This window comes from Ochotona curzoniae, unplaced genomic scaffold, assembly GCF_017591425.1.
Source record: "Ochotona curzoniae isolate NIBS_2020 unplaced genomic scaffold, NIBS_Ocur_1.0 contig_1340, whole genome shotgun sequence".
NCBI classification, from domain to species: domain Eukaryota; kingdom Metazoa; phylum Chordata; class Mammalia; order Lagomorpha; family Ochotonidae; genus Ochotona; species Ochotona curzoniae.
In genome coordinates, this window is record NW_024465049.1 from 4,947 (window position 1) to 77,035 (window position 72,089).

At 45.6% G+C, this 72,089-nt stretch overlaps 3 pseudogenes; 1 reads left to right on the top strand and 2 right to left on the bottom strand.

Annotated features, from left to right (window-relative positions):
• Positions 1-10,074: 10,074 nt before the first annotated feature.
• Positions 10,075-15,093, bottom strand: LOC121146817 (annotated as a pseudogene).
• Positions 15,094-24,831: 9,738 nt separating this feature from the next.
• LOC121146802 lies at positions 24,832-25,945 on the top strand (annotated as a pseudogene).
• Positions 25,946-51,526: 25,581 nt separating this feature from the next.
• LOC121146809 lies at positions 51,527-52,297 on the bottom strand (annotated as a pseudogene).
• Positions 52,298-72,089: the final 19,792 nt, after the last annotated feature.

Genomic DNA, 72,089 nt, shown 5'->3' on the forward strand with positions numbered 1-72,089 from the left:
TGCATATGTTTGTTTAGTCTTTATTGTTGGTGTTCTATTATTTTTGTCCGGACAAAAACTAGATTTTATTTTAATACTCTTTAACCAGTTGTATCTTTGTCTTGAATTGTTAAGTTATTGTCCTTGTTGTGAATTGGGTAAGTGTGTGACTGACTGACAGACGAGATGGGACGGACCATGACTAACCCCCTTTTCTCTCTCCTGATATAAAATATAAAAAAAAAAAAAAAAAAAAAAGGTCTAACTTATCTAACAGGACTTGACCAGACCAGACTCCCCACCTCCGCTGGAAAAAGGTTCTTATAACATTTTCTTGTTGCTTAGTCTTCAGCTTGCAGTGTTCTGGCACTTATCAGGTCTAAAATACAGTATTCATTAACATGTTCAGTTAAATGTTAAATGTTAAATGTACTTTTTGTTTAACTAATTTACACCTCTAAATTCTTCAGTTTGAAACCAAGTCTCATGACTTTGAGGGTTCTAGTAGGATCCCTGGAACTCTCAAAGATTGAGACAAAAATTTGGATAATATAATTGTCATTTAAAATAATTTGGATTATAATCTCACAATATTAAAAATTATGCTAAATTTGTTGCATCATATATGCTATTAAATAGATGAGTATTTATGCTCATTGGTTGAAATGTTTCCTACTCATAAAATTAATCCAGTTTGTAAACTATTTGTGTTCTTACTTACAAGGAAGTATGTGAGATTTTGCCTTGCAGGAGAACAACGAATTCTTTAAAGATGTATAGTAAAATTGGTTATGATGTGTATAATTTCTGAATTTTGCCTTTAAGACAATGAAGTTGGAGTCTGATCCCTTGTGAAGAACGACAGTGTTTTAACATCCTTATAATAACCTTTTAAGTTATTTTAACATTTAAGTTGTTTTAACATCTCCTTTTAAGTTATTTTCATCTTATTGATAACTAATAGATTCCTAAGTAGCCTCCCAAGACTTAAGCCAAATTGAAGTTTTTTCAGCTCTCTTGACTTCAATAAAACAAACTATGGAGAAGCTCCAGGCCTACCACCCATAGAAAAGGGCTTAGACAGGCATGCTTGGAGTATGCCCTTTGTAAGGAATTTAGGACCTTGGCCTCCTTCAGGTCCTCATTGTGATTCTTATCTGCCTTCTTTTGAGAAGGGGAAATTCCCAAATCAGCTAGAAGAAGGTTATTTGAAAAACTTCTCTTTCCAGGTTTTAAGACGGGTTTGTGTTAAAATATGTTTCCATGAATTGGGAGAAATGGTTAAAACTACTTAAAGCCACTGTATTTAAAAGTTGGTATGCTTTTATTTAAAAAATGTAGCATCGCTTGTAGAATATTTTGTCCTACAGGGAAATGGCTATCATACAATGAAGAGGGCAAACTAGGACAAAATATTTTAAAGTTTAAGCATGTTAAAACAGAGGAAGTCAGAAAAGTTAAGAAATGAACTTTGTAAGCCTTATATATAATTGGCCATAATTTTAAGATATTATTATAACATTGTTTAAGTTTTTAATGTTAATACCTAATACATGCTGATGTTAGAATTAATATCTGTTCAAAAAAGTTTTTTGAAGTGTGCATACATAGAAATGCTAGTAAATATCTAAAAATAAAAATACCTGTATCTCTAATTTTGAAAGCTGTTAAAAAATTGAAGCATTGAATTTTAGATAATCTCTGCTTAATTGGTAACTTTGTCAATTGTCTATCCACCTTCAGTAAGCTCTATTTTTGTTCCAACCACTGAATTTGTTACAATTCTTAAAAAGTTATATGATTTTATCAAGAGCTATATTTTCAAGGGTATTTTTTGATATGTATTTACTTTGAAATGTTTGGGTGATCATTTCTACGTGATAAAAATTTCTTAACATGTTAGCATTCAAATCAGTCTGACTAAATGAATGGACATTATAATGATGAACCTTCAATTAGATGCTTTAAGGCCTCTTGGCATATTAAATAGGCTTAATTCTTCTGGTTTTGGGATTTCTAGATGGGCCCCTAGCAGCCTCAAAATCAGAAGAATGTGTTTCAGAGGTTGTATCTTTCAGTTGGTAAAGTTATTTAATGGTAGGACAGACAACTGATCTAAAAAAAAAGGGGGGGGCATTGCTAAAGTTTGATAGTAAACTATAGGTATGGTTTATTCATATTATTAAAAGCAAAATGTAATTCTAAACGATTGGTAATGTTAACACACTCAAGAGAATTGTCAAGTAGCTGTTACAAAAGTTGTTTTGTTTTATGTGTTACCTGATACACATGTACATGTTTATGTGGCAAGCTATGTAGTCTATCTTAATTGGCTTATAGATGAAAATATTCATAAATGTGAATTGCTAAGTTGAATCATTTTGAGAATAATGTATGGATATGCTATTAAGCTCTTGGAAAGGCATGTCTGTTTTTATTTCTTTAAGACCTACAAGGCCTGTTCAGCTGAATAATTCTGAATGTATTCAAATGGACTTACTATTATGAGTACAGTTTCAAAACTGGCCATAGGACCCCAACTCCTCATGAACTAGATGGTAAAAGGAGCGATGCTGTTTCTACACCAATAAGTCCGGGATTGTTCGAGACCGAATCCAAAAACATTAAGAAGAGCTCGAAGCAGTGCAGAGAACTGTTTCAGAACCCTGTATGGACAGCCTGGGGTGGGATATTGCCATATTTACTTCCCTTGTTGGGACCCCTGATCAGCATTTTGTGGATTGTTTCCTGTGGTGCTTGTATTGTAAATCGTATCACTCAGTTTGTTCGGCAGCAGATCGACTCCCTGTTGGCTAAACCCATCCAGGTTCATTATCATCGACTTGATTTGGCAGATCAGGGCTACGATGAGCCCATAGATAATTAAGCTCCAGCATGGAACTCAGACCCATGCACGCTTGCAAAATGCAGCGTTGGGCACCGTAGCAGAGGTGCAGGCAGAGCACTGCAAGGGGAAGGCCGCAAGTCCTGCTTCTGAGTCCCCTGAGAGGTAAAACTGATTGCATAGGGGTTGGTGTCAGTGGTCCCAGGACCTTGCAAAAAGATGGCTCTGCCCCTCCTCTCCAAAAGACACCAAGAGCCATTAGGTGGCGGGGTTGCTGACTTTTTATCCCCGCAAGAGGAATCAGGTCACTACCTCCCCTCTCCGGTCAAGGCCCACTGTCTCCTTGCTAGGAGCAGACCTGATACAATTTTGCCTGTTCAAAAAATATAGAAAGGGAGGAGATGCCGGGGACCAGAGAACTGCCGAACAGCAGGAGTGACTCCATTTTGTTATTTCCTCATTTTGTAATGGTCTTGGAATGCTAGATCCAGTTATCTTTCACCCAGTTTCCTCGTAATCTTTCACCTGTAATTGTTCACCCAAGATAACGGTTGTCCTGGTGACCTCTGCCCTATCTGGCCCACATCCTACTGTAAAACTCCCCCCACCCAGCCTTTACCTGCGGCTTAAATACTGCCTGAGAAAATAAAGTTTTCGGAGCTTGATCAGACCTCCTGTCTTGCTCCCATTCTTCGTGTCTCCTGTCCCCCCCAATCGTCGGTTCTCTCCACAGGTCTCTGTTGAAGACCCCGCGGGCCGGGGCGTGCTTCCAGCTTTTTGTTTGCTTCCCCCTGGTGACAGGAGATATCTGCCAATTCTGAGATTTTTTCTTCTGCTTGCTTCATTCTATTTTGGAGACTCTCCACTGTACTTGTAATTTGCTCTACTGTGTTCTTAATTTCTGATATACCAGCCTTGATTTCCTTTACTGCTTCCTTAAATTCTTTGAACTCTTGCATTAACTTCTCATTTTTGACCAGAATCTTTAAAGTGAATCTTATGGATTCTGTGTCCCCCATTTTCTCAATGTTTTCCTCAGTGAACTCTGAGGTTGTCATAGGGATTTGCTCCTTTGCAGGGGAGTTTTCAGTACTATTCATTGTGCCATGTCTCTTCTTTTGCTCTTGATCATTGTACTTCTGGTTAGCAGAGTCTTCTTCTTGGGGCAGGTTTCTAAGCTGTGTCACCCACAGGTCTACAATGCAATTTTATTTATTGCAGTTGGTACACAACTTTTTGCTTGCAGCCACTTGTGCCACAACCTCCAGTGTTCCAAGTCTGGCTTCTTATGTCAGATATCCACCGTGGTCTCCACAGCCCAGCTCTTGGCTCACCACTCTCTACCTCCTGTGATACCATGCTGAGGCTGCACTGTTGTCTCTGCAACCTGTCTCCCTCTTCTGGTTGGAGTGGGTTCCAGGATTAAAGAGACACCAGGTGTCCTATCTAGTTAGGGTGTTGGTGGTGCTGATCTTGTCAAAACTTGTTGGATGCTAGGTCTGGGTGCCACACGGACCTGTTATAACCAGTACAATGCCAGATTCGGTATTATTTTCCTGCGGGACCTTAGCGAGTTCTCGCGAGCTCAGCACATGTGCAGTTCACTGTTGCCCCCTGCAGTCCCAAATCTTTTGTAACAGTGCGCAAGATGGTGCCCAAAATGATACCACAACAGTTCTTGATCTGCTGGCTGAAAAAACCGAGGGTTACCCAGACCTGCCCTGAATGGAACCCGTAGCATGCCATGTCATTGCAGTTGACCGAGTCAGAAATGAGCTCACTCCCTCTCAGAGCATGGTCAGTCCTTTGCCTTGCCCTTTCCTCCTTAGGCAAAATGGCACCCAATTCAGCTCTAGGGGGCTGACTGGGATATGAAATCCTCGCTGTTTTCGCACTGCCAGCCTGGGACCTGCTGTTCTGTCTTTGCTCCTGGTCAAATCAAACGGACCAGCAGAACAGACAGTTCCCCATCTGGGTTCACCTCCCAAGCTCCCAGTGAAAGTCCCTTCCCACCTGTTTGCTGGTGGAGTTCCAGCTGCTGGTGGAGTTTAGATCGCCGTGCTGGAATATCATTCACTGCAACACCACACTGCTGTGCCCGCTGCTTTCCTGTGTCTGTCCGTCTCCATGTAGCCCTCTGCTGTTGTTATGTCCTTTCGTATTTCCAGAAATATGTCCCACAATCTATGCTGAATTTCTAGGATTAGTAGCTGTATGGTTTCAGGACTTCAACTGTTACATCTTGGTGGTACTCACTGAGATAAATGAACATTGGTAACTTGGCATGGCGACATGGCCTAGCAGCTAAGGTCCTCGCCTTGAACATGCCGGGATCCCATAAGGACGCCGGTTCTAATCCCGGCAGCCTTACTTCCCATCCAGCTCCCTGCTTGTGGCTCAGGAAAGCAGTCGAGGACTGCCCAAAGCTTTGGGGCCCTGAACCTGTGTGGGAGACCCTGAAGAGTTTCCTGGTTCCTGGCTTCAGATTGGTGCAGAAACGGCCTTTCCACTCAGTTAGGGAGTGAATCATCGAATGAAACATCTTCCTCTCTGTTTCTCCTCCTCTATGTATATCTGACTTTGTAATAAAAAAAAATAAATAAATCTTTAAAAAAAAAACAACAAAAAGATCGGTAACTTTAAATGTGCAAAGTCATTTTTCTATGAAGAACTTAGATAATGATTGCACACTGTGTAGCAGAAGCTGTGTCACACTCACTCTAGGCAAGTGTACAGCAGGCAGACGCTGTGACCACACTAGGTGGTCAGGGGTTTGCAAACAGAACTGGAATTTACAGGTTTAATATGCAAAGCTCCACAACCACCTGAAGCTGGAAAGCATGAAGGCTGAGGAGCATGAAAGTACTGGTATGCCACAAGGTGGCAGCAGCGGACAAATACACTGATTACTTGGCTGTCTGAGGTGCTCAAAACTCAACAAAGCAGCGGATACACACACTGGTCCTTTATCCACAGAATCACATCAAGGCCAAAATCTTAAAACAAAGAAAGCACAAAGAAATGAGGAGGGGTACCAGAAAAAGAAATTGTTCAGATGAAAAATCCAACACTCAACCCCAAATTTACCAATAATAATAATAATGATAATCACCTCAAACTCAGAGTTGTGAGACAGAGACTTTGAGGACCCTGCTTTCTCATGTCACCAGCAGGGAGCTGGATGGGAAGCGGGCCTCCGGGATTAGAACCGGTGCCCATATGGCATCCCGGGGCATTCAAGGGGATGACCTTAAGCATTATGCTATTGCTCCAGGCACTAAAGTAGATCTTAAACAAAACAAACAAAACAAAACTGGTGTTGCTAAATGGAAAAAAAATTAATAAAAAATATATAAGGAAATTAATGAAAGAAAAAAATTGGAAGGAACAATATGGATATATTATGTTTTCCTTAAAACTTTCTTCCCTCAAAATAAGACTTTATTTCTATATATAGATGACTATTAAAATAAACGTGAAAAAATAAGAATGGCTTTTATATAAAATGTCACAAAATTACCATTTGAAATGCACAAAGCAGAACACCATGAGAAGATGATTTGGTTTTCCAAATGAATAGAATCCAAGCATTGTTAGGAAGGGCAATGGTAGGGTCCCTGCAGTGACACAACTGGCTTTGACTCCCCTCTGGCCGCCCACCGGGCTCCTGATGTTCCACTCCATGTCCAACTCCCTACTTGTGACCTGAGAAAGCAGCAGAGAACATCTTAGATGCTGCATCCCCTGAAGCCACAGGAGAGACCCAGAGGGCATTCCTTCTTCCTGGCTCAGCTCCTGCTGTTGCGACCATTTGAAGAGCAAACCAATGAGTGTAAGTTCAGGGTGACCCAGAAAAAGCTCCTGGCTCCTAGCTTCAGATGAGTTCAGCTCTGGCCTTGGCATCCATTGGGGGAGTGCACCAGTGAATGATAGACCTCTCTCTCCAATGCTATAATTCCTTTAATAATAAATAAATCAATATCTTTTTAAAAGAAGGAAGAAGGAAAAATGATAGGACATATTAGATATGATTAAGCGTAGTGAACATCATGGTAGAAGTGTAATGAATTATGAAAAATTAACGTAGCTGCAGTTCATGGTATGTAGTTCCAACCTGACACATGTAGCAGGTATGAAGGACTGGCAGGAATACAAATGTATATGAAATGGGTCCTTCCTTGTACTTAGAGTGATGATCATGAAATGCAGTCCGATGAAAGGAAAAACAGGGAAAGCACAGTGATGTTTTCTTCTGTTTGGCTCATTATTAATGCTGGCTTTTCTTTCCTGGCCACACCATGACTGTTTTTTTTTTTTTTTTTAGAAAATTTTTATTTTGACATTCTGTACATAGTTAATTAGGGTAAGAAGTTTCAAGAGCTACAGGAAAGTGGATAATACTAGTATGTTTTCCATATTGTTACTTTCATGTTTAAAGGGGGGTATTAAGGGGGAAGGCCCACCCAATTTCCCACCCTCAACAGGTCCCGGATGTAGGGCATGCTTTGAGGTTCTTGCTAAAGTGGTTTTGATATTGCCACAGTTACGAATCACTGCCAATCTTGCCACTCCAACCACTATGAGATCCTTGAAGAATCCACTGATTGACATAGTCCATCATAGCTGAGATGGTTGGTTGAGCTGTTCTGTCTTCTCTCTTCTTCGTTAGGGTTCTGAATCCAGCATTTAGATTAGGAAGATCTCCAAAGAAACTTCTTGTCTGTGCTAACAAGTACAGGGCCTGGCACTGTCCATCACCCCAATTAGCTGGTGGTTGCAATTGCTGGGTTGGTTCTGTTTTCACTCCCGACTTCCACTGGAACCAATGGGTGTTGCAGTCCAGCCTGGTTCTGCCCAGCACATACTTGGCCCTCACATAAACCAGTGGTAGCTGCAGCCTAGTTGGAGCGACCCAAAATAACCCCCACAAGGCCCACCCCCTACCCTGGTTTGCCAGTAAGTGTAGCAGTAATCCAGTCTGTCCCACACCCCATTCCCCCAAGCTGCTCTCTTAGTTTTATGTCCTCCTGTGGAAGTGGTAACCCAAGAGGGATGAGCCCACTATTTCCCTCCCAGGCCAATCCCACTCCCAGATTCCAGCTGACGCTGTGTCTAAGCCCAAACAACCCTCACCCACTTTAATTTTATTTGCACCAGTAGGAATAATCCGCCCAGCCCGGCTTTTCCCTGATCTAGTCCACCTGAGGCACACAGGTGTGGTAGCCCTGCCTAGTCTGGTCTGCCCCCATCCTAGCCTATGCTCTCCTGCGGAAGTAGCTGCCCAGCAAAGGAACCACCCCTTATTCCCCTGCCGGCTCTGCCCACTTTCTTTCTTGTTCTCAGGTTGGTTGGGCGCTGCGTTCCTTTTCGGTACAGTCTACCTCACCTTGGCATTCCATATTGTGCACTAGTCTTTGTTGCGACCAAACCTGGGTCGACCCACACTGGTGCCTGGATTTGCCAGTAGATGACACAAACAATTTCAGCCTGGTCTTGCCCGCACATCTGCCAGTTGCATGCCAGTGTGTAGCTTTCCATGGCCTTTTCTGGGCTGTTTCCTATCATGTTTCTTGTGCTTACCTGCCAGGTCTGTATCCTGCCAGAGGAGTTGCCCAGGCTCCTCCATCAGAACCTCTCCCAATGCCAGGTTTCACTCTTACCAGTGGGTCCATGAGCCAACCCTACTCAGTCCACCTCCTGTCATAGCAGGAACTGTGGCTTTTCTTGACTGGCCTTCCACCCAATCTGGTTCTTGCTGTTGGATGTTCCAGCCCAGCCATGGTTTGTCCATACCCACGTTTGGCTCACACATGGCTCAGTAGGGTTTGAGAGCTTGCCTAGCCCATCCCACATCTGCCCTGGTCCTCCAGGACACCAGGGGGTGTTGGGGTGTGTCTCGGTTTGGTGCATCCAATCCCAGTCCACACTTGCGCCATGGGAGACTACAACTGTTTCCAGATCAGATCACAGCCCCCTTCCAGGAAACACGCTTCTTGGTGGGAAACTCAGCCCAGCTAGGGTTGTCCCCTTTGCTTCCCAACCAGGTCTGTTCTCAGCCATAGACCACTTGCCTCCGAGTGGATGCTCTGACTCAGCTTGGCCCAGCCCCTCCCCTGTCTCGAACTCTGCCTTAGACACTGTGTCTTAGCGTCCCTGGCTCATGCAGACCAGTAGGTACAAAAGCATAGCTCGGCATGTCCTCTGCTCCCTTCTGGTTTCTAGTTTTACTTGTGGGCTAAGGTTTGCTCAGTCGTGCCTGATCTACTCTGTTTCCTTACGAGTTGACACATTAGCCAGCTGTTGGAGCTACCTTTGGAGGACAAGCCCCAAGCTATAGCTTCTGTATGGACTGGTATTGGTGCTCAGCATTATTAGTGATTATAAGTTTTACAAAGGAAGAGTTACTGCCTGATTGAGGTTCAAGAAGCACAATGGGTTCAACCTGGAGGTAATTCAGCAGCGATTCAAAGAACGAAATCCCCAGAGCTCCTGGGCTGGGTGGCCAGCCGGCACAGTCTGGCACCAAATGGCACATGTGCACATTGTGGCTGTGCACCCGCGTTGGAGACCCGGAAGAGGCTCCTGACTTTTGATCGGCACAGCATCAGCCTTTGCGCTCACTTGTGGAGTGAATCATCGAACGGAAGATCTTCTCTGTCTCTCCTCTCTGTATATCCGCCTTTAAAATAAAAATAATAGTAAAAATAAATCTTTAAAAAAAAATTTCCCAGGCCCAAGTCGCGCCCCTCCCAAATCCCATTCACCGCCCAATGAAGGCAGCAGGTGGGTCCTGGACCTGCCCAGTCCTGGAGATAGCCCCCTCGCCCTACTCACCCCTAGGGAAGCGGCCCCTGGAACCCAGCAGGCCCGGGGAACAGCTCAGCATATGCACATGGCGGCTGTCTGGAATCCAGGCATGAGACGCCCCATCCTGAGACCAACCAGCTTCCGGGACCCCTTGACTGGTTGTTATGTGCGAGTACTTATTCAGATGATCAGCATAATTAAACAGTAAAACAAAATACCCAATGCATTCTAGTTCGATTGACATTCTTCATTAAGACTTAAAAGGGACAGAGTTGAGGTCTTCCATTTACCCCAAATGGATGAAACGGCCAGAGCTGAGCCAGTTTCTTCAGAAGTGAGGAGCCTGGAGCTTCTTTGGAAGTCTAACCCAAGGACCAAGGGGTGCAAGGCTTTGGTGCATCCTCTTCTATCAGAGTTTTATTTTGATTTTCCATATTCATATTTCACATATTCTTCTTTCTGCGACATTCTCTAGTAGCTTCCCAGTTTTTCATCAGCCGTATTCCTCTTTTCACCTGGGGGCCATCTGTTTTAGTTGCCTGAGATGTCAATGTCATCAGTGACTTCATCACCACAGATTGTGGCAGTGAAGTCACTGAGGGTGTGGTCCGGATCTGGTGTGTCTGCACAACTCCCGATGCGGTTGTGCCACCACCTGGTTGCTGGGCACAAGAATCTGCTGTCCATCAGAGGTGCACTCATACTGGAGCATCATCCCTTGTGAGCAGTGCCTGACCTTGTCCTGGTCAATGTGTGCAGGCCCTGTATGCCATCTGTGCCTGGACTGGCCAACTGTGTGGCTCCATCTGGGGCAATGGCAATGGACTGTCTGCTGCTCGTCTGATCGGGACAGACATAGACGCGACAGCAGACACGCCGGGTTATTCTCTTTCTTCTCTTCTGCCCCATGTATCTTCAGAAGACAGGTGTTTTACAATGTTTCTGTTAGACGGCTGTGGTGCCAGGATCCCCTGGGATTTCTGGGAGGAGCCTATGCTCTACGACGGGTCCTGAGACTGCTCCGTGTCAGATAAAGATGTACCATGCTCCAGGATTCGAAGAATCTATATCATCAAAATATCCATATTACGAAAAGTATTCCACAGATTCAATGCAGACCCTATCAAAATTCCAACAACATTCTTCTCAGAAATATAGGACATAACAGGAAACTCATCTGTTGAGAAATGTGAGCTCCCTGAACTGCGGAACCAGCCTGAGGTTGATCCAAAGCCAGGAGCCAGGAGCTCTTCTGGGTCTCCCACACAGGTGCAGAGTCCCAAGGTTTTGGGCCATCCTGGACTGCTTTCCCAGGCCACAAGCAGGAAGCTGGATGAAAAGTGGAGCTGCCGGGATTAGAACAGGCACCCACATGGGATCCCAGCACGTTCCAGGGGAGGACCTTAGGTTCTAGGCCACCATGCCGGGCCCAAACCCATTGTTTCTATGACAGTTCTCTGTGATTTTCCAAGGTTTCATTTCAACTAGTATTTGAGTCAACACAAGGTCATTTCTCCTTAGTTGTTTTTAAAATGTATTTGTTTATTTGGAAAGAGTGAGGCAGAGACAGGAAAGGACAGAAACAGAGAGAAGGCTTCTTGTGGTGGTTTCTGCTCCCAAAAGATTGAACTTCTCAGGGCTGGACAGGGCAAGGCCAGGAGGCAGGCCCTGATGGAATATTCCTCAACTATATAATTGTTAATAGTCAGTGCCTGTGGTTATACATTTTATGCTTTTATTTGAATGAAACAAGTGATTACCAAACCATTTTCTCCAAAGACAGTGTATTTACCGGGTTATTTCAGAAGCTAAGAGGAACCAAGATGACGTCTGGGATGCAAGGACCCATCCTGTGTGCCTAGGTGTGATTGACATGCCAATCATCAGGTGGAGGATGGGGTGCCCTGCCTTGAGTGCTCTCCCAGCCAGGCTTCCCAAGGGACCCTGGACAACAGAGAGTACTGGGTAATGCAACACGGGGCTGAGCCCTGAATGAGCCCTGTCACAAGCTTTGATCAGGTACAAGCACTGGTTTCTGCACCGGGAGTAAGCACACTGGGAGCCAGAGCAGCAATGATTCAGCTGTTTGTCTTGGCCTGTGAAAACATTACACCAAGGGCCCGGTGCATTAGCCCAGGGGCTCAAAGTCCTTGCCTTGCATGCACCAGGATCGCACATGGGCGTGGTTTTGTCTCTCCGCAGCCCCACTTGCCATCCAACTCTCGGGTTCTGGCCTGGAAAAGAAGTCAAGGCCAGTCCAAAGCCTTGGGACCCTGCACCTGTGTGGGAGACATGGAAGGTGCTCCTGCCTCCTGGCTTCAGATCGGTTCAGCACTGGCAGTTGCAGCTGCTTTGGGAGTGAATCATCAGACAGAAGATCTTCCTGTCTCTCCTCCTGTCTGTATATCTGCCTTTCAAGAAAAATGGATACATCTTAACAAAGAGAAAACTTCAATGTGGTGGGAACAAAAGCTCACCACAGAGCCCTTGGCACTTGCTCTCTGTCTAGTCCACATTTTCTTTCTGTGTTCAGTAGAATGGCCTTGTCCCTGCTCCCTCGGAAGAAGTGCATCTCCCCAGGGCCGCTGTGCAGGCTGTCCCCCAGGTGAGGTCTTCAGGTGAGCCTGCTCTCCTTCAGTGCGTTGATGGTCCCTTAACGGGGTGATAGATGCTGGGAGTGTTTCCTTGTGTCACCTCCAAGATTGGAATGTACTGGGTGGGATCGAAATATCCCCCCGGGACTGAAGAGAGAACTGACCCTTGATGACAGATGGAGGAGGGTGGAAAACAGAGCCCTTGAACTTCAGTCTAAATAATGGATTATCAAAATAACTCCATGGAGGCCCTTCCCAGGTGATTTGATTATGTTAATAGGCTCCAGGGAACACATGCCAATCCAATGAGTTCATTGTGGACTGGCCCTGGGGGGTTTCTCCAATGAACTCACAGGGCAATGTCTGCTTCTACACAAACTACCTCCAGGTGGAAAATACCAGGGATGGGGGTGAAGCTATTCCCATCACAGGCATGACAGGCATTAGCATGGAGGGAGTGGGACACCCCCGGGTCTGCTTTGGATGGTGCCAAAGAGTGACAGGCCGATCGTCCAATGAGAAGAGGCAGCGGGTGTGGGTGGAGTCTAGGTGGCAGGTAGGCTGTCAGCTGACAGGAAGCTCCGCCCCTTCCGCTAAGCCCCACCCAGCACGGCTATATAAGTCCTTTAAGAAGGCCATGAGCTGGGATTCTCTCTGTGGAAAGTGAAGGCCAGAGCAGGCTTCTGTGCTGCACAGCTTCCCAGAGCATCCTGCGAGCTTCTAGCGAGCATCTTGTGACTTGGATCGTGACACGGACTGACAGAAGACTTGGGTGAGTAGTCCTATCATTTGTTTACTCGGTATTTTGAGAGAGGCTCTCCAGGAAGCCTCAAGCACACACCCACAAAAACACACACACGAACACACACACACAGACAACCAACACACACATACAATCACACAACAAACATCACACACACGCAACCTTGCTCTTATCACACCACAGTCCCAACCCCAAATCTCAGGGTGGATATCCTATTGACGGCCCCTCCCTTGCAGATTTGAACACACACCAGGGAATTGCAGCTTACTTCCTGTAATAATGTCTTTCTCGGTGAAGACTAGGGACCAATCTAGATCGTCTGAAGGGTCCTCCAGGTCTGACTCCCTAGAGCTCAGACCAGGATCACCGACTGAATATTTTTGGTATTCCAGCGAACCATTTCCTGTGCGAGCATCCCCCACAGGGAGCCGCACAGGTGCTGCCATTTCCACAATGGCTTCATGCCACATGTCATTGTCACTCATACGACCATGCCCATCCAGACATCACTCTCCCTCATCTGACACCTCCTCCCATAGGACACTCACTTCTGCAGTGCCATCCCATTGCCATCTCATGGCACCTAGCTACTCCCCAACTATGTCCAGACTTCAGAATGAGTCAGACAGCCCATGCCATGGGATCCCTGTCAACTCAGGGAACTTAAGGTCTCCCAGCTGCAAGTGCCTCAGTCTGTCTTCCACGTCATCCTGCTCCTTGAGTAGCAGTTGTATCATTGTGGAGGAGTCAGCCCCCCTGAATGAGGGAGATCCTAGTGTGGCAGGAAATTCGCCCTGTTCCTCCACCATCAACCCTCTCCCACCACAGTCTCCTCTCTCACGCAGCTGCTCTCCTATCCTCCAGAGGTTTCTCCGCGAGGTCAAGCAACCAGAGCCATGTTGTGTCTCGAGGCGAGGCCAGGCTTCCTGGTAGGAGGAGACTTGGCCCTCATGTGTACGGTGGAGGAGACTGGGGTTCCATCGGAATGTTCTTCTCAGGGAACACCAGGGCCTGACTCCCTAGCGTCTACCTCGGTATCTTCTCCCTATTCCCACAATTGTTCCAGGGGAGAGACTGCATTGGAACCTCGATGTTCATCTCCTATTGCTTCTGGCCCATCACTGCCTTCCCTCCTTCTATCTCCCATCGCAAACTGTTCCTCCCCACGTGACTCTATTGTTGAGGAGAAATGTGCTCTCCTGTCTCAGGGACCTGCCGTTGTCTCAGGCATTTCAAATGCTTCTTCCAGCTTCACCACAGTCCGAACACTCCCACACCTTAATCCCCTTCATGCTTCAACTAGCTACTGCACAACAATGCATGGATTTCCACCTGCATCAGACCACCCATTTCCAGGGACTGCTTGTGAGTCGGGGCCTTTAAGGTCTCCTAGTCCTGTGTCCCTCAGTCTTTCTTCTATCTCATCCACTTCATTGCCCACCGACATGACAGATGAGGGGGAGTCAGCCCTCCAGAATCAGGGAACTTCTGATGTTTCCAGAACTTCACAATGTTCCTTTCCCCCAAATGTCATGGCATCACTCCCATCTCTCAGCCTTTCCTCCGTCTGCACTTGCACTTCCCCCACTGGTGTCACAATTCTGGGCGAGTCAGCCCTACTGAACGTGAGGAGACTCCGTTCCCCTGGGATATTTGGGGCCTCCTTCCCACTGTCTGCCCTCACTTCTCCAGCTCTCAGAGAATCTTCCATGGGCATTAGCTACTCCCCAAGTGACCTCATGTGGACCACGGCTTCTAACCTCCATGTACAGGCTGCATTCTTCTCTCCTCGCTTCCCAGGGGAGACTGCCCACCCGACAGGGCAAATACCTGTGCCCCTGCACACCTCTCTCACTTGCTTTGCCACATCCACTCCTCCTTACCCCAGAGTGCTTGGAGACTCTGCCATGCCCCACCTCTATGCTTGGTGTCATCCATCTCATGGGTTGCTTCCTGAGAGAGCCACACACACCCACAACCCCAGTCCCAGTCTTAGCTGCAACAGAGACCATTTCAGTGGCCGCCCTCACACTCACAGCTGCCCTTCCACTTGCTACTGTCATGGGCTGGCTCGCAGAAGAGGTGCTGCTAGCAGGCATCCCCATCACCCTAGACAATATGCTCCCTGACCACCCAGGGTCATCTCCCTAGCCAATGGCTGCCAATGCCCATGCAGCCAGCAAGCCCCAGATGCCTTCATGCCTGCAGGTTACCCTGCCAGTGCAGTGCTGGCTTCATCCCTTTGCCTGGCACTGACACTGAAGGGGGAGCTCCAGCAGAAAATCTCTGCTTTAGAAAGGTGATCCTGTCCCCACTTATGTTTCTTTCCTTATGTAGCTTTCCTTTCTGGCTTCAGCAGAAATGACAATTTTCACAATGTCCCCCATCCTGTTCTTGCTGTCCTTGGAGCCAGACTCTATTGGCCCTGTGGTGTGATCATGTTAGGTTCTGTTTTGAGTAATACCTGTGCCAGGTGACTGGCACTCTTGTCATTCTCATGGAGGATTTTTGTGTCAATTGATGAGGAAGTCTGTCCATTGATTTTCTCTGTGCAGAGTGATATTGTCTTGCAGTTTTTGTGTTCTATGGATTGGATATGTCAGATTCGTTGAGTTTGTGATGCTAAATCCACTTTGAAATTGAAGGTTATATCCTAGATGGTCTTGTTATACCTCTGCATGCCCTACAGAGGAGCGCTACACACTGATTCCGATTTGGAAGTCCTGATTGCCAGCAGTGCAGAGGAGCTCATGCTGAAAGAACTCTCCACCCCAAACTAGAGAAACACGCGGTGTATTTGTTGGCATGATTACAGAGAAAGACACCCATCCCTCTCTAAGGTCTCATGATCTGGAGCATCCATCTTGAAATTCCTTCAGAGTGGAATGAATTTTTCATCTCAGAACCAAGGAGAAATGATGGAATAAGGCATAGCTTGTAAAGTTGTTTTCTGAGTAATTAACTGAGAACCTAAGAATTTAACTGTTGCATTTGAACAACCTAAGGAAACGTTGACCCAAGTAACAATGTGTTCTATAGATTTCAAGACTTGAGTATATGTATGGGAAACATGTAGCTTTTACATTTATGCACTTGAATGATATATACATATTTAAGAGTAGGAACTGCTAGAACAACATGGTTATATTTTCAGTCATGAAATTTATCAAACATCTGTAGGAGCTAAGTTGGATTTGATATTGAATGTGTAAAACAAGTGTATACTGTTTCTCCAGAAAACTAGAGCACGAATGTGTCAGTGAGCTAAACACATTTTTATTTCTTTCTACCATATGTCCAAAACAGCCTATATATCACACGAATTACAAACATATTGAGCTATGTAGCAGTTTTAATTTAGGAGTGTTCTTTTTCAGCCAATTAGAACATGTTACCTCAATAAATTGTAGCATGTAGAAACTCAGTAAGCACACATACAACACACATGATATGAAAGAACAAGTAGTTTTTGTAGTATATATATTGCTGAGTCTTTAGTTCCTTAGCTGATGTCTTAAAATGACCACCAATTGCCACTGCTTTTATGAATGAGAATGAACCATATTGAAATGGCTGTGTGTTTTCAAGGAGAGTAGAAAACCGTACTTCTCAGACACTTTAAGCAGCCATGAGTGAAGCATAGAGTCATGAACCAACAACAGCAAAGAGGTGTTTACTCCATAGAGCATTTGCATTGCCGTTGTAGGCTTTTAAATCCTCTTGCAGGTTTTAGACCTCAGGGCCTTTGCTTTTAGGAAGACAGTAATTGAAACTGATAGCAATGTATGATCGTCAGACTTGTTGACACTTGGACATTTGTATGAGAATGTTTCATGTTAGTATAAGTTAAAATGTGCCCCCACCTGGCATCTGGGCAGGACCTTTGATAGAATGCCCACAGCCTCATCATGAACTTTCTCAACAGGCTGGGAAATGCAGCCTTGGGCTTTATTTGGGCTTGTCTTACAACTTTTGTTTAAATTTGATTGCAAACTTTGTGATTTTTTACTTTGTAGCTTGTATAATATTCTTAGTTGTCTTAAGCTGAATAGAATTCTTTTGAAAATATTCAGTTATTTGAAAGAGAGAGATTTCTCCCTTCAGCTGGTTCACCCCTCAGATGCCTGCTACAGTCAGAGCTGCCCCGAGCTCGGAGCAGGGATTGTAGGGACCCATGGATTGGAGTTTGGCCGGCTGCCTCCCGGAGGACACATTAGCAAAAAGCTGGAATTAGGCCTGCCCCAGGAGCACAGCCCAGTTCCTCTGATGTGGGTGCACAATCAAAGGGCACCTGAAGTTCTGTGTCAAGTGCCTACCATTGCTCCTACCCTCACATTAGCCAAATGCACACATAGTTGTCATGCTATTGGTAGTGCCTTTTCCATGCAATGAATGTGCATGCCTTTTTCCACTTTGGGCATTGTATTCCTTTCAAAGTGATCTGTCAGCTTCTGAATTTGTGTTGTAAATGCAGTCTTTATTTGCACTTGTGGAAAATATTTACATTTATCATGCTTTTTTTCCTGAATTGTCCTCTAGTATGTGTTTAAACCGTCATGTCCATTTCATGCATTTGATTGATTGTTTTGGTGATTTCATTTTTTCTAAAATGTAATGTTTGAAAAACTGTCCTACATTTCTGTACTTTTATTTGAAATATCATACTTATTTAAATCATCAGAGGGCTGGATCTTCACAATTAAGAAATTCATTACCCCAGTTAAAAACATGACTCCCTTTCAGGTTAGGTAGAAATGTTCCCAAAGGCCAAGGAGACCTCAGGAATGGTGACAGAGACGCTACTGAAACACATCATTCCCAGGTTTGGTGTGCCTCTGTCCATCCAGTCTGACAATGGGCCTGCTTTCATCTCACAGGTCACTCAACAGGTGTCAGAGGCCTTACCCATCCCTGGAGCTCAGATTCTCATGGGTGGATTGATTGCCTGGGCCCTACTACACATCAGGGTCACCTCTGGCAAGCCCTTTGGATGGAGCCCATCTGAGCTGATATGTGGCCGACCCCTCCTGGTTACCCACCAGATCCACTGATTGATATACTCCATCATAGAGTCTCTGTTTGCCCTGTGTTTCGATGCCAACATATAACTGAGATGGTTGATTGACCTGTTCTGTCTTCTCTCTTCTCTTTGTTAGGGTTCTGATACAGCATTTTGATTGGGGAGATCTCCCAAGAAACTTTGAGGTGTTTTCAGACCAGATTCTTGTATGTACTAGCAGGTACAGGGCCTGGCACCATTCATTGCCCTAATCAGCTGGTGATTGCGATCTCTAGGTTGATTCTGTTTTCAGCCCCGACTTCCACTGGAACCAATGGGTGTTGCAGTCCAGCCTGGTGCTGCCCAGCACATTCTTGGCCCTCTCATAAATCAGTGGGGGGTGCAGCCTCGTTGGAACGACCCACAGTAACCCCCACCAGGCCTCTCCTACAGTGGTTTGCCAGTAAGTGTAGCAGTAGTCCACTCTGTCCCACACCGCATTCCACCCCAGCCCCTGTCCTAGTTTTATGCCCTCCTGTGGAAGTGGTAACCCAAGAGGGATGAGCCCATTATTTCCCTCCCAGGTCTCTCACTCTCGGATTATGCACTATCCAGGTGTTTGTGTGGTTTGACTTGACAGAACTAGGCCCCAGTGCCGGCCTCTGCCAGCTGATGCTGCAGCTAAGCCCAAACAACCCTAATTTTGTTTGTCCCAGTAGGAATAATCAGCCCAGCCGGGCTTTTCCCTGATCTAATCCACATGAAGCAGACAGGTGTTGTAGCCCTGCTTAGGCTGGTCTGCCCCCATCCCAGCTCCGGCTCTTCAGCGGGAGTAGCTGTCCAGCAAAGGAACCACCCCTTATTCCCTTGCTGGCTCCAACCCCTGCATTCCTGGTTCTCATGCATGCTGGTTGGGTGTTGCGGTCACATCTGGCACAGGCAACCTCACCTTGGCTTTCTGTATTGTACACTACTTTTTGTTGCGACCAAACCTGGCTCGACCCACACTGTTCTAATGCCTGGATTTGCCAGTGGATGAAGTGGACAGATTCAGTCTGGTCTTCCCCCGATCCATACCAGATGTATGTCCATGGGTAACTTTCCATGGCCTGTTCTGGGCTGCTTCCTATCATGTTTCTTGCACTTACCTGCAGAGTATGTGTCCTGCCAAAAGAGTTGCCCAGGCTCCTCCATCAGAACCTCTCCCAATGCCACATTTTGCACATACCAGTGGGTCCATGAGCCAGCTCTACTCAGTTCACCTCCTATCTTAGCAGGAACAGTGGCTTTTCCTGACTGGTCTTCAACCCAAACTGGTTCTTGCTGTTGGATGTTTCAGCCCAGCCATGGCTCGTGCATACCCACATATGGCTCGCACATGGCTCAGTAGGGGTTGAGACCTTGCCTAGTCCATCCCACATCTGCCCTGGACCTCCAGGAAACCAGAGGGTGTTGGAGTCTGGCCCGGTTCGGTGCATCCAATCCCAGTCCACACTTGTGCCAAGGGAGACTACAACCATTGCCCGTTCAGAACGCAGCCCCCATTAAAGCCCACACGCCCATTGGTGGGAACCTCAAACCAGCTAGGGTTGTCCGCTTTGCCCCCAACCAGGCTTGTTCCCAGCCATAGATCATGTACATGCCAGTGGTTGCTCTGACACAGGTTGGCTCAGTCCCTCACCTGTCCCAACCTCTGCCTTAGACACTGTGGCTTAGTGTTCCTGGCTAATGAAGAATAGTAGGTGCAAGAGCCTAGTTTGGCATGACCTATGCTCCCTCCTGGTCTTTAGTTTTGCTTATGGGTTAAAGTTTGCTCATTCCTGCCTGATCTACCCTGTTCCATTACCAACTGACACATTAGCCAGCTGTTGGAGCTACTTTGCTCAGCTTGTCCGACTCCCAGGTCTGGACCACATGATCACCAGTGGGAGCTATGATTCGCCAAGGGAGTTTCCCAAGCTCCTCTCCTTAATCCACTTTCAGACCCAATTCTCTTACATGCCACTGGATTTAGGTAAGGTTCTGGCAAAGTCTTGCCTTCCATTTGGCCTTGTATGAGCTGGTGAACATTGCAGCCCAGCCTACCCCACACCCTATTCAGGATGCACATTTGGGTGCTGCTGCCCTGACCAGTCCAGACTATTAGGGGTTCCTTTACCTGTGATTGATGGCAGGCTCCTTGGTCATACCTAGCTTAGTCCATCACCACCCCATCTCTTGAGCTAACCAGTGGGCTAGAATTTCCACAGGGTTTGGTCCACACATCCCTCACAGAATCTGCCCCCGGTTATGGTTCTTGTGTGTTAGTTAGTGTAATGGCCCTGCTTAGTGTGACCCTTCTCCTGATCCATCATCATGTCAGGTAACATGATATATCTCTGCAGGACAAGCCCTGAGCCATAGCTTTTGCAAGGACAGGCATTTGGTGGTCAGAATTGTTCAGGGATTACAAGATTTTCAAAGGAAGAGTTACTGACATTGGGAATTTTTACAATTGCTTCATATTCTAGAAGCACACTGGATTCAACCTGTGTCTACCTAAGCAGCAATTCAAAGAAATATAACCTTGAGCTCCCAGGCCAGGTGGTCAGCAGGCAGAGCCTGGCACCAAACGGAGCCCAGGCAGGCCCAAGGACAGCTCACCACATGCACATGGTGGCTGTCGTCTGGGATCCAGGCATGAGACACCCCATCCTGAGACCCACCAGCAGCCAGGAGGCTGCTGGAAGTTTAAACTCCCAGGCCCAATGTCGCGCCCCTCCCCAGTCCCATTCACCACCCAATCAGGGTGGCGGGTTTACCTTGGACCATCCCAGTCACAGAGACCGCCCCCCTCAGTGTACTCATCCCAAAGGGTGCAGTCCCCGGAGCCCAGGCAGGCCCAAGGACAGCACACCAGGTGCACATGGTGGCTGTCATCTGGGATCCAGGCATGAGAGGAGCCATCATGAAACCCACCAGGTTTCAGTAAAATTTGTTTTTTGTTAAAGATTTATTTTATTTTTATTGGAAAGGCTGATATACAGAGAAGAGAGACAGAGAGGAAGATCTTCCATCCGATGAGTCACTCCCCAGGCTACACAATGGTTGATACTATGGTGGTCCAAAGCCAGGAGCCTCTTCCGGTTCTCCCACGCGGGTGCAATTTCAAAAAGCTTTGGGCCATCCTTGACTGTTTTCCCGGGCCACAGGTAGGGATTTGGATGGGAAGCAGGGCTGCTGGGATTCGAATCAGCGTCCATATGGGATCCCAGGGGAGAAAGGCGAGGACCTTAACAAATGGGCCACCATGCTGGGCCCAGGTTTCAGTAAAATTTGATTATAGCTTCTTCAGATATATATTTCTATTACTATTATTTTCTGTCTTCATGTTTTTTCATTCAGTTACCAATAATTAGCTTTTTGTGTTTTGGAGTTTTTAAATCATTTTTATTTGAAAGCAGATATGCAGAGAGGAGAGACACATAGAAACATATCTGCTGCTTTACTTCCCAAGTGGTTGCAATGGCCAGAGCTGAGACAATACAAAGCCAGGAGTCAAGAATCTCCTCTGGATCTCCCATGAGGATTTAGAGTCCCAAGGCTTTGGGCCATTCTCGACTGCTTTCCCAGGCCACAAGCCGGGAGCTGGATGGGAAGCCGAGCATCCAGGATACAACTGGTGCTCACATGAGATCGTGGCGCTTGCAATGCAAGGACTTGAGTCACTAGGCTACTGTGTCAAGTTCACACATTGCCTAAATGATTCTTTTTTTAAAAAAAGTTTTATTTATTTTTATTACAAAACCAGATATACAGAGAGGAAGAGATAGAGAGGAAGATCTTCCGTGTAAAGGTTCACCTCCCAAATGAGCACAACGGCCAGTGCTGTGATGATTCGAAGCCAGCAGCCAGGAAATTTCCCCAGGTCTCCCTCATGAGTGCAGTGTCCCAAATCTTTGGGCCATCCTCAACTGCCTCCCCAGGCCACAAGCAAGGAGCTGGATGGGAAGTGGAGCAGTCAGGATATTAGCAAGCCTGTCTAAACCTCTGAAAAATAAATCCTTCCTTGGGGCATGTTGTGGCATCGCACGCAAAGCAACAGTCTGTGATGTTTCCATCCAAGATGCAGGCTGGCTCAAATCCAGGCTGTTTCACTTCTGATGGAGTTCCTTGATAACAGCTTGGAAAAAGCAAGGGGGGATCTTTCAAATTTGGCTGGGAACCCATCCCTTATGTTGAAGACTTTGATAAAGTTCTTGCTCCTGATTTAAGCCTGGTCTAAACATTGTTGTTGCAACCATTGGGAGAAACAAATGATCTAATTATTTGATTGAAGATTCTCTCTCACTATTTGCATTTGTGTTTATGTATGCCTCTTCCTCTGTAATGGTTTTAAAATAAATCACCCCCAAATTTGAAAACTTTATTTACATGTAACAAATTTAAAACTTTAAAGAGACAAATTTAAAAATTGAGCAAAGGTCTGATGACATATTCAGCTTTTCAGAAATCATAAACATTAAAAGTAGCATAACAAGTACACAACCTTCTTTTCCTCTTAGCTTTGCAACTTTACAAAATTGTTTTCTGGCAAGTGTTAGAACTGGTAGCACGGATACCATAAATTCTTATTTTTTTTCAAGCATTTTGATCTCTCATTCTAAACACTCATCTCTTGCATTTACACAAATCAACTGACACATTTCATAATAACAACTTCAAAATAGACTTTGCTGTGGTAATAAACCACGCCCAAATTCTAGTGGTTCACATTGACAAAAATTATTCAAAATGATTTCAAAGTCGTTATTCATATTATATGTCAGTCCCGATGAGTTATTCCTGTGCCCAGCTGTGTTTCCTGTGTCTGCATATGTCTTCTTGGGTCTGCATTCTGGGCTCTGAACCTAAACACAATGCTGGAGGGATATGCCTTTTCATCATAAAGGAAAATTACAAGGGAAAGAGAAGGAAGAGGCTCTAAAGACTTACAGTTTGAAGGGAATGTGTTGTCTTGTTTATTTATTTATTTATTTTATTATGAAAGCAATTCTGATGAATACAGCTGCTGGTGTGAGATACTGCAAATCATCTGGAAGTGGGTAGCAAAATATTGAGGGTTAAAAAGGAAAACGAAGCCAGGAGAGCCACATGCAGATTTAGAGCACCTGGGCCTGATCCTTCCTCTGGCTCCTGACTCCAGCTCCCTGCCTACACACATCTTGGGAGCGATCAGTGCTGGCCCAAGCAAGTGGACCCCTGTTGTCCACGAGGGAGACCAAGACTGAGTCCCTGAGTCCTGGCCTGGGTACGTGTTAGTCTGTGTTAGTCCTACATATTGCAGCCATGTGGGCAATGAAATCAGTGCAAGAGAAGCTCTCTGAATCTCTCTCTCTCTTTTCTTCTGAAACAGAAATGCAAATAATTAAGAGTCTATAATTCTGAAAGTCGTGTGAATGATTCATATTAAAACGTGTGTATACATACCAATTTGTCAAATGATGCAATTGAAGCTGCACAGATAGCAAATGTGGCATAAACTGAGGATATGACAAATTCAACTGCGTTTCATTAAAATGAAAATTATAAAAATTATAAAAATCATAAAAATTATCTCCAAAATTGTATCATACAATAATGAATTCTGACTCATTGTGATTCGATTAACATACAGTGATAAAGACCAGAAATACATATAATTGTAGATAAAATATGATGTCTAGCTTAGCATGTATAGATGGATCTAAAAAGACAATGAAAATCCAGGAAGACTTTTAGGCATCAGGCATTACAAAATGCGACTTCATTCCTATTTTTCATGTATTGATTATTGTTGCTTCTGTTTTCTGTTATAGATCTCATTTTTTTTGTATTCCCATGCAAGTGAAGTTTTGCATTCAATATTTTATAAAATAATTTAGAAGCTTTAAATGTATTTTCTTAGCCCAGAAAAATCCAGCAAGGAAGCTCTGATTGAGGATTGTGGAGATTCAATAATGATAGTAGTGCCCGGTGCGGTAGCCTAGCAGCTAAAGTCCTCGCCTTGAACAAACCAGGATCCCATCTGGGCACCAGTTCTAATCCCAGCGATCCCACTTCCTATCCAGCTCCCTCTTTGTGGCTTAAGAAAGCAGTCAAGGATGGCCCAAAGCCTTGGGACCATGCCCCTATGTGAGAGACCTAGAAGAAGCTCCTGGCTCCTGGCTCCTGGCTTTGGATCGGTGCAGCTCCGGCCATTGGATGCTTGGAGAGTGAATCATCAGACAGATTTCCCTCTGTCTCTTCTCGCTGTATATCTGCATTTCCAATTAAAAAAAAATAACTATACTTGTAGTCCCGTGAAAAGAATAAGTAATTAAGGACACCGATTAAATCATTAGATCTGAACATTAGAACAATCAAGACCATGCAGCACACCTTTCTCTGCCTTTTTAGAAGGGTGCATCTTTCATATCAGATACCCAGGGAAAGGGGAGCCAACTGCTGTCAAATTTCACTGTAAACAGATTCACTGATGAATCCGGATGTGATTGTGCTCTAAGATCACTTGGACAAATTCTGTTCCACCCTGAGAAGTGTAACAGCCGAAACACACAATACATAGCTGTAACCTGCAAAGTCAGCAGGAACCTGAGTTGGAATTAACCCCGTTCTCCTTGTCCAGAAATATAGAGTCTTCCACGGCTTCTGCTCCTGCAGAAGTTCATATTCTCACATGTGATCCATGGACCTCGTTCAAGTTGCCCTGGCATTCCAGGTCGCCTTTGACTCTGTTGTAAATCAGTTGTATGCTTCTTTTTTTGTTTGTTTGTTTTTCTTTTTTTTTCATTTCCGTGTGCTTTTGCCTGTTTGATTTTGCGGTATGAGCAAAATTTACTTCAAAAAGACAAATGGGAGTGCAGCTGAGCCCCGTTGGCAGGCGGGTCTGCGCTGAGTGCGCAGTGGGCGTTGGATGCAGCAGGAACTAGAGCAGGGCTGTGTGTCCTCACTGGGGTTGCAGCGCTCTCCCTGCAGCCCAGGTTGGCTTCCTGGACAGCGCTGGAAGGAGGTGGGGGGACCCGCCCTGGCCGGCCACAGTCACCTCCCTTCCCCTCATCGGCTTGGTGTGCAAGGAGGTGAAGATGCTGACGGCTGACCCACTTGATGGCATCAAGTTGTTCCCCAACCCGGAGGACCACACTGACCTGCAGGTCACCATTGGCGGCCCTGAGGGAACCCTGCACACATGCTGGAGGCTTGTTCCCGCATGGGACCCCTGCTGGGGAAGGACTTCCCCACCTCCTCCCACAAAGGGCTACTTCCTGACCAAGATCTTCCACCCTCACGTGGGCGCCAATGGCGAGGACTGTGTTAATGTGCTCAAGAGGGACTGGACGGCTCAAGAGGGCATCCGGCACGTGCTGCTGAGCATCAAGTGCCTGCTGATCCACCCCAACCCTGAGTCTGCACTCAATGAGGAGGCCGGCCACCTGCTCTTGGAGAATTGCTAGAAGTGTGCCACCCATGCCCGCCTGCTCACTGATCCATGGCGGCGTGAGGGCCAAGGGTGGCCGGGCCCTGGTGAGTGAGTGGGGCTGCAGCTGCCTCCTCTGACCCTGGGCCGGGGAGGGGCTGAGGGCCCCAAGGCTAAGAAGCATCTGATGGGCATGATAAGATGCTGGTGGCCAAGAAGACAGACTAGATGCTGCCCTGCAGAGGCTGTAGCTGCTCTCCTCCCCCTCCTCCTCCCTCCAACTGTCTCTGTTATTTAAATTATGGCTGGGTGGGGGAGGGCGTGGGGGGCACTGGAGCCTGCACTTGGTTTTTCTAAATAAAGTTGGAAACGCAACAAACAAACAAACAAAAACCAAGAGCCCAATTGGGAAGATATAATCAGAGAGAGAATTAAGATATACTTAATTCTTCATCATGCAAAGAATTTTATGTTTGATATATGAGACACTAATACCTGCATTACTCCTTCCATTTATAGGTGAATGTGTAAGCTGGGGAATGTAATCTATATTAGCAACCTTCTTATCCAAATATTAGTATTCCAGATCGTTCAGTTAGATGGCAGAGGAAATTCTTTGCATCATCAGAGTGCTGCAGGGTTTGTCTCAAGGGAGAAAACACCCTCGATGCTCTTGTTCTAGAAAATATTCACATATCTTTGCTCTATGCATTAGATGTTAAGAAATTGCATTTTCCATTAGGTGAAAAATAAGGAATTTTCATTGCATATCTTTCATTTCCTTTTTTTTATATAAAGATTTATTTATTTTTATTGGAAAGTCAGACATACATAGGGAAGGAAGGACAGAGAGTAAGATCTTCCATTCGATGATTCACTCCCCAAGTGTCTACAATGGCTGGTGCTACACAGATCCAAAGCCAGGAGCCAGGAGTTTCCTCCAGGTCTCCCATGCGGGTGCAGGGTCCTAGGGCTTTGGGCGGTCCTCAACTGCTTTCCCAGGCCACAAGCAGGGAACTGCATGGGAAGTGGAGCTGCTTGGGTCAGTACGAATGCCCATATGGGATTCCAGCATGTTCAGGGCAAGGACTTTAGCCGCTAGGCTACACCGCCCGGCCCTTATCTTTTATTTTCTTTGCTTATCTTTCCCTTGCATTGAATTCACATAATACCGTTTTAATGAATATATCCTTTTTTATTTCGAAAAATCTATTGAAACTTTAGCATGTGACAGTGCTGTGAAATCCAAAAGGTATAATGACCACTGAGGTCTGTTTTCTGATTTCAATTTCCCTCAGGAGGGAGAAAATGATTTAATGAGAAAGAAGTTTGAAGAAAGACCACAAGAAACATGAGAGAGGTGCATATTTTAGGGCCTAAAATCAATTCAGAATGAACATGGAGACTCGGATGTGGAAGGAAATGGCATGACCCAAGCATTTTTATTGTGTGAGTGATGGGATTTGAGTCATGACTCCACAAATAGGGAACTATGAAGGATATATTTTCAAACTGGCTTCATGTACACTTTTCTCTTGATGTGATCATGTTAGTAATACTATCTATTTCACAAAGCATGATAGCACTCATGCGTGCACTATAGGCTAGTTTAATGGGACAGAGGATGTTGCAATGATGGGTAGGCATTGAACTCTACTGGGTTCTAGCTCCCTGTTGGTGTGTATCCTGGGAGACAACAGGTGAGTACTCAACTAGTTGGGGCCATGATACCCAGCTGAAAAGCCTGGATTATTTCCAGCTGAGGCATTTGTGGAGAAAACCAGCAGATGGGATCATATTTCCCTCTCTCTCTCTTTCATTTCTTTCCATCTCTCCTTCTTAACTACATAATAATTAAATAATAAATAGGTAAATAAATAAGTAAATAAGCAAGTGAAGATGAGCCAGTGTGTCCAGATGACTTTTAATTTAAAGCATGATCTCAAACTCAACTTGTAACTGTATGCCTCCTCCATCTCTGTCCGTCAAATGGAAGGACAACATATTTTACAGGTTTGTTCTTTTTTTTTTTTTTTTTTTAGATTTATTTTATATTGGGACCCGGCGTGATAGCATAGTGGTTAAAGTCCTCGCCTTGCATGCTCTGGAATCCCATATGGTCACCAGTTCTAATCCCGCCGGCCCTGCTTCCCATCCAGCTCACCGCTTGTGGATATATATATTTTTATTGCAAAGGCAGATATACAACCAGAAGGAGTGACAGAGAGGAAGGTCTTCCATCCAATGATTCACTCCCCAAGCAGCTGCAACGACCGGAGCTGAGCCAATCCAAAGCCAGGCGCCAAGAGCTTTTTCTGGGTCTCCCACGCAAGTGCAGGGTCCCAAGGCTTTGGGTCGTCCTCGAGTGCTTTCCCAGGGCACAACAGGGAGTGGATGGGAAGTGGAGCTGGCAGGGTTAGAACTGGCGCCATTATGGGATCCTGGCGCATTCAAGGTGAGGGCTTTAGCTGCTAGGCTGGTGCACCAGGCCCTACAGGTTTTTTTAATGTGACGTAATGAGTATTCAGAACACCTACAAAATTGTCTGCCACTTCACAACTGGTCCATGTAAGGGGAGGAGACAAGAGAAGGTGGTGTAAATTAAAAGTATGTGGTTAGGGGAGATCATGCTGGCTGAAAAGGGGGCATTTGAAAAAACCTGGAGGGCAGAAACCATGTCGACGTAAAATGCAGTAGAAGAAATATATTCCTATAGATTCTGCCTTGTTATATAAGTAAATGTAGAGGGAGAAGGACACAAGGTTGAGAGCAAGAGTGAGTCTTTGGCATCTTGAGCAGTCAGGGCAATCGATGTGGCCAGATCAGAGTCAGATGAATAATGTCAGGTGCTAAAGTATCAGAGAGATGATGAAATACAGTTTAAGTGAATTTTTACCATTTTAAGTTAAAAATGAAGGTCAAGAGTTGGAGGTTGCAAATAGGGGGCGAGTGCTACATCTTGAATGTAGAATAAATAGGTATCGCTAATTTGTTTTTAAAACAAATCACGGGCCTGGCAATGTAGCCTATCGGCATAAGTCCTCGCCTTGAAAGTGCTGGGATCTCATATGAATGTCGGTTCTAATCCCGGCAGCTCCACTTCCCATCCAGCTTCCTGCTTGTGGCCTGGAAAGCAGTCTCGGATAGCCTAAAGCCTTGGGACCCTGTACCCGGGTGGGAAACCCAGAAGAGGTTCCTAGATCCTGGCTTAGCATTGGCCGTTGCGCTCACTTGGGGAGTGAATCATTGGATGGAAGAACTTCCTGTCTGTCTCTCCTCCTCTCTGTATATCTAACTTTCCAATAAATAACTAAATCTTTAACAAAAACAAAAAATCGTAATGTACAAAGCAGGTGGGCACCCCAGAGTGGAGCAGGTGGACAGGACGAGGCTTGTATCCCTACCCTGAAGGCTCGGATCCTCACCAAGGGCCATCAATATGGGCACCAAGGACTACATCCCAACGGCCAAGAAGACCACGGCGAACAGGAGTGCCTTTGGAGACCAAGAACTCCGAGGTCACCCAGCCCCATTTGGATCTACCACATGGGATGAAAGAAGGCCAAATCCCTCCTTGCAGAATCCAATGTCATCGAAGCAACAGCCAGGAGCCCTGAGGGATCTACAGAAACATAAAAACAGCAAACTTCCTTCTGGACTAGGGAGAGGAGCTTCTTCTGGTCCTTGCTTAGCTCCAGCTTTGGATCCACACCCTCTCTTGCAAAGATCCTCAGGATCGCCCCAGAGGCCCCCCACCCCCCCAAAAAAAAAACAGAATAGATAGTCAAAGAAATACAAGGAAAGCTTCGAACCAAACAGGAAATGATCAATGGGGATCCACATATACCTTACTAGATAAGACACAAAGATTAGTTACTCCTCACTAGGGTATGGAAGATTTGTCTGCACATCCCTCCTAAACCTTTTCTGCACCTCAACTGTTGACAAAGACCTTGTTAGATTTATAAGCCAGTTTGGACTATCCAAAAATCGACCAAGTGCAGGAAATTATGCATCAACACAATAAATGGCTAAATACTAAAATGAAAACAGACACGAGACAGCTGAAGAGTACCCTGTAGACACTTTAAGGTATATAAGAGCCGGTTCCGTGTATAAACAAAAATTGAAGGGTCAATGAACTAGTCACACGATGTGGTTAAAACCTGCACTGTTATAACGTTTTGATTACTCAATAACATGTCAATTAATTCCATAATGTTGTAAATTGTTGTTGATGTTGTGCTGGGGCTTCCAATTGAATGGGATGATATTTTGCCAGCTCTACCTTCAGACCAGAGAAGGTCTCCCCAAGAAAGAAACTGTTGAAATTATCTGGACAATAAGATGCTGGACTCCTCTCTGTATATCTGCCTTTCCAGTTAAAAAATAATAAAAATAAATTTTTTTAAAAAAAGGATGACAGATCCATATTCTTTCAATTCACACACAGAATGTTCCATTTATGTGTAAGAGATATACAAAGCTATTTAAGCAACAGAATCAGCTTAAAAAGCACATGAATACACACAGTGGTAGTAAAGTGTATTAGTGACGGTACTGTGAATATAGAAATACAGATCCTCAGGCTTGAAATGGCATGTTATTTCCATTCATACCAAAGACCAGAGTCACCGCTATGAGTACAGCACATCATAGAATATTGTAAAGAAGTTGGCCTGCCCTAATGATACTTCTTTTTTTTTTCCACATTTTATTATTATTGATATCATTTTACGTTACAGTTCCATATTCCCCTATCCCCTCCCCAATTCCCTCCTCCCCCAGTTCCTTTATATCATTATTAACATATAGTTCTTCATACTCAGTCATATGTTCATCATTGCAGGCATGGACAATGGCAGAGAGTCCAGAATCCTATTGTCAAAATATAATATAAAGAGTTTCAATGTAAGTCCATCTTTGTCTGGAAACAGAGATGCTGACCACACTGCATTGTCACATCTGGTTGTTAGTCTCCATTACATAACTACTGTACATTCCCTTAAATGAAAAGTCATGATACAAAACCAACAATAGAAAAAAAATAGAAAATTACAATGATATGGAAATAAATGACATGTTACTTGATATGACAGTCTCCCTTACACAACTACTTTACGTTCCCTTAAATGAAGAGCCACAAAACAAAATCAACTTCTGGAAGAAAAAAGAAATTAACAACACCTAGAAGTTAAACAACATGCTTTTAAATGTCCAACGTGTAGCTGAAGAAGTGAAAATCAAGAACCTTCTTGAGGAAAATGCTGCCACTGCATGATCTACGAGTCATTGAATGATTTAATCAGAAGAAAGTGTTTTGAAAAGATGAAACCAACAGAAAACAACAAAACCGATGTGATATAGTTTCCACTGATCTTTGTTGGAGTGTGTCTCCTCCCGACAATAAACAGATGGGTTTTGTTTTTTAATCCAGTGTACTAATCTATGATGTTTGATTGAGCTGAAGCAATTTACATTCAGAGTTAAATATGCATAGGTGGTACTTTGGTCCTGTCATTTTAGGAATGGGTTGTTCATTGATTTAGTCTTCTGTTGTCATTTTACTGGGATGTTCTTCCCATTTGCCTTTGGTCTTGTTAGCTGCTATTCCTCTTTGTCAAGAGAACATCTTGAAGTATCATTTGTAGAGCAGGTTTGGAAGAGGCAAATTCTTTTAGCTTTTCTTTACTATGGAAGGATTTTATTTCATTTTCAAAGATGAAAGAAAGCTTTGCAGGGTATGTTATCCAAGGCCGACAATTTTTTTCTTTTAGAATCTGGAATATGTCACTCCATTCTCTTCTTGCCTGTAGAGTTTCCTGTGAGAGATCTCCTGTGAGCTTAATTGGCCTTCCTTTATATGTCAATTGATGTTTTTCACGTGCACATTTCAGGATCTTTTCCTTATGTTCAATTGAAGAGAGCTTGATGATCATATGTCGTGGGGAAGATGGCTTTTGATCAAGCCTGTTGGGAGTTCTGTGTCCCTCCTGGATCTTGTTTCCCAATTCTTTCTCCAGATTAGGGAAATTTTCCTTGGTTATTTCATTAGATACATTTGCAAACTCAGCTTCTCTTTCTGCACCTTCCGGGACTCCCATAACTCTTCTATTTGGCCTCTTAATAGTGTCTTTCAATTCTTGAATACTTGTTTTGGCCTTATCCAGCTCTGCTTGCAGCTTTTTGTTTGCTTCCCCCTGGTGACAGAAAATATCTGCCAATTCTGAAATTTCTTCTTCTGCTTGCTTCATTCTAATTTGGAGACTCTCCACTGTACTTGTAATTTGCTCTACTGTGTTCTTAATTTCTGATATACCAGCCTTGATTTCCTTTACTGCTTCCTTAAATTCTTTGAACTCTTGCATTAACTTCTCATTTTTGACCAGAATCTTTAAAGTGAGTCTTATGGATTCTGTGACCCCCATTTTCTCAATGTATTCCTCAGTGAACTGTGAGGTTGGCATAGGAATTTGCTCCGTTGCAGGGGAGTTTTCAGTAACATTCATTGTTCCATTTCTCTTGTTTTGATCTTGATGATTGTACTTCTGGTTAGCAGAGTCTTCTTCTTGGGGCAGGTTTCTAAGCTGTGTCACCCACAGGTCTACAATGCAATTTTACTTATTGCAGTTGGTACACAACTTTTTCCTTGCAGTCACTTGTGCCACAACCTCTAGTGAGTTCCAGCTCTGGCTTCTTATGTCAGATATCCACCGTGGTCTCCACAGCCAGCTTTTGGCTCACCATTCTCCACATCCTGTGATACCGTGCTGAGGCTGCACTGTTGTCTCGGCAACCTGTCTCTCTTCTGGTTGGAGTGGGTTCCAGGATTAAAGAGACACCAGATGTCCTATCTAGTTAGGTTGTTGGTGGTGCTGATCTTGTCAAAACTTGTTGGATGCTAGGTCTGGGTGCCAACGGACCTGTATTGACCGGTACGATGCCACAGTCGGTATTATTTTCCTGCGGGACCTCAGTGAGTTCTCGCGAGCTCAGCACATGTGCAGTTCACTGTTGCACCCTGCAGTCCCAAAGCTTTTGCCACAGTGCACAAAATGGCGCCCAAAGTGCTACCACAACAGTTCTTGATCTGCTGGCTGACAGATCCGAGTGTTATCCAGACCTGCCCTGGATGGAACCCGTAGCATGCCACGTTATTGCAGTTGACCCAGTCAGAAATGAGCTCACTCCCTCTCAGAGCATGCTCAGTCCTTTGCCTTGCCCTTTCCTTCTTAGGCAAAATGGCGCCCAATTCAGCTCTAGGGGGCTGACTGCTGACTCGGCTATGAAATCCTCACTGTTCTTGCACTGCCAGCCTGGGACCTGCTGCTCTGTCTCTAATCCTGGTCAAATCAAACGGACCAGCAGAATAGTCAGTTCCCCGTCTGGGTTCACCTCCCAAGCTCCCAGTGAAATTCCCTTCCCACCTGGTTCCTGGTGGAGTTCCGGCTGCTGATGGAGTTTAGATTGCTGTGCTGGAATATCATTCACTGCAACACCACACTGCTGTACCTGCTGCTTTCCTGTGTCTGTCAGTCTCCATGTACCCCTCTGTTGTTGTTCTGTCCTTTCTTATTTCCAGAAATATGTCCCCTCTGCTTTATTCTGGTTAAATGCTTCTTCGTCCGTTTAAACGTGTCCTTACCCTATTCTACCATCTTGATTCTCTCCTAATGATACTTCTAGACAAGGTGGAGGAATATTGGTGTTTGTTGCTACAGAAAATTTATTTGAAAGCAAATCAGCATCACTCACACAATACTCTATATTAAATGATGCTGTGTGCAGAAAGGGAATTTTATTTACATTTGCCTGAATTTAGTAAAAAAAAAAATAGTCTGAATGCTCTTCAGTTTTTTTCACAAACCTAGAAATGGCACCAACTGTATTGCTTAAAATATATTATACACAAGTATATAATCCCACAATCTATGCTGAATTTGTAGGATTAATAGCTGTATGGTTTCAGGACTTCAACTTTTACATCTTGGTGGTACTCACTGAGATAAATGAACATTGGTAACTTGGCATGGCGACATGGCCTAGCAGCTAAGGTCCTCACCTTGAAAGTGCCGGGATCCCATAAGGATGCCGGTTCTAATCCCGGCAGCCTCACTTCCCATCCAGCTCCCTGCTTGTGGCCCAGGAAAGCAGTCGAGGACTGCCCAAAGCTTTGGGGCCCTGAACCTGTGTGGGAGACCCTGAAGAGGTTCCTGGTTCCTGGCTTCAGATTGGCGCAGAAACGGCCTTTGCACTCAGTTAGGGAGTGAATCATCGAATGAAACATCTTCCTCTCTGTTTCTCCTCCTCTATGTATATCTGACTTTGTAATAAAAAAAAAGAATATATCTTTAAAAAAAACAACAAAAAGATTGGTAACTTTAAACGTACAAAGTCGTTTTTCTATGAAGAACTTAGGTAATGATTGCACACTGTGTAGCAGAAGCTGGGTCACACTCACTCTAGGCAAGTGTACAGCAGGCAGACGCTGTGACCACACTAGGTGGTCAGGGGTTTGCAAACAGAACTGGAATTTACAGGTTTAATATGCAAAGCTCCACAACCACCTGAAGCTGGAAAGCATGAAGGCTGAGGAGCTTGAAAGCACTGGTATGCCACAAGGTGGCAGCAGCGGACAAACACACTGGTTACTTGGCTGTCTGAGGTGCTCAAAACTCAACAAAGCAGCAGACACACACACTGGTCCTTTATCCACAGAAGCACATCAAAGGCCAAAATCTTAAAACAAAAGAAAGCACAAAGAAATGAGGAGGGGTACCAGAAAAAGAAATTGTTCAGATGAAAAATCCAACGCTCAACCCAAAATTTACCAATAATAATAATAATGATAACCACCTCAAACTCAGAGTTGTGAGACGGAGACTTTGAGGAGCTACAAGATAGAAATCATAAAAAATAATCAAGAAACAAAATAGTCATGAAAAAGAAAATCAAAGATAGTGAGAAGCTTTGGGAAGAGTCTAAGGGATTAAGAAATAACGTTTTCACAGACATTCAGCAGGTCCAACTGTGCCGGGCAGCTTAGCTGGTAGCATGGACAAGACGAGTGTCAGGGAATCAGACACCAACAGGAGACCAGTAGTGGTGGAAGAGATCTCTCTCTGGCCTCCCTTTATTCAGCCATATATACTTATCCCCCAAGCCTCTAGCAGAACAATCAGATGCTAATGAGTCTGACAGAGCAGGTGCCACAGCCTCCAAGCCATTTCTTGCAGGAGCCAAGCTTAACAAATGCTAATCAACTCCACAGCCCACAACAGATCCCCCTTCTTTGTTTTAAAGCAGACTTGTCTGGGCCTGTCTTAGGTTGTGGACTTTAGGTTACCAGCCTTACCCGTCATTGGGAATCTCCGTAGCATGACGGAGCCCCTGTCTTAGGTTGGTCAGTGCCCGGTCCATCTTATCCGTCACTGGCTGCCATCCAACGTGTCGTCTGCTGTAGCTGCACAAACCATACTTGGGGAGGTTGGTTACCCTGTTCCATGGCTAGGAGTGATTTACCTCGGTAGCAATGACCAGGCAGCAATTCTCAGGCTTGAGAAAACATAGCACTACACAGGTGAAACATACATAGAGGCATAATGGGAGACAAGAGGCCCTGACCATAGAAACATCTTAGTTCGGTAGCAATGCACAGACAGCAATTCCTGGGCCTGGAGAAAAATTCTGCACTACAGGGGAGTTACACACAAAGAGGCATATGATGGAATACAGGAGGCCAAACCAAATCTCACAGCATCTGCTGTTCTATGCCAACAAATCAACCCACGGTTATAGCGCAAGCATTCCCACCCACTCATTTTCATAGTAAAGTCCTGTTGCTGCATAACTCTGGCAGTCTGATCTGCGACCCCGATCACTATCACAACTGGTGGTGGCGGCTGCGTATGTACTGGCTACGATGGTCGCCGTTATGCAAAGTCTCTTTTGAGCTTATCAGGCCAACAGAGGCCTCTCCGTCAGTCCCAACAGGCACAGCAGGATTCAGGGCGGCTGCAGGATAACAGCAGAATCACAATTGCCATTCTAGCATGCTGTCAGGGTGCACTGGAACTCGGTGTCATTCACTTTAGAGGCCTTTTCTGTATGTAAGAGAGAAACATAGGGATAATACAGGCAGACACAAGTTCACAATTCAAGGAGTTGAGGTACATCCATGTGAGCGAGTCCTCAAGTCCAGAGGAGTGATGCAATTGATAAATTCCATATGAATAATTTCATTCTTTTTTAAATTATTGTTATTAACATTGTATTATGTGATACAGTTTTATAGGCACTGGGGATTCCTCCCACCCCTCCCATACCCTCCCCCCATAGTGGATTCCTCCACCTTGCTGTATAACCACAGTTCAAGTTCAGTTGAGATTCCTTGCTTGCAAACACATGCCTAGCATAAAGTTCAGCGTCTTATTGTCCAGATAAGTTCAGTGGCCTCTTGGGGAGACCTTCTCTGGTCTGAAGATAGGGCTAACAGAGTAAAGATCCGGTCAGTTAAAAGCCCCAACAAAACCTCAGTATCAATATACAACGTTATGGAATTAATTGACATAGTATTGGGTAAACAATATGTTAAAAATAATGCAAGTTCCATTCTTCGAAACATCTGGGTTGAGACAGTATCAATGACAGGTTCAAAAAATAACAAACAACCAAACACAAATTACAGGTTAAATCAAGGCAAACATGTGGTATCTAATCTTTTGGGATTCACTCATTTCCCTTAGCATTATAGTTTCCAGTTGGGCCCATTTAGCCACAAAGAACTGCATTTTGTTTTTTTTAATAGCTGAGTAGTATTCCATGGAGTAGATGAACCAAAGCTTTCTTATCCAATCTTCTGCTGATGGGCATTTCGGTTGCTTCCATGTTTTTGCAATTACTGATTGTGCTGCTATGAACATAGGGATGCATGTTGGTTTGTCGTAAAACAGGTGTTTTGGATATATTCCTAGGAGTGCTATTGCTGGGTCATATGGTATGCAGATTTTGAGTTGTTTGAGTGTTCTCCAGACTGATTTCCATAAAGGCTGTACCGATTTGCAGCTCCACCAGCAGTGGAGTAGGGTTCCCTTTTCCCCGCATCCTCGCCAGCAAGCGTCGTTGGTGTTCTTGTTTATGTGGGCCAATCTTACTGGTGTTAGGTGGTACCTCATCGATGTTTTAATTTGGATTTCCCTTATTGCCAGGGAGCTGGAACATTTTTTCATATGTTTGTTTGCCATTTGGACTTGTTCCTTTGTGAAATGTTTGCCCATTTCCCGTGCCCATTTCTTGAGTGGCTTGTTCGTTTTGGTTTTTTGGTTGTTTTGAAGTTCTTTGTATATCCTGGAAATTAGCCCCCTATCGCCTATATCGTGTGCAAAGATCTTCTCCCACTCTGTGGGTTGCTTTTTTACTTTGTTGATTGTTTCCCTTGCTGTACAGAAGCTTCTTAGTTTGATGAGGTCCCATTTGTTTATTCTGTTCTCAACTGCTATTGCTTTTGGTGTCCTTCTTAGAAAGTCGGGACCTATTCCTAGGTCTTGCAGGGTATTTCCTACATTTTCTTGCAAGAATTTGAGGATTTCTGGATGTAGGTTTAGGTCTGTTACCCATGTAGATTGGATCTTGGTGTATGGTGATAGATGTGGGTCTATCTTTTTGTTTCTACAGGCTATCAGCCAGTTGTCCCAACAACATTTATTAAAGAGGCCTTCCCACTTGCTTGGACAGTCATTGGTCTTTTTGTCAAAGATTAATTGGCTGTATCTGTGTGGGTTCCCTTTTGGTGCTTCTATTCTATTCCATTGATCTTCCTTTCTGTCTTTGTGCCAGTACCAGGCTGTTTTGATAACCACTGCTCTATAGTATGTCCAGAGGTCCGGGATTGTGATTCCCCCTGCTAACTTCTTATTCTTCAGGATGGTTCTAGCTACTCGTGGTTTTTTGTGTTTCCAGATGAACTTTTGAATCATTGTATCCAGTTCCGTGAAGAATGTTTTGGGCAATTTGATTGGAATTGCGTTGAAAATGTATATTGCTTGTGGTAGTAATGACATTTTAATGATATTGATTTTGCCTATCCAGGAGCATGGGATGTTATTCCATCTTTTGAGGTCTTGTTCAATTTCCTTTTTAAATAGTTTGTAGTTTTCTTCGAATAGGTCTCCTACGCTTTTGGTTAGATTTATTCCCAGATACTTCATACTTCTCTCTGCTATTTTGAATGGTATCCTGTTGGTTAGATCTTCTTCCATCTTGGTATTATTTGCGTACACTATGGCTGTTGATTTTCGTTCGTTAATTTTGTACCCCGCCACTCTGCCAAACTCTCGTATAAGTTCTAGCAGTTTCTGTATTGAGTCTCCTGGTTTTTCTATGTATAGGATTATGTCATCTGCATATAGTGAAAGCTTGACTTCTTCGTTTCCTATACGTATGCCTTTGATTTCTTTTTCTTGTCTTATGGCCTCTGCAAGTACCTCTAGGACTATGTTGAATAGCAGTGGTGATAGCGGGCATCCTTGTCTTGTTCCAGATCGCAGTGGGAAGGGTTCTAGCTTTTCTCCATTCAGTATGATACTGGCGTTGGGTTTTTCATAAATTGCTTTGATTATGTTGTGGATTTTCCCATCTATGCCTACTTTGGCTAGAGTTTTTAGCATGAAGAGGTGTTGGATTTTGTCGAAAGCTTTTTCTGCATCTACTGAAACTATTATGTGGTTCTTGTTTTGCAGTTTTTGGATGTGGTTTATAACATTTATGGATTCCCGAATGTTGAACCATCCCTGCATTCCAGGGATGAATCCTACTTGATCCGGATGAATGATCTGTCTGATGATTTTTTGAATTCTATTGGCTAGGATTTTGTTGAGAATTTTAGCATCAATGTTCATCAGAGAAATAGGTCTGTAGTTTTCCTTCTCTGATGGTTCTCTGTCCAGGTTTTGGGATTAAGGTGATGTTGGCTTCATAGAATGAGTTTGGGAGGGTTGCTTCCTCCTCTATTGTTTTGAAGAGCTTGTAGAGGATTGGGGTTAGTTCTGTTTGGAATGTTTTGTAGAATTCTGTAGTGAAGCCGTCTGGGCCTGGGCTTTTTTTCGTTGGGAGATCCTTGATGACTGCTTCAATCTCTGCCTCGGTTATGGGTTTATTTAATTCTGCAGTTGCCTCCGGACTGAGTTTTGGTAAGTGGTGGGAGTCCAAGAACTTTTCTATTTCTTGGTGGTCCTCAAATTTGTGGGAGTACAGTTCTTTGTAGTAATTTCTAATTATTTTCCTAATGATTGCAGTGTCTGTTGTTATGTTGCCTTTGTCATCTTTAATGCTGTTAATTCTCACTTTCTCTTGTTTTTTTTTTGGTCAATCGGGCCAGTGGAGTGTCTATTTTGTTTATTTTCTCAAAAAACCAGCTTTTTGATTTGTTGATTTTATGTATAGTTTTTTTGATTTCTATTTGGTTTATCTCCTCCCTTGTTTTGATGATTTCTTGTTTCCTATTGTGCGTGGGACTCTTCTGCTGCTGTTTTTCCAGATCCTGGAGGTGTGTGGTTAGTTCCTGTATTTGGCGTCTTTCTTGGGCCTTGACATGCGCTCCGATTGCGATGAATCTACCTCGTAGCACTGCTTTGGCGGTGTCCCACAAGTTTTGGAATGTTGTATCAGAGTTTTCATTGGTTTCCATAAATTTTTTGATCTCATCTTTAATTTCTTCTCTGACCCATTGTTCGTTTAATAGCATATTGTTCAATTTCCAAGAGTGCCTATACTTCCTGGGGAGTTTTGAGTTGTTGATTTCCAGTTTCATCCCATGGTGGTCTGAGAGGGTACATGGTATGATACTAATGTTTTGGAAGTTGTTTAGATTCGCTTTATGTCCTATCATGTGGTCGATTCTGGAGAAGGTGCCATGCACCGCTGAGAAGAATGTATAGTCTGTGGCCTTAGGATAAAAAGTTCTATATATGTCTACTAAGTCCAGTTGTTCTATTGTTTGTGTGAGCTCTGTTGTTTCTTTGTTGAGTTTTTGTTTCGTAGACCGGTCCATTGTTGTTAGAGGTGTGTTGAGATCGCCTACAAGAATTGTGCGGGTGTCTATGTCTTCCCTTAAGTCTGTAAGTAATTGCTTTACGTAACTAGGTGCATTAAGATTCGGTGCATAAACATTAATGATGGTGATTGCTTCTTGATGGATCATTCCTTTCACCAGTATAAAATGGCCTTCCCTGTCTCTTTTGATGTTAGTTAGAATGAAATCTATCTCGTCTGAAATTAGGATAGCTACCCCAGGTTTTTTTTTTCTCGTCCATTGGCGTGAAATATCTTTTTCCATCCCTTCACTTTCAGTTTCTTTGCATCCTTTCTGGTTAGATGTGTTTCTTGTAGGCAACAGATGGTTGGGTCTTGTTTGATGATCCATTCTATTAATCTCTGTCTTTTGATTGGTGAATTTAGACCATTTGTGTTGAGAGTTAAAATTGAGAGGTTGCAATTTTGCCCTGCCATGCGATTGTGTTTTGTGTGTGTTGTTGTCTGTGTATTTGCCTTCTTTGTGTGGGCTTTAGTTTGGAGACCTTCTTATTTGCCATCTTTGTTTGTGGTTTGCCTCCTTTTTGTCCGGGACTAGTGCGTTTCTAAGGAGACTTTGCAGAGCTGGTTTTGTGTAAACATATTCTTCTAGTTTTTCTTTGCTATGGAAGCATCTGATTTCTTTCTCATATACAAATGAGATCTTTGCTGGGTAGATTATTTTTGGTTGACAGTTGTTTTGTTTCAGGGCTTGGAAGATCTTTGTCCATTCTCTCCTTGCTTGTAGGGTCTCTTCGGAGAAGTCAGCAGTGATTCTGATGGGTTTTCCCCTGTATGTGATCTTTTCTCTACTTCGTACTTGTCTCAGGATTCCTTCTTTGTCTTCATTGGAGTAGAACTTGAGCACCGTGTGTCTGGGTGAAGATCTCTTTGGATCATGTCTGTTGGGAGTTCTCTGTCCATCCTGTATGCGGGGTGGATTCGTGTTCCAAGTGTTTTGGAAGTTTTCCTGTATAATTTCGTCAAGCACTGCTTGCATTCCTGATTCTCTTTCTACTCCCTCGGGGAGGCCGATGATCCGAATATTCAATTTTCTAAGGTGATCTTTCATTTCTTGCATCATTTTATTAGTTTTGCTGAGGTTTGTCTCCAGCTCTTTAATTAGCTGGGCACCTTCATTTTGCGTGTTTTCCATTTCAGAGATCCTTTCCTCTGCCGTGTTTATTCTGTTGATCAGGCTTTCAATTTTGCGTTCCTGGTCATCCAATTTGGTTTTGATTTGTTGTATTTCGGTGATTATGCGGTTCTGGAAGTCTTCCCGCTTCGTGTCCTCGTCTCTGAGAAATTTTAGCATTATTTTTTTCAATTCCTTTGCTGGTAACTCTTCCATGTCTTCATCTCGCATCTCCGATATTGATAATGGCTTTTGGCCCTTATTCGGTGGGGTGCTGGCTCTTTCATCTGGAGCACAACTTTTTCTGGTGGTTTTTCCCATTGTGGTGATGTATTTTGGTGAGTCCAATGGACCCGTGTGTTGATTGGTTGTCAGGCGCTTTCCTGTAGAGATTGGTGCCTGCAGGTGTGGTGTTGCAGGTCGTGGTAATTTTCAAGGCAATTTGGTGTGTTCTCAGAGCCCGGGACTGTAGGGCACCACCTTGGGGGCCCTGTGGATTCCAGGCACACTCTGGGCACCTCTTCTACAGGTGTGACACCCCAGGGTGTGGAGGGATGGAGGCGCTCTCTGGGTGTGCCCCCTGCATGGGAATCCACCGGACGTGGAAGGTTTTATGTGCTTTCTCCCTGCGTTCTCCGTGCCAGGGACTACAGGGTTTTTCAGAGCCCACCTGGTGTGTCTCCCACACACGGGACTGTGGGTGAGGCACTTTCTGGGCGTGGCTCTTGTGCAGTGATTCCACCACTCGTGGTGTGTGGGTGTTCAGAGCCCTCCTGGTGTGACTCCCTCACTCAGGACTGCAGTGGAGGAGTGACCCAGGCGCCCTGTTAAAGTGACTTTGGGGCGGGTTCGCACAGTGCCAGTGTGGCGCAGGAGTTTTCAGAGCTCTCCTGGTGGGTCGCCCACGCTCAGAACTGCGGGGTGAGAGGCGAGGAGTGGGCAAGTCACTCTGTGGGAGTGGCTCCTGTGTGCCAGGGTCACACAGGCTGCACTTCCCAGTGCTCAGAGCCCTCCTGGTGTCACCCCTGCGCTGCGGAGGCGGTTTCTGCAGGCGGGACCACCCAGCCCGGCATGGTGTTCAGAGCCCTCCTGGTGTGTAGCCCACCCACAATGTATCAGGGTGTGGGGGATTCTAGCCCCTCGCTGGTAGTTTCTGCTCACTGAGATGCACTAGCCCACACAGCGCGGGAATATTTGGGGCGCTTTCTTTGTGCCTTCTCAGCACCCAGGACTACTGTGCGCCACTTCCAAGGCACAGATTCGGCAGGTTCAAGGCGCTTGCCCTGTGTTCTCAGAGGCTGAAACCTCTGCAGGGAGGGAGGGTAAAAGGAGCACCCCAGAGGCTTGGGCTTTGTGCCCTGCCCCCGGAACGAGCTGCAGAAGCTGTTAACCCTTCCCTGGCTCACCCGAACCTCTGGCTGTTGCAGTCTGCCTCTGCTGCAGGGGTCTCTGTTGAAGACCCCTGCCAGTGACGATCCCTCCCGGTCTCCTTGTCTCTGGGTTGGCTGCGTCTCCTGTCGGCCTCTTCTAAAGGTGACTCAGCAGGTCTGGAGCGGGATGTCGGCTTCCCTATCTTTTGCTTTGCTTTGTTCTCGTTGTTCTTCCGAGTTGTGTGGATCTTTTTGGCTCCACACTGTCCAGGGAACTTCACGCTCCTCTCCCCGCGGTACCCTGCTGTTCCTCTTTGTTGCTTCTGTAGTGTTCTATCCCTCTCTCACTGAACTCTCCCTCACAGCCTTCCTCCTACGTCGGCCATCTTAAAACTCCGAGAGCAATAAATAAATCTTTAAAAAATGATGACAGATGGGTCCCAGAGCGGTGGCGCAGTGCTTAGGTCCTCGCCTTGCACGCCCAGGATCCACTATGGGCGCCGATTCTATCCCGGCAGCCCCGCTTCCCTTCCAGTTCCCTGCCTGTGGCCTGGAGAAGCAGTCGAGCACAGCCCAAGGCTTTGGGACCCTGCACCCACGTGGGAGACCCGGAGGAGGCTCCCTGCTTTGGATTGGCATAGCATCAGTCCATTGCGCTCACTTGGAGAGTGAATCATCGGACGGAAGATTTTCCTCTCTGTCTCTCCTCTCTGTATATCTGTCTTTCCAATAAAATAATAATAATAATAATAAATCTTAAAAAAAAGGATAACACATCCACATTCTCTCAATTCACACACAGAATGTTCTATTTATGTGTAAGAGATGTACAAAGCTATTTAAGCAGAGTTAAATATGCATAGGTGGTACTTTGGTCCTGTCATTTTAGGAATGGGTTGTTCATTGATTTAGTCTTCTGTTGTCATTTTACTGGGATGTTCTTCCCATTTGCCTTTGGTCTTGTTAGCTGCTATTCCTCTTTGTCAAGAGAACATCTTGAAGTATCATTTGTAGAGCAGGTTTGGAAGAGGCAACTTCTTTTAGCTTTTCTTTACTATGGAAGGATTTTATTTCATTTTCAAAGATGAAAGAAAGCTTTGCAGGGTATGTTATCCTAGGCTGACAATTTTTTTTCTTTTAGAATCTGGAATATGTCACTCCATTCTCTTCTTGCCTGTAGAGTTTCCTGTGAGAGATCTCCTGTGAGCTTAATTGGCCTTCCTTTATATGTCAATTGATGTTTTTCACGTGCACATTTAGGATCTTTTCCTTGTGTTCAATTGAAGAGAGCTTGATGATCATATGTCGTGGGGAAGATGGCTTTTGATCAAGCCTGTTGGGAGTTCTGTGTCCCTCCTGGATCTTGTTTCCCAATTCTTTCTCCAGATTAGGGAAATTTTCCTTGGTTATTTCATTAGATACATTTGCAAACTCAGCTTCTCTTTCTGCACCTTCCGGGACTCCCATAACTCTTCTATTTGGCCTCTTAATAGTGTCTTTCAATTCTTGAATACTTGTTTTGGCCTGATCCAGCTCTGCTTCCAGCTTTTTGTTTGCTTCCCCCTGTGACAGGAGATATCTGCCAATTATGAGATTTTTTCTTCTGCTTGCTTCATTCTATTTTGGAGACTCTCCACTGTACTTGTAATTTGCTCTACTGTGTTCTTAATTTCTGATATACCAGCCTTGGTTTCCTTTACTGCTTCCTTAAATTCTTTGAACTCTTGCATTAACTTCTCATTTTTGACAAGAATCTTTAAAGTGAGTCTTATGGATTCTGTGTCCCCCATTTTCTCAATGTATTCCTCAGTGAACTGTGAGGTTGGCATAGGGTTTTGCTCCTTTGCAGGGGAGTTTTCAGTACTACTCATTGTGCCATGTCTCTTCTTTTGATCTTGATGATTGTACTTCTGGTTAGCAGAGTCTTCTTCTTGGGGCAGGTTTCTAAGATGTGTCACCCACAGGTCTACAATGCGATTTTACTTATTGCAGTTGGTACACAACTTTTTGCTTGCAGCCACTTGTGCCACAACCTCCAGTGTGTTCCAGCTCTGGCTTCTTATGTCAGATATCCACCAGCTCTTGGCTCACCACTCTCCACATCCTGTGATACCGTGCTGAGGCTGCACTGTTGTCTCTGCAACCTGTCTCCCTCTTCTGGTTGGAGTGGGTTCCAGGATTAAAGAGACACCAGGTGTCCTATCTAGTTAGGTTGTTGGTGGTGCTGATCTTGTCAAAACTTGTTGGATGCTAGGTCTGGGTGCCAATGGACCTGTATTGACCGGTACAATGCCACAGTCGGTATTATTTTCCTGCGGGACCTCAGTGAGTTCTCGCGAGCTCAGCACATGTGCAGTTCACTGTTGCACCCTGCAGTCCCAAAGCTTTTGCCACAGTGCACAAAATGGCGCCCAAAGTGCTACCACAACAGTTCTTGATCTGCTGGCTGACATATCCGAGGGTTACCCAGACCTGCCCTGGATGGAACCCGTAGCATGCCATGTTATTGCAGTTGACCCAGTCAGAAATGAGCTCACTCCCTCTCAGAGCATGCTCAGTCCTTTGCCTTGCCCTTTCCTTCTTAGGCAAAATAGCGCCCAATTCAGATCTAGGGGGCTGACTGGGCTATGAAATCTTCGCTGTTCTCACACTGCCAGCCTGGGACCTGCTGTTCTCTGCTCCTGGTCAAATCAAACGGACCAGCAGAACAGACATTTCCCCGTCTGGGTTCACCTCCCAAGCAACCAGTGAAAGTCCCTTCCCACCTGTTTGCTTGTGGAGTTCCAGCTGCTGGTGGAATTTAGATCGCCATGCTGGAATATCATTCACTGCAACACCACACTGCTGTACCCGCTGCTTTCTTTGTCTGTCAGCCTCCATGTCCTCCTCTGCTGTTGTTCTATCCTTTTGTATTTCCAGAAATATGTCCACAATCTATGCTGAATTTGTAGGATTAGTAGCTGTATGGTTTCAAGACTTCAACTGTTACATCTTGGTGGTACTCACTGAGATAAATGAACATTGGTAACTTGTCACGGCAACATGGCCTAGCAGCTAAGGTCCTCGCCTTGAATGTGCCGGGATCCCATAAGGACGCCGGTTCTAATCCCGGCAGCCTCACTTCCCATCCAGCTCCCTGCTTGTGGCCCAGGAAAGCAGTCGAGGACTGCCCAAAGCTTTGGGGCCCTGAACCTGTGTGGGAGACCCTGAAGAGGTTCCTGGTTCCTGGCTTCAGATTGGCGCAGAAACGGCCTTTCCACTCAGTTAGGGAGTGAATCATCGAATGAAACATCTTCCTCTCTGTTTCTCCTCCTCTATGTATATCTGACTTTGTAATAAAAAAAAAATAAATAAATCTTGAAAAAAAACAACAAAAATATTGGTAACTTTAAACGTACAAAGTCGTTTTTCTATGAAGAACTTAGGTAATGATTGCACACTGTGTAGCAGAAGCTGGGTCACACTCACTCTAGGCAAGTGTACAGCAGGCAGACGCTGTGACCACACTAGGTGGTCAGGGGTTTGCAAACAGAACTGGAATTTACAGGTTTAATATGCAAAGCTCCACAACCACCTGAACCTGGAAAGCATGAAGGCTGAGGAGCGTGAAAGCACTGGTATGCCACAAGGTGGCAGCAGCGGACAAACACACTGGTTACTTGGCTGTCTGAGGTGCTCAAAACTCAACAAAGCAGCAGACACACACACTGGTCCTTTATCCACAGAAGCACATCAAAGGCCAAAATCTTAAAACAAAAGAAAGCACAAAGAAATGAGGAGGGGTACCAGAAAAAGAAATTGTTCAGATGAAAAATCCAACGCTCAACCCAAAATTTACCAATAATAATAATAATGATAACCACCTCACACTCGGAGTTGTCAAATGGAGACTTTGAGGAGCTACAAGATAGAAATAATAAAAAATAATCAAGAAACAAAATAGTCATGAAAAAGAAAATCAAAAATATTGAGAAGCTTTGGGATGAGTCTAAGGGATTAAAAAATAACGTTTTCACAGACATTCAGCAGGTCCAACATGAACTTTCACAACTGAAAACCACAATAGCAACCTTGACCAACAGAATGAATGCTGCCAAGGGAAGAATGTCAGACATAGAAGATAATTAGATTAGAACACACAACTAATAAGAAACCTGGAAGCAAGTATGATCCAAACCAAGAAATCTATACAGGAAATTAACAACAGCATCAAAAATTATAGGAGATCCGGAAGGTGTGGAAAGACAATCATGATTGCAGGAGGTGTTGAAACAATTGTGTAGGTGAACATCCCAAACTTGAAGAACATAAAAGCAAGTCAAATTCAGGAAGGCTGGAGAACCCCAAACAGATCCTATCCACAAAGACCCTCACCCAGACACACTGTAATCAAGCTCCCCTCAAATGAATAAGGAAAAATTGCTGAAACATTATTTGTCACTCATGTGTTGGTTACTTAGTGGCGTGTTTCATTTTCTTGCAGTCTTGTAATAGCCTCAGTCTCCATTCTGCCTTAGCTATTTATTCATCTATTTTAATCTATAATCCTAAACTGATTGGCACAGGGTTTTAAAAAGATTCAATTGTTTTAGAAGCTTTTATTTTTCAAATGAATAGTATTTTTGAGTGTAAAACATTCATTCAAGACGTCATCCCCTAATAAGATGAAACTTTCTAGAGTATTTCTACTTCCTCCTGATATTCCTTTTGTAGTATACTATACAGCTTTTGCTTTGTGGAAACTGCTTTGCAGAAGGATGGTCTCAACAGAAAGGAAAAATGAAAAGAAACAAATTCAAACTATCTAAATACACACACACAGACAGACACACTTTAAAAGATTTGTTAACATAATCTATGGCCTCTCACGCATGTTAGTAGTAGGGTGCTGCACTGGAATTGTGAGGTAGCTGGACCATGAACTAAGCACACTCATATGGGATGCCAACACTGCAAGTGATCACTTCAAAATTGCTGCCAATTGAGCCCAGCGGCGTGATGTAGCGGCTAAAGTCATCACTTTGAATGTGCTGGGATACCAAGTGGGCGCCGGTTCTAATCCCAGAGGCTCCACTTCCCATCCAGCTCCCTGCTTGTGGCCTGGAAAAGCAGTTGAGGATGGCCCAAAGCTTTGGGACCCTGCACCCATGTGAAAGACCTGGAGGAAGTTCCTGGCTCCTGGCTTCTGATTGGCACAGCACCAGCCGTCGCGCTCACTTGGGGAGTGTAATCATTGGATGGAAGATCTACCTCTCTATCTCTCCTTCCACTGTGTATCTGACTTTGTAGTAAAAATAAATTAATGTTTTTAAAAAAAACTGCTGCCACATCACAATGCCCATGCTTAATGTCGTCCAGGAACCAGGAACTTCTTTCCAGGTCTCCCACACGGGTGCAGGGTCCCAATGCCCTGGGTTGTCCTTGACTGCTTTCTCATGTCACCCGCAGGGAGCTGGATGGGAAGCAGGCCTCCGGGATTAGAACCGGTGCCCATATGGCATCCCGGGGAATTCAAGGGGATGACCTTAATCATTATGCTATTGTGCCAGGCCCTAAAATAGATCTTAAACAAAACAAAACAAAACAAAACTGGTGTTGCTAAATGGACAAAAATTAATGAAAAAATATATAAGCAAATTAATGAAAGAAAAAATTTGAAGGACCAATATGGATATATTATGTTTTCCTTAAAACTTTCTTCCCTCAAAATAAGACTTTATTTCTACATATAGATGACTATTAAAATAAACGTGAAAAAATAAGAATGGCTTTTATATAAAATGTCACAAAATTACCATTTGAAATGCACAAAGCAGAACACCATGAGAAGATGATTTGGTTTTCCAAGTGAATAGAATCCAAGCATTGTTACAAAGGGCAATGGTAGGGTCCCTGCAGTGACACAACTGGCTTTGACTCCCCTCTGGCCGCCCACCGGGCTCCTGATGTTCCACTCCATGTCCAACTCCCTACTTGTGACCTGAGAAAGCAGCAGAGAACATCTTAGATGCTGCATCCCCTGCACCCACAGGAGAGAACCAGAGGGCATTCCTTCTTCCTGGCTCAGCTGCTGCTGTTGCGACCATTTGGAAAGCAAACCAATGAGTGTAAGTTCAGGGTGACCCAGAAAAAGCTCCTGGCTCCTAGCTTCATATGAGTTCAGCTCTGGCCTTGGCATCCATTGGGGGAGTGTACCAGTGAATGGTAGACCTCTCTCTCCAATGCTATAATTCTTTTAATAATAAATTAATTAATATCTTTTCAAAAGAAGGAATAAGGAAAAATGATAGGACATATTAGATATGATTAACCGTAGTGAACATCATGGTAGAAGTGTAATGAATTATGAAAAATTAACGTAGCTGCAGTTCATGGTATGTAGTTCCAACCTGACACATGTAGCAGGTATGAAGGACTGGCAGGACTACAAATGTATATGAAATGGCTCCTTCCTTGTACTTAGATTGATGATCATGAAATGCAGTCCGATGAAAGGAAAAACAGGGAAAGCACAGTGATGTTTTCTTCTGTTTGGCTCATTATTAATGCTGGCTTCTCTTTCCTGGCCACACCATGACTGGTTGTTTTTTGTTTTTTTGTTTTTTTTAATAAATTTTTATTTTGACATTCTGTACATAGTTAATTAGGGTAAGAAGATTCAAGAGCTACAGGAAAGTGGATAATACTAGTATGTTTTCCATATTGTTACTTTCATGTTTAAAGGGGGGTATTAAGGGGGAAGGCCCACCCAATTTCCCACCCTCAACAGGTCCCGGATGTAGGGCATGCTCTGAGGTTCTTGCTAAAGTTGTTTTGATATTGCCACAGTTACGAATCACTGCCAATCTTCCCACTCCAACCACTATGAGATCCTTGAAGAATTCACTGATTGACATAGTCCATCATAGCTGAAATGGTTGGTTGACCTGTTCTGTCTTCTCTCTTTTCTTCGTTAGGGTTCTGAGTCCAGCATTTAGATTAGGAAGATCTCCAAAGAAACTTCTTGTATGTGCTAACAAGTACAGGGCCTGGTACCGTCCATCGCCCCAATCAGCTGGTGGTTGCAATTGCTGGGTTGGTTCTGTTTTCACTCCCGACTTCCACTGGAACCAATGGGTCTTGCAGTCCAGCCTGGTTCTGCCCAGCACATACTTGGCCCTCACATAAACCAGTGGGAGCTGCAGCCTAGTTGGAGCGACTCACAATAACCCCCAACAGGCCCACCCCCTATCCTGGTTTGCCAGTAAGTGTAGCAGTAATCCAGTCTGTCCCACACCCCATTCCCTCCAAGCCGCTATCTTAGTTTTATGTCCTCCTGTGGAAGTGGTAACCCAAGAGGGATGAGCCCACTATTTCCCTCCCAGGCCAATCCCACTCCCAGATTCCAGCTGATGCTCTGTCTAAGCCCAAACAACCCTCACCCACTTTAATTTTATTTGCACCAGTAGGAATAATCCGCCCAGCCCGGCTTTTCCCTGATCTAGTCCACCTGAGGCACACAGGTGTGGTAGCCCTGCCTAGTCTGGTCTGCCCCCATCGTAGCCTATGCTCTCCTGCGGAAGTAGCTGCCCAGCAAAGGAACCCTCCCTTATTCCCCTGCCGGCTCTGCCCACTTCCTTTCTTGTTCTCAGGCTGGTTGGGCGCTGCGTTCCCTTTCGGTACAGGCAACCTCACCTTGGCATTCCATATTGTGCACTAGTCTTTGTTGCGACCAAACCTGGGTCGACCCACACTGGTGCCTGGATTTGCCAGTGGATGACACAAACAGTTTCAGCCTGGTCTTGCCCCCACATCTGCCAATTGTATGCCAGTGTGTAGCTTTCCATGGCCTTTTCTGGGCTGTTTCCTATCATGTTTCTTGCGCTTACCTGCCGAGTCTGTGTCCTGCCAGAGGAGTTGCCCAGGCTCCTCCATCAGAACCTCTCCCAATGCCAGGTTTCACTCTTACCAGTGGGTCCATGAGCCAACCCTACTCAGTCCACCTCCTGTCATAGCAGGAACTGTGGCTTTTCCTGACTTGCCTTCCACCCAATCTGGTTCTTGCTGTTGGATGTTCCAGCCCAGCCATATTTTGCCCATACCCACGTATGGCTCAGTAGGGGTTGAGACCTTGCCTAGTCCATCTCACATCTGCCCTGGTCCTCTAGGACACCAGGGGGTGTTGGGGTGTTTCCCGGTTTGGTGCATCCAATCCCAGTCCACACTTGCACCATGGGAGACTACAAGTGTTTCCAGATCAGATCACAGCCCCCTTCCAGGAAACACGCTTCTTGGTGGGAAACTCAGCCCAGCTAGGGTTGTCCCCTTTGCTCCCCATCCGGGTCTATTCCCAGCCATAGATCACTTGCCTCCAAGTGGATGCTCTGACTCAGCTTGGCCCAGCCCCTCCCCTGTCTCGAACTCTGCTTTAGACACTGTGTCTTAGCGTCCCTGGCTCCTGCAGACTAGTAGGAACCAAAGCCTAGCTCGGCATGTCCTCTGCTCCCTTCTGGTTTCTAGTTTTACTTGTGGGCTAAGGTTTGCTCAGTCGTGCCTGATCTACTCTGTTCCCTTACCAGTTGACACATTAGCCAGCTGTTGGAGCTACTTTCCAGGACAAGCCCCAAGCCATAGCTTCTGTATGGACTGGTATTGGTGCTCAGCATTATTAGTGATTATAAGTTTTACAAAGGAAGAGTTACTGCCTGATTGAGGTTCAAGAAGCACAATGGGTTCAACCTGGAGGTAATTAAGCAGCGATTCAAAGAACCAAATCCCCAGAGCTCCTGGGCTGGGCGGCCAGCAGGCGGAGCCTGGCACCAAATGGCGCATGTGCACATGGTGGCTGTGCACCCGCGTTGGAGACCTGGAAGAGGCTCCTGACTTTTGATCAGCACAGCATCAGCCTTTGCGCTCACTTGTGGAGTGAATCATCAGACGGAAGATCTTCTTCTCTGTCTCTCCTCTCTGTATATCCGCCTTTAAAATTAAAAAAAAAATAGTAAAAATAAATCTTTAAAAAAAAATTCCCAGGCCCAAGTCGCGCCCCTCCCAAATCCCATTCACTGCCCAAAGAAGGCAGCGGGTGGGTCCTGGACCTGCCCAATCCCAGAGATGCCCCCCCTCGCCCTACTCACCCCTAGGGAAGCGGCCCCTGGAACCCAGCAGGCCCAGGGAACAGCTCAGCATATGCACATGGCGGCTGTCTGGAATCCAGGCATGAGACGCCCCATCCTGAGAACAACCAGCTTCCGGGACCCCTTGACTGGTTGTTATGTGCCAGTACTTATTCAGATGATCAGCATAATTAAACAGTAAAACAAAATACCCAATGCATTCTAGTTCGATTGACATTCTTCATTAAGACTTAAAAGGGACAGAGTTGAGGTCTTCCATTTACCCCAAATGGATGAAACGGCCAGAGCTGAGCCAGTTTCTTCAGAAGCGAGGAGCCAGGAGCTTCTTTGGAAGTCTCCCCCAAGGACTGAGGGGTGAAAGGCTTTGGTGCATCCTCTTCTACCAGAGATTTATTTTGATTTCCCATATTCATATTTCACATATTCTTCTTTCTGCGACATTCTCTAGTAGCTTCCCTGTTTTTCATCATCCGTATTGGTCTTTTAACCTGGGGGCCATCAGTTTTAGTTGCCTGAGATGTCAGTGTCAGCGGTGACTTCATCACCACCGTTTGTGGCAGTGAAGTCACTGAGGGTGTGGTCCGGATCTGGTGTGTCTACACATCTCCCGATGCAGTTGTGCTACCACCTGGTTGCTGGGCACAAGAATCTGCTGTCCATCAGAGGTACACGCATACTGGAGAAGCCTCCCTTGCTGAGCAGTGCCTGACCTTGTCCTGGTCAATGTGTGCAGGCCCTGTATGCCATCTGTGCCTGGACTGGCCAACTGTGTGGCTCCATCTGGGGCAATGGCAATGGACTGTCTGCTGCTCGTCTGACCGGGACAGACATAGACGCGACAGCAGACACGCCGGGTTATTCTCTTTCTTCTCTTCTGCCCTATGTATCTTCAGAAGACAGGAGTTTTACAATGTTTCTGTTAGACGGCTGTGGTGCCAGGATCCCCTGGGATTTCTGGGAGGAGCCTATGCTCTACGACGGGTCCTGAGACTGCTCCGTGTCAGATAAAGATGTACCATGCTCCAGGATTCGAAGAATCTATATCATCAAAATATCCATATTACGAAAAGTATTCCACAGATTCAATGCAGACCCTATCAAAATTCCGACAACATTCTCAGAAATATAGGACATAACAGGAAACTCATCTGTTGAGAAATGTGAGCTCCCTGAACTGCTGAACCAGCCTGAGGTTGATCCAAAGCCAGGAGCAGGGAGCCAGGAGCCAGGAGCTCTTCTGGGTCTCCCACACAGGTGCAGAGTCCCAAGGTTTTGGGCTGTCCTCCACTGCTTTCCCAGGCCACCAGCAGGAAGCTGGATGAAAAGTGGACCTGCTGGGATTAGAACGGGCACCCACATGGGATCCCAGCACGTTCCAGGGGAGGACCTTAGGTTCTAGGCCACCATGCCGGGCCCAAACCCATTGTATCTATGACAGTTCTCTGTGATTTTCCAAGGTCTCATTTCAACTAGTATTTGAGTCAACACAAGGTCATTTCTCCTTAGTTGTTTTTAAAATGTATTTGTTTATTTGGAAAGAGTTAGGCAGAGACAGGAAAGGACAGAAACAGAGAGAAGCCTTCTATCTGGTGGTTTCTGCTCCCAAAAGATTGAACTTCTCAGGGCTGGACAGGGCAAGGCCAGGAGGCAGGCCCTGATGGAATATTCCTCAACTCTATAATTGTTAATAGTCAGTACCTGTGGTTATACATTTTATGCTTTTATTTGAATGAAACAAGTGATTACCAAACCATTTTCTCCAAAGACAGTGTATTTACCGGGTTATTTCAGAAGCTAAGAGGAACCAAGATGACGTCTGGGATGCAAGGACCCATCCTGTGTGCCTAGGTGTGATTGACATGCCAAGAGTGGGGTGTGGAGGATGGGGTGCCCTGCCTTGAGTGCTCTCCCAGCCAGGCTTCCCAAGGGACCCTGGACAACAGAGAGTACTGGGTAATGCAACACGGGGCTGAGCTCTGAATGAGCCCTGTCACAAGCTTTGATCAGGTACAAGCACTGGTTTCTGCACCGGGAGCAAGCACACTGGGAGCCAGAGCAGCAATGATTCAGCTGTTTGTCTTGGCCTGTGAAAATATTACACCAAGGGCCCGGTGCATTAGCCCAGGGGCTCAAAGTCCTTGCCTTGCATACACCAGGATCGCGCATGGGCGTGGTTTTGTCTCTCCGCAGCCCCACTTGCCATCCAGCTCTCGGGTTCTGGCCTGGAAAAGAAGTCAAGGCCAGTCCAAAGCCTTGGGACCCTGCACCTGTGTGGGAGACATGGAAGGTGCTCCTGCCTCCTGGCTTCAGATGGGATCAACTCTGGCAGTTTCGGCTGCTTTGGGAGTGAATCATCAGACTGAAGATCTTCCTTTCTCTCCTCCTGTCTGTATATCTGCCTTTCAAGAAAAATGGATACATCTTAACAAAGAGAAAACTTCAATGTGGTGGGAACAAAAGCTCACCACAGAGCCCTTGGCACTTGCTCTCTGTCTAGTCCACATTTTCTTTCTGTGTTCAGTAGAATGGCCTTGTCCCTGCTCCCTCGGAAGAAGTGCATCTCCCCAGGGCCGCTGTGCAGGCTGTCCCCCAGGAGAGGCCTTCAGGTGAGCCTGCTCTCCTTCAGTGCGTTGATGGTCCCTTAACGGGGTGATAGATGCTGGGAGTGTTTCTTTGTGTCACCTCCAAGATTGGAATTACTGGGTGGGATCCAAACATCAGCCCGGAACTGAAGAGAAAACTGACTCTAGCTGACAGGTGGAGGAGGGTGGAAAACAGAGCCCTTGAACTTCAGTCTAAATAATGGATTATCAAAATAACTCCATGGAGGCCCTTCCCAGGTGATTTGATTATGTTAATTGGCTCCAATGAACACATGCCAATCCAATGAGTTCATTGTGGTCTGGCCCTGGGGGGTTTCTCCAATGAACTCACAGGGCAATGTCTGCTTCTACACAAACTACCTCCAGGTGGAAAATACCAGGGATGGGGGTGAAGTTATTCCCATCACAGGCATGACAGGCAATAACATGGAGGGAGTGGGACACCCCCGGGTCTGCTTTGGATGGTGCCAAAGAGTGACAGGCCGATCGTCCAATGAGAAGAGGCAGCGGGTGTGGGTGGAGTCTAGGTGGCAGGTAGGCTGTCAGCTGACAGGAAGCTCTGCCCCTTCCGCTAAGCCCCACCCAGCACGGGTATATAAGTCCTTTAGCAAGGCCATGAGCTGGGATTCTCTCTGAGGAAAGTGAAGGCCAGAGCAGGCTTCTGTGCTGCACAGCTTCCCAGAGCATCCTGCGAGCTTCTAGCGAGCATCTTGTCACTTGGATCGTGACACGGACTGACAGAAGACTTGGGTGAGTAGTCCTATCATTTGTTTACTCGGTATTTTGAGAGAGGCTCTCCAGGAAGCCTCAAGCACACACCCACAAAAACACACACACGAACACACACACACAGACAACCAACACACACATACAATCACACAACAAACATCACACACACGCAACCTTGCTCTTATCACACCACAGTCCCAACCCCAAATCTCAGGGTGGATATCCTATTGACGGCCCCTCCCTTGCAGATTTGAACACACACCAGGGAATTGCAGCTTACTTCCTGTAATAATGTCTTTCTCGGTGAAGACTAGGGACCAGTCTAGATCGTCTGAAGTGTCCTCCAGGTCTGACTCCCTAGAGCTCAGACCAGGATCACCGACTGAATATTTTTGGTATTCCAGCAAACCATTTCCTGTGCGAGCATCCCCCACAGGGAGCCGCACAGGTGCTGCCATTTCCACAATGGCTTCATGCCACATGTCATTGTCACTCATACGACCATGCCCATCCAGACATCACTCTCCCTCATCTGAAACCTCCTCCTGTAGGACATACAACTCTGCAATGCCATCCCGTGGCCATCTCACAGCACCTAGCTACTCCCCAACTATGTCCAGACGTCAGCCTGAGTCAGACAACCCATGCCATGTATTCCATGCCAACTCAGGGAACTTAAGGTCTCGCAGCCCCTTGCGCCTGTCTGTCTTTTACATCATCCTGTTCCTTGAGTAGCAGTTGTATCATTGTGGAGGAGTCAGCCCCCCTGAATGAGGGAGATCCTAGTGTGGCAGGAAATTCGCCCTGTTCCTCCCCCACCAGCTATACCCGATCCCGCCACTTTGTTCTCCTCTCTCTCCCAGCTACTCCTCCTACGTCCCGAGGTTTCTCCGAAAGAAGCAACAGAGGCAGTTGTGTCACGAGGCGAGGCCAGGCTTCCTGGGAGCAGGAGACTTGGCCCTCATGTCTACGGTGGAGGAGTCTGGGGTTCCATCGGAATGTTCTTCTCAGGACATAAAAGACCCTGACGCCTCAGAGTTCACCACACCATCCCCTCACAATTCTCTCATGAGACCCAATGATCCTCCCATAGAACACTCACTTCTGCAGTGCCATCCCATTGCCATCTCATGGCACCTAGCTACTCCCCAACTATGTCCAGACTTCTGAATGAGTCAGACAGCCCATGCCACGGGATCCCTGTCAACTCAGGGTGGAAACTTAAGGTCTCGCAGCCCGCATAGTGCTCAGTCTGCTTCCATATCATCCTGCTCCTTGAGCAGCAGTTGCAGCATTGAGAAGGATTCAGCACTCCGAGGAGAGGGAGATCCTAGTGTGTCAGGAAATTCACCCTGTTCCTCCCCCATCAACCTTCTCCCACCACAGTCTGCTCTCTCACGCAGCTGCTCACCTATCCTCCAGAGTTTTCTCCATGAGGTCAATAACCAGAGCTATTTGTGCCTCAAGGAGATGCCAGGCTCCCTGGGAGCAGGAGACTTGGCCCTCATGTCTACCGTGAAGGAGACTGGGGTTCCATCTGAATGTCCTTCTCAGGTGGGTCGCCAACACACCCCACACTCAGCCACCCACACCAGGCCTGACTCCCTAGTGTCTACCTCGGTATCTTCTCCCTATTCCCACAATTGTTCCAGTGTGCCAACTGCATTGGAACCTCGATGTTCATCTCCTATTGCTTCTGGCCCATCACTGCCTTCCCTCCTTCTATCTCCCATCGCAAACTGTTCCTCCCCACGTGACTCTATTGTTGAGGAGAAATGTGCTCTCCTGTCTCAGGGACCTGCCGTTGTCTCAGGCATTTCAAATGCTTCTTCCAGCTTCACCACAGTCCGAGCACTCCCACACCTTAATCCCCTTCATGCTTCAACTAGCTACTCCACAACAATGCATGGATTTCCACCTGCATCAGACCACCCATTTCCGGGGACTGCTTGTGAGTCGGGGCCTTTAAGGTCTCCTAGTCCTGTGTCCCTCAGTCTTTCTTCTATCTCATCCACTTCATTGCCCACTGGCATGACAGATGAGGGGGAGTCAGCCCTCCAGACTCAGGGAACTTCTGATGTTTCCAGAACTTCACAATGTTCCTTTCCCCCAAATGTCATGGCATCACTCCCATCTCTCAGCCTTTCCTCCGTCTGCACTTGCACTTCCCCCACTGGCGCCACAATTCTGGGCGAGTCAGCCCTACTGAACGTGAGGAGACTCCGTTCCCCTGGGATATTTGGGGCCTCCTTCCCACTGTCTGCCCTCACTTCTCCAGCTCTCAGAGAATCTTCCATGGGCATTAGCTACTCCCCAAGTGACCTCATGTGGACCACGGCTTCTAACCTCCATGTACAGGCTGCATTCTTCTCTCCTCACTTCCCAGGGGAGACTGCCCACCCGACAGGGCAAATACCTGTGCCCCTGCACACCTCTCTCACTTGCTTTGCCACATCCACTCCTCCTTACCCCAGAGTGCTTGGAGACTCTGCCATGCCCCACCTCTATGCTTGGTGTCATCCATCTCATGGGTTGCTTCCTGAGAGAGCCACACACACCCACAACCCCAGTCCCAGTCTTAGCTGCAACAGAGACCATTTCAGTGGCCGCCCTCACACTCACAGCTGCCCTTCCACTTGCTACTGTCATGGGCTGGCTCGCAGAAGAGGTGCTGCTAGCAGGCATCCCCATCACCCTAGACAATATGCTCCCTGACCACCCAGGGTCATCTCCCTAGCCAATGGCTGCCAATGCCCATGCAGCCAGCAAGCCCCAGATGCCTTCATGCCTGCAGGTTACCCTGCCAGTGCAGTGCTGGCTTCATCCCTTTGCCTGGCACTGACACTGAAGGGGGAGCTCCAGCAGAAGATCTCTGCTTTAGAAAGGTGATCCTGTCCCCACTTATGTTTCTTTCCTTATGTAGCTTTCCTTTCTGGCTTCAGCAGAAATGACAATTTTCACAATGTCCCCCATCCTGTTCTTGCTGTCCTTGGAGCCAGACTCTATTGGCCCTGCGGTGTGATCATGTTAGGTTCTGTTTTGAGTAATACCTGTGCCAGGTGACTGGCACTCTTGTCATTCTCATGGAGGATTTTTGTGTCAATTGATGAGGAAGTCTGTCCATTGATTTTCTCTGTGCAGAGTGATATTGTCTTGCAGTTTTTGTGTTCTATGGATTGGATATGTCAGATTCGTTGAGTTTGTGATGCTAAATCCACTTTGAAATTGAAGGTTATATCCTAGATGGTCTTGTTACACCTCTGCATGCCCTACAGAGGAGCGCTACACACTGATTCCGATTTGGAAATCCTGATTGCCAGCAGTGCAGAGGAGCTCATGCTGAAAGAACTCTCCACCCCAAACTAGAGAAACACGTGGTGTATTTGTTGGCATGATTACAGAGAAAGATACCCATCCCTCTCTAAGGTCTCATGATCTAAGTATCCATCTTGAAATTCCTTCAGAGTGGAATGAATTTTTCATCTCAGAACCAAGGAGAAATGATGGAATAAGGCATAGCTTGTAAAGTTGTTTTCTGAGTAATTAACTGAGAACCTAAGAATTTAACTGTTGCATTTGAACAACCTAAGGAAACGTTGACCCAAGTAACAATGTGTTCTATAGATTTCAAGACTTGAGTATATGTATGGGAAACATGTAGCTTTTACATTTATGCACTTGAATGATATATACATATTTAAGAGTAGGAACTGCTAGAACAACATGGTTATATTTTCAGTCATGAAATTTATCAAACATCTGTAGGAGCTAAGTTGGATTTGATATTGAATGTGTAAAACAAGTGTATACTGTTTCTCCAGAAAACTAGAGCACGAATGTGTCAGTGAGCTAAACACATTTTTATTTCTTTCTACCATATGTCCAAAACAGCCTATATATCACACGAATTACAAACATATTGAGCTATGTAGCAGTTTTAATTTAGGAGTGTTCTTTTTCAGCCAATTAGAACATGTTACCTCAATAAATTGTAGCATGTAGAAACTCAGTAAGCACACATACAACACACATGATATGAAAGAACAAGTAGTTTTTGTAGTATATATATTGCTGAGTCTTTAGTTCCTTAGCTGATGTCTTAAAATGACCACCAATTGACACTGCTTTTATGAATGAGAATGAACCATATTGAAATGGCTGTGTGTTTTCAAGGAGAGTAGAAAACCGTAATTCTCAGACACTTTAAGCAGCCATGAGTGAAGCATAAAGTCATGAACCAACAACAGCAAAGAGGTGTTTACTCCATAGAGCATTTGCATTGCCGTTGTAGGCTTTTAAATCCTCTTGCAGGTTTTAGACCTCAGGGCCTTTGCTTTTAGGAAGACAGTAATTAAAACTGCTAGCAATGTATGATCGTCAGACTTGTTGACACTTGGACATTTGTATGAGAATGTTTCATGTTAGTATAAGTTAAAATGTGCCCCCACCTGGCATCTGGGCAGGACCTTTGATAGAATCCTCACAGCCTCATCATGAACTTTCTCAACAGGCTGGGAAATGCAGCCTTGGGCTTTATTTGGGCTTGTCTTACAACTTTTGTTTAAATTTGATTGCAAACTTTGTGATTTTTTACTTTGTAGCTTGTATAATATTCTTAGTTGTCTTAAGCTGAATAGAATTCTTTTGAAAATATTCAGTTATTTGAAAGAGAGAGATTTCTCCCTTCAGCTGGTTCACCCCTCAGATGCCTGCTACAGTCAGAGCTGCCCCGAGCTCGGAGCAGGGATTGTAGGGACCCATGGATTGGAGTTTGGCCGGCTGCCTCCCAGAGGACACATTAGCAAAAAGCTGGAATTAGGCCTGCCCCAGGAGCACAGCCCAGTTCCTCTGATGTGGGTGCACAATCAAAGGGCACCTGAAGTTCTGTGTCAAGTGCCTACCATTGCTCCTACCCTCACATTAGCCAAATGCATACATAGTTGTCATGCTCTTGGTAGTGCCTTTTCCATGCAATGAATGTGCATGCCTTTTTCCACTTTGGGCATTGTATTCCTTTCAAAGTGATCTGTCAGCTTCTGAATTTGTGTTGTAAATGCAGTCTTTATTTGCACTTGTGGAAAATATTTACATTTGTCATGCTTTTTTTCCTGAATTGTTCTCTAGTATGTGTTTAAACCGTCATGTCCATTTAATGCATTTGATTGATTGTTTTGGTGATTTCATTTTTTCTAAAATGTAATGTTTGAAAAACTGTCCTACATTTCTGTACTTTTATTTGAAATATCATACTTATTTAAATCATCAGAGGGCTGGATCTTCACAATTAAGAAATTCATTACCCCAGTTAAAAACATGACTCCCTTTCAGGTTAGGTAGAAATGTTCCCAATGGCCAAGGAGACCTCAGCAGTGGTGGCAGAGACGCTACTGAAACACATCATTCCCAGGTTTGGTGTGCCTCTGTCCATCCAGTCTGACAATGGGCCGGCTTTCATCTCACAGGTCACTCAACAGGTGTCAGAGGCCTTACCCATCACCTGGAGCTCAGATTCTCACGGGTGGATTGATTCCCCCGGGCCCTACTACACATCAGGGTCACCTCTGGCAAGCCTCTTGGATGGAGCCCATCTGAGCTGATATGTGGCCGACCCGTCCTGGTTACCCACCAGCTCCACTGATTGACATACTCCATCATAGAGTCTCTGTTTGCCCTGTGTTTCGATGCCAACATATAACTGAGATGGTTGATTGACCTGTTCTGTCTTCTCTCTTCTCTTTGTTAGGGTTCTGATACAGCATTTTGATTGGGGAGATCTCCCAAGAAACTTTGAGGTGTTTTCAGACCAGATTCTTGTATGTACTAGCAGGTACAGGGCCTGGCACCGTTCATTGCCCTAATCAGCTGGTGGTTGCGATCTCTGGGTTGATTCTGTTTTCAGCCCCGACTTCCACTGGAACCAATGGGTGTTGCAGTCCAGCCTGGTGCTGCCCAGCACATTCTTGGCCCTCTCATAAATCAGTGGGGGGTGCAGCCTCGTTGGAACGACCCACAGTAACCCCCACCAGGCCCCTCCTACCCTGGTTTGCCAGTAAGTGTAGCAGTAGTCCACTCTGTCCCACACCGCATTCCACCCCAGCCCCTGTCCTAGTTTTATGCCCTCCTGTGGAAGTGGTAACCCAAGAGGGATGAGCAACATTATTTCCCTCCCAGGTCTCTCACTCCCGGATTATGCACTATCCAGGTGTTTGTGTGGTTTGACTTGACAGAACTAGGCCCCAGTGCCGGCCTCTGCCAGCTGATGCTGCAGCTAAGCCCAAACAACCCTAATTTTGTTTGTCCCAGTAGGAATAATCAGCCCAGCCTGGCTTTTCCCTGATCTAATCCACATGAAGCAGACAGGTGTTGTAGCCCTGCTTAGGCTGGTCTGCCCCCATTCGCCAGCCTTAGTGGGATAGCTTTCCAGCAAAGGAACCACCCCTTATTCCCTTGCTGGCTCCAACCCCTGCATTTCTGGTTCTCATGCATGCTGGTTGGGTGTTGCGGTCACATCTGGCACAGGCAACCTCACCTTGGCTTTCTGTATTGTACACTACTTTTTGTTGCGACCAAACCTGGCTCGACCCACACTGTACTAATGCTTGGATTTGCCAGTGGATGAAGTGGACAGATTCAGTCTGGTCTTCCCCTAATCCATACCAGATGTATGTCCATGCGTAACTTTCCATGGCCTGTTCTGGGCTGCTTCCTATCATGTTTCTTGCACTTACCTGCAGAGTATGTGTCCTGCCAAAAGATTTGCCCAGGCTCTTCCATCAGAACCTCTCCCAATGCCACATTTTGCACATACCAGTGGGTCCATGAGCCAGCTCTACTCAGTTCACCTCCTATCTTAGCAGGAACAGTGGCTTTTCCTGACTGGTCTTCAACCCAAACTGGTTCTTGCTGTTGGATGTTTCAGCCCAGCCATGGCTCGTGCATACCCACATATGGCTCACACATGGCTCAGTAGGGGTTGAGACCTTCCATCCCACATCTGCCCTGGTCCTCCAGGACACCAGAGGGTGTTGGAGTCTGGCCCGGTTCGGTGCATCCAATCCCAGTCCACACTTGTGCCAAGGGAGACTACAACCATTTCCCGTCCAGAACGCAGCCCCCATTAAAGCCCACACGCCCCTTGGTCGGAACCTCAAACCAGCTAGGGTTGTCCGCTTTAGCCCCCAACCAGGCTTGTTCCCAGCCATAGATCATGTACATGCCAGTGGTTGCTCTGACACAGGTTGGCTCAGTCCCTCACCTGTCCCAACCTCTGCCTTAGACACTGGGGCTTAGTGTTCCTGGCTCATGCAGACCAGTAGGTGCAAGAGCCTAGTTCGGCATGACCTATGCTCCCTCCTGGTCTTTAGTTTTGCTTGTGGGCTAAAGTTTGCTCAGTCCTGCCTGATCTACCCTGTTCCATTACCAACTCACATATTAGCCAGCTGTTGGAGCTACTTTGCTCAGCTTGTCCGACTCCCAGGTATGGACCACATGATCACCAGTGGGAGCTATGATTCGCCAAGGGAGTTTCCCAAGCTCCTCTCCTTAATCCACTTTCAGACCCAATTCTCTTACATGCCACTGGATTTAGGTCAGGTTCTGGCAAAGTCTTGCCTTCCATTTGGCCTTGTATGAGCTGGTGAATGTTGCAGCCCAGCCTACCCCACACCCTATTCAGTATGCACATTTGGGTGCTGCTGCCCTGACCAGTCCAGACTATTAGGGGTTCCTTTACCTGTGATTGATGGCAGGCTCCTTGGTCATACCTAGCTTAGTCCATCACCACCCCATGTCTTGAGCTAACCAGTGGGCTAGAATTTCCACAGGGTTTGGCCCACACATCCCTCACAGAATCGGCCCCCGGTTATGGTTCTTGTGTGCTAGTTAGTGTAATGGCTCTGCTTAGTGTGACCCTTCTCCTGATCCATCATCATGTCAGGTAACATGATATATCTCTGCAGGACAAGCCCTGAGCCATGGCTTGCAAGGACAGGCATTTGGTGGTCAGTATTGTTCAGTGATTACAAGATTTTCAAAGGAAGAGTTACTGACATTGGGAATTTTTACAATTGCTTCACATTCTAGAAGCACAGTGGATTCAACCTGTGTCTACCTAAGCAACAATTCAAAGAATTAAAACCTTGAGCTCCCAGGCCGGGTGGTCAGCAGGCAGAGCCTGGCACCAAACGGAGCCCAGGCAGGCCCAAGGACAGCTCACCACATGCACATGGTGGCTGTCGTCTGGGATCCAGGCATGATACCCCCATGCTGAGACCCACCAGCATCCAGGAGGCTGCTGGAAGTTTAAACTCCCAGGCCCAATGTCGCGCCCCTCCCCAGTCCCATTCACCACCCAATCAGGGTGGCGGGTTTACCTTGGACCATCCCAGTCACAGAGACCGCCCCCCTCAGTGTACTCATCCCAAAGGGTGCAGTCCCCGGAGCCCAGGCAGGCCCAAGGACAGCACACCAGGTGCACATGGTGGCTGTCATCTGGGATCCAGGCATGAGATGCGCCATCGTGAAACCCACCAGGTTTCAGTAAAATTTGTTTTGTTTTGTTTTGTTTTTCTTAAAGATTTATTTTATTTTTATTGGAAAGGCTGATATACAGAGACGAGAGACAGAGAGGAAGATCTTCCATCCGATGATTCATTGCCCAGGCGACCACAATGGTCGATACTATGGTGGTCCAAAGCCAGGAGCTTCTTCTGAGTCTCCCACGCGGGTGCAAGACCAAAAAGCTTTGGGCCGTCCTCGACTGCTTTTCCCGGGCCACAGGCAGGGATGTGGATGGGAAGCAGGGCTGCTGGGATTCGAACCAGCGTCCATATGGGATCCCATGGGAGAAAGGCGAGGACCTTAACAACTGCGCCACCATGCTGGGCCCAGGTTTCAGTAAAATTTGATTATAGCTTGCTCAGATATATATTTGAATTATTATTATTTCCTGTCTTCATGTTTTTTTCATTCAGTTACCAATAATTAGCTTTTTGTGTTTTGGAGTTTTTAAATCATTTTTACTTGAAAGCAGATATGCAGAGAGGAGAGACACATAGAAAGATATTCTATCTGCTGTTTTACTTCCCAAGTGGTTGCAATGGCCAGAGCTGAGACAATGCAAAGCCAGGAGCCAAGAATCTCCTCTGGATCTCCCATGAGGATTTAGAGTCCCAAGGCTTTGGGCCATTCTCGACTGCTTTCCCAGGCCACAAGCAGGGAGCTGGATGGGAAGCCGAGCATCCAGGATACAAACTGGTGCTCACATGGGATCCTGGCGCTTGCAATGCAAGGACTTGAGTCACTAGGCTACTGTGTCAATTCCACATATTGCCTAAATGACTCTTTTTTAGAAAAGTTTTATTTATTTTTATTACAAAACCAGATATACAGAGAGGAGGAGAGATAGAGAGGAAGATCTTCCATGTAAAGTTCACCCCCCAAATGAGCACAATGGCCAGTGCTGTGATGATTCGAAGCCAGGAGCCAGGAAATTTCCCCAGGTCTCCCTCATGAATGCAGTGTCCCAAATCTTTGGGCCATCCTCAACTGCCTCCCCAGGCCACAAGCAAGGAGCTGGATGGGAAGTGGAGCAGTCAGGATATTAGCAAGCCTGTCTAAACATCTGAAAAATAAATCCTTCCTTGGGGCATGTTGTGGCATCGCACGCAAAGCAACAGTCTGTGATGTTTCCATCCAAGATGCAGGCTGGCTCAAATCCAGGCTGTTTCACTTCTGATGGAGTTCCTTGATAACAGCTTGGAAAAAGCAAGGGGGGATCTTTCAAATTTGGCTGGGAACCCATCCCTTATGTTGAAGACTTTGATAAAGTTCTTGCTCCTGATTTAAGCCTGGTCCAAACATTGTTGTTGCAACCATTGGGAGAAACAAATGATCTAATTATTTGATTGAAGATTCTCTCTCACTATTTGCATTTGTGTTTATGTATGCCTCTTCCTCTGTAATGCTTTTAAAATAAATCACCCCCAAATTTGAAAACTTTATTTACATGTAACAAATTTAAAACTTTAAAGAGACAAATTTAAAAATTGAGCAAAGGTATGATGACATATTCAGCTTTTCAGAAATCATAAACATTAAAAGTAGCATAACAAGTACACAACCTTCTTTTCCTCTTAGCTTTGCAACTTTACAAAATTGTTTTCTGGCAAGTGTTGGAACTGGGAGCACGGATACCATAAATTCTTATTTTTTTTCAAGCATTTTGATCTCTCATTCTAAACACTCATCTCTTGCATTTACACAAATCAACTGACACATTTCATAATATCAACTTCAAAATAGACTTTGCTGCGGTAATAAACCACGCCCAAATTCTAGTGGTTCACATTGACAAAAATTATTCAAAATGATTTCAAAGTCGTTATTCATATTATATGTCAGTCCCGATGAGTTATTCCTGTGCCCAGCTGTGTTTCCTGTGTCTGCATATGTCTTCTTGGGTCTGCATTCTGGGCTCTGAACCTAAACACAATGCTGGAGGGATATGCCTTTTCATCGTAAAGGAAAATTAGCAAGGGAATGAGAAGGAAGAGGCTCTAAAGACTTACAGTTTGAAGGGAATGTGTTGTCTTATTTATTTATGTATTTATTTTATTATGAAAGTAATTCTGATGAATACAGCTGCTGGTGTGAGATACTGCAAATCATCTGGAAGTGGGTAGCAAAATATTGAGTGTTAAGAAAGGAAACGAAGCCAGGAGAGCCACATGCAGATTTAGAGCACCTGGGCCTGATCCTTCCTCTGGCTCCTGACTCCAGCTCCCTGCCTACACACATCCTGGGAGCGATCAGTGCTGGCCCAAGCAAGTGGATCCCTGTCATCCACGAGGGAGACCGAGACTGAGTCCCTGAGTCCTGGCCTGGGTACGTGTTAGTCTGTGTTAGTCCTACACATTGCAGCCATGTGGGCAATGAAATCAGTGCAAGAGAAGCTCTCTGAATCTCTCTCTTTTCTTCTGAAACAGAAATGCAAATAATTAAGAGTCTACAATTCTGAAAGTCGTGTGAACGATTCATATTAAAACGTGTGTATACATACCAATTTGTCAAATGATGCAATTGAAGCTGCACAGATAGCAAATGTGGCATAAACTGAGGATATGACAAATTCAACTGCGTTTCATTAAAATGCACACAACTGAAATTATCTCCAAAATTGTATCATACAATAATGAATTCTGACTCATTGTGATTCAATTAACATACAGTGATAAAGACCAGAAATACATATAATTGTAGATAAAATATGATGTCTAGCTTAGCATGTATAGATGGATCTAAAAAGACAATGAAAATCCAGGAAGACTTTTAGGCATCAGGCTTTACAAAATGCTACTTCATTCCTATTTCTCATGTATTGATTATTGTTGCTTCTGTTTTCTTTTTTAGATCTCATTTTTTTGTTTTCCCATGCAAGTGAAGTTTTGCATTCAATATTTTATAAAATAATTTAGAAGCTTTAAATGTATTTTCTTAGCCCAGAAAAATCCAGCAAGGAAGCTCTGATTGAGGATTGTGGAGATTCAATAATGATAGTAGTGCCCTTTGCAGTAGCCTAGCAGCTAAAGTCCTCGCCTTGAACTAACCAGGATTGCATATGGGCACCAGTTCTAATCCCAGCGACCCCACTTCCCATCCAGCTCCCTCTTTGTGGCTTAAGAAAGCAGTCAAGGACAGCCCAAAGCCTTGGGACCATGCCCCTACGTGAGAGACCTAGAAGAAGCTCCTGGCTCCTGGCTTTGGATCAGCGCAGCTCCGGCCATTGGATGCTTGGAGAGTGAATCATCAGACAGAAGATTTCCCTCTGTCTCTTCTCTCTGTATATCTGCATTTCCAATTAAAAAGAAATAACTATACTTGTAGTCCCGGTAAAAGAATAAGTAATTAAGGACACTGATTAAATCATTAGATCTGAGCATTAGAACAATCAAGACCATGCAGCACACCTTTCTCTGCCTTTTTAGAAGGGTGCATCTTTCATATCAGATCCCCAGGGAAAGGGGAGCCCACTGCTGTCAAATTTCACTGTAAACAGATTCACTGATGAATCTGGATGTGATTCTGCTCTAAGATCACTTGGACAAATTCTGTTCCGCCCTGAGAAGTGTAACAGCCGAAACACAGAATATATAGCTGTAACCTCTAAAGTCAGCAGGAACCTGAGTTGGAATTAACCCCGTTCTCCTTGTCCAGAAATTTAGAGTCTTCCACGACTTCTGCTCCTGCAGAAGTTTATATATTCACATGTGATCCATCGACCTCGTTCAAGTTGCCCTGGCATCCCAGGTCGCCTTTGACTCTGTTGTAAATCAGTTGTACGCTTTTCTTTTTTTTTTTTTTTTTGTTCGTTTCCGTGTGCTTTTGCCTGTTTGATTTTGCGGTATGAGCAAAATTTACTTCAAAAAGACAAATGGGGGTGCAGCCTATCCCCAATGGCAGGCGGGTCTGCGCTGAGTGTGCGGTGGGCGTTGGATGCAGCAGGCACAACAGCAGGGCTGTGCGTCCTAGGTGGGGTTGCAGCACTCTCCCTCCCGCCCCGGTTGGCTTCCTGGACAGTGCTGGAAGGAGGTGGGGGGACCCGCCCTGGCCGGCCACAGTCACCTCCCTCCCCCTCATCGGATTGGTGTACAAGGAGGTGAAGATGCTGACGGCTGACCCACTTGATGGCATCAAGTTGTTTCCCAACCCGGAGGACCACACTGACCTGCAGATCACCATTTGGGGCCCTGAGGGAACCCTGCACGCATGCTGGAGGCTTGTTCCCGCATGGAACCCCTGCTGGGGAAGAACTTCCCCACCTCCTCCCACAAAGGGCTACTTCCTGACCAAGATCTTCCACCCTCACGTGGGCGCCAATGGCGAGAGCTGTGTTAATGTGCTCAAGAGGGACTGGACGGCGAAGCTGGGCATCTGACACGTGCTGTTGAGCATCAAGTGCCTGCTGATCCACCCCAACCCTGAGTCTGCACTCAACGAGGAGGCCGCTCACCTGCTCTTGGAGAATTGCTAGGATTGTGCCACCCATGCCCGCCTGCTCACTGATCCATGGTGGCGTGATGGCCAAGGGTGGCCGGGCCCTGGTGAGTGAGTGGGGCTGCAGCTGCCTCCTCCGACCCTGGTCCTGGGGAGGGGCTGAGGGCCCCAAGGCTAAGAAGCATCTGATGGGCATGATAAGATGCTGGTGGCCAAGAAGACAGACTAGATACTGCCCTGCAGAGGCTGTATCTGCTCTCGTCCCCCTCCCCTTCCCCCTCCCTACAACTGTCTCTGTTATTTAAATTATGGCTGGGTGGGGGAGGGCGTGGGGGGCACTGGAACCTGCACTTGTTTTTCTAAATAAAGTTGGAAATGCAACAAACAAACAAACAAACAAAAAACAAGAACCCAATTGGGAAGATATAATCAGAGAGAGAATTAAGATATACTTAATTCTTCATCATGCAAAGAATTTTATGTTTGATATATGAGATATATTACCTGCATTACTCCTTCCATTTATAGGTGAATGTGTAAGCTGGGTAATGTAATCTATATTAGCAACCATGTTATCCAATTATTAGTAATCCAGATCGTTCAGTTAGATGGCAGAGGAAATTCTTTGCGTCATCAGAGTACTGCGGGGTTTGTATCAAGGGATAAAACACCCTGCACGCTCTCATCCTAGAAAATATTCACATATCTTTGCTCTATGTATTAGATGTTAAGAAATTGTATTTTCCATTAGGCGAAAAATAAGGAATTTTCATTGCATATCTTTCATTTCCTTTTTTTATATAAAGATTTATTTTTATTGGAAAGACACATATACATGGGGAAGGAAGGACAGAGAGGAAGATCTTCCATCCAATAATTCACTCCCCAAGTGTCTACAATGGCTGGTGCTGCACAGATCCAAAGCCAGGAGCAAGGAGTTTCCTCCAGGTCTCCCACGCGGGTGCAGGGTCCTAGGGCTTTGGGCCATCCTCAACTGCTTTCCCAGGCCACAAGCAGGGAACTGCATGGGAAGTGGAGCTGCTTGGGTCAGTACGAATGCCCATATGGGATTCCAGCATGTTCAGGGCAAGGGCTTTAGCCGCTAGGCTACACCGCCGGGCCCTTATCTTTTATTTTCATTATCTTTCCCTTGCATTGAATTCACATAATATCGTTTTAATGAATATATCCTTTTTTATTTCCAAAAATCTATTGAAACTTTAGCATGTGACAGTGCTGTGAAATCCTAAAGGTATAATGACCACTGAGGTCTGTTTTCTGATTTCAATTTCCCTCAGGAGGGAGAAAATGATTTAATGAGAAAGAACATTGAAGAAAGACCACAAGAAACATGAGAGAGGTGCATATTTTAGGGCCTAAAATCAATTCAGAATGAAAATGGAGACTCGGGTCTGGAAGGAAATGGCATGACCCAAGCAGTTTTATTGTGTGAGTGATGGGATTTGAGTCATGACTCCACAAAGAGGGAACTATGAAGGATATATTTTCAAACTGGCTTCATGTACACTTTTCTCTTGATGTGATCATGTTAGTAATACTATCTGTTTCACAAAGCATGATAGCACTCATGCGTGCACTATGGGCTAGTTTAATGGGACAGAGGATGTGGCAATGATGGGTGGGCATTGAACTCTACTGGGTTCTAGCTCCCTGTTGGTGTGTATCCTGGGAGACAACAGGTGAGTACTCAACTAGTTGGGGCCATGATACCCAGCTGAAAAGCCTGGATTATTTCCAGCTGAGGCATTTGTGGAGTAAACCAGCAGATGGGATCATATTGCCCTCTCTCCATCTTTCATTTCTTTCCATCTCTCCTTCTTAACTACATACTAAGTAAATAATAAATAGGTAAATAAATAAGTAAATAAGCAAGTGAAGATGAGCCAGTGTGTCCAGATGACTTTTAATTTAAAGCATGATCTCAAACTCAACTTGTAACTGTATGCCTCCTCCATCTCTGTCCGTCAAATGGAAGGACAACCTATTTTACAGGTTTTTTTTTTTTAAGATTTATTTTATATTGGGACCTGGCGTGATAGCATAGTGGTTAAAGTCCTCGCCTTGCATGCTCTGGAATCCCATATGGTCACCAGTTGTAATCCCAGCAGCCCTGCTTCCCATCCAGCTCCCCGCCTGTGGTCTGGGAAAGCAGTCAAGGGCAGCCCAAAGCTTTGGGACTCTGTACCTGCATCCAGAACTAGAAGAGCCTAAAAATAATAATAATAAAATACATATATATATATATATATATATTGCAAAGGCAGATATACAGAAAGAAGGAGTGACAGAGAGGAAGGTCTTCCATCCAATGATTCACTCCCCAAGCAGCCGCAATGACCGGAGCTGAGCCAATCCAAAGCCAGGCGCCAAGAGCTTTTTCTGGGTCTCCCACGCAGGTGCAGGATCCCAAGGCTTTGGGTCGTCCTCGAGTGCTTTCCCAGGGCACAACAGGGAGCTGGATGGGAAGTGGAGCTGGCAGGATTAGAACCGGCGCCATTATGGGATCCTGGCGCATTCAAGGTGAGGGCTTTAGCTGCTAGGCTGGTGCACCAGGCCCTACAGGTTTTTTTAATGTGACGTAATGAGTATTCAGAACACCTACAAAATTGTCTGCCTCTTCACAACTGGTCCATGTAAGGGGAGGAGACAAGAGAAGGTGGTGTAAATTAAAAGTATGTGGTTAGGGGAGATCATGCTGGCTGAAAAGGGGGCATTTGAAAAAACCTGGAGGGCAGAAACCATGTCGACGTAAAATGCAGTAGAAGAAATATATTCCTATAGATTCTGCCTTGTTATATAAGTAAATATAGAGGGAGAAGGACACAAGGTTGAGAGCAAGAGTAAGTCTTTGGCATCTTGAGCAGTCAGGGCAATCGATGTTGCCAGATCAGAGTCAGATGAATAATGTCAGGTGCTAAAGTATCAGAGAGATGATGAAATACAATTTAAGTGAATTTTTACCATTTTAAGTTAAAAATGAAGGTCAAGAGTTGGAGGTTGCAAATAGGGGGTGAGCGCTACATCTTGAATGTAGAATAAATATGTATCGCTAATTTGTTTTTAAAACAAATCATGGGCCTGGCAATGTAGCCTATTGGCATAAGTCCTCGCCTTGAAAGTGCTGGGATCTCATATGAATGTCGGTTTTAATCCCGGCAGCTCCACTTCCCATCCAGCTTCCTGCTTGTGGCCTGGGAAAGCAGTCGAGGATGGCCTAAAGCCTTGGGACCCTGTACCCATGTGGGAAACCCAGAAGAGGTTCCTAGATCCTGGCTTAGCATTGGCCGTTGCGCTCACTTGGGGAGTGAATCATTGGACGGAAGATCTTCCTCTCTGTCTCTCCTCCTCTCTGTATATCTGAGTTTACAATAAATAAATAAATCATTTTAAAAAATAAATAAATCGGGCCCGGCGTGGTGGCGCAAGTGGTTAAAGGTCCTCGCCTCGCACGCCCGGGATCCCATGTGGGCGCCGGTTCTAATCCCGGCAGCCCCGCTTCCCTTCCAGCTCCCTGCCTGTGGCCCAGGAAAGCAGTCGAGGACGGCCCAAGGCTTTGGGACCCTGCACCCGCGTGGGAGACCCGAAAGAGGCTCCTGGCTTCGTATCGGCATAGTATCGACCCGTTGCGCTCACTTGGGGAGTGAATCATCAGACGGAAGATCTTCCTCTCTGTCTCTCCTCTCTATATATCTGCCTTTCCAATGAAAAAATAATAAAAATAAATCTTTAAAAAAAATAAATAAATCGTAATGCACAAAGCAGGTGGGCACCCCAGAGTGGAGCAGGTGGACAGGACGAGGCTTGTATCCCTACCCTGAAGGCTCGGATCCTCACCAAGGACCATCAGTATGGGCACCAAGGACTACATCCCAACGGCCAAGAAGACCACGGCGAACAGGAGTGCCTTTGGAGACCAAGAACTCCGAGATCACCCAGCCCCATTTGGATCTACCACATGGGATGAAAGAAGGCCAAATTCCTCCTTGCAGAATCCAATGTCATTGAAGCAACAGCCAGGAGCCCTGAGGGATCTACAGAAACATAAAAACAGCAAACTTCCTTCTGGACTAGGGAGAGGAGCTTCTTCTAGCCCAAGCTTAGCTCCAGCTTTGGATCCCCACCCTCTCTTGCAAAGATCCTCAGGATCGCCCCAGAGGTCCCCCCACCCCCTCAAAACAGAAAAGATAGTCAAAGAAATACAAGGAAAGCTTAGAACCAGACAGGAAATGATCAATGGGGATCCACATGTACCTTACTAGATAAGACACAAAGATTAGTTACTCCTCACTAGGGTATGGAAGATTTGTCTGCACATCCCTCCTAAACCTGTTCTGCACCTCAACTGTTGACAAAGACCTTGTTAGATTTATAAGCCAGTTTGGACTATCCAAAAATCGACCAAGTGCAGCAAAATTATGCATCAACACAATAAATGGCTAAATGCTAAAATGAAAACAGACACGAGACAGCTGAGAGTACCCTGTAGACACTTTGAGGTATATAAGAGCCGGTTAGGTGTACAAACAAAAATTGAAGGGTCAATGAAGTAGTCACACGATGTGGTTAAAACCTGCACTGTTATAACGTTTTGATTACTCAATAACATGTCAATTAATTCCATAATGTTGTAAAT